We start from the raw sequence: 60,948 nt of genomic DNA on the forward strand, positions 1-60,948 counted from the left end.
CCTAGGCATTGCCAGCCAGCAATGACTGGGGCCCCCAAGCTGCGCCACATTCTGAATGAGCCGCTGCAGCCTTCCATGCTTCAGTTTGCAGTAGAATGTTACCTGTTCCACAGACAGCTGTAAAGTAAGAACATACAGTAGGGCCTCAATAAAACTGAACTGGTAGCCAAGCCAATGCTCAGTGCCAAATCTCCACAAATCTCAAATCCGGCCTCTGGAAAGAACTTTGGTAGGAGTGGGGGTGGCAGTGAGGGGTAGGGTGGCAGTGAGGAGTGGGGTGGCAGTGAGGGGTAGAGTGGCAGTGAGGAGTGGGGTGGCAGTGAGGGGTAGGGTGGCAGTGAGGGGTAGGGTGGCAGTGAGGGGTAGGGTGGCAGTGAGGGGTAGGGTGGCAGTGAGGGGTAGGGGTGGCAGTGAGGGGTAGGGTAGGGGTAGGGGGGGCTTGCAAGTGCTTTTCTGGGTTCCTCCTCTGAACTGGGGGGGGGGGGGGAATTTCACTGTCTTCTTTTTCCGGCAGTCCCAGGTAGTCAGTCAAGCAGGGCTGGGTTTTTCCAGCCGCAGCCATGGGTTCCCAGTGCCGGGGAAGAAGGGGTCCAGAGACTTACAGAGAGCCGGTCTTGGCTTTTCACAGTGGGCAAGTACAGTTGATCCACAGATTCCCTGGAGTCTTCTATCGCCAATGTTAACAAAAACCAAAACCTCTACTCATTACTGCCTCCTAAGTCCTCCCTACATCCCTTAATATTTTGTTTTTCCTAGGGAGACAGGGTCTCACACTATGGCTCATATGAGCCTAGAACTCACAGCAATCCTCCTGCCTCAGCTCCCTAGGAGATTACAGGCATAAGCCACCATGCCTAGTTCCAAAGTCCCTTTTTGTGGGGAGTTTCTTAGAAGATCCCCCAGATTTCAATTTGAATAGGAGAGTGGGGAACGGTATAGCTCAGTGTAGCAGGCATAAGACCTTGGACTTCATCCCCCTAGCACTGTAATAAGAAAACAGAGCCAGGCACAATGCCACACGCATGTAATCCCAGCACTCAGGAGGCAGAGGCAGACACATCTCTGTGAGTTCGAGGCTAGCCTAGTCTACAAAGTGAGTCCAGGACAGCCAGGGTTATACAGAGAGACCCTGTCTCAAAAAAACAAAAACAAAAACAAAACAAAACAAAAACCAAAGTGAGCCCAGGACTCACAGAGAAACACTGTCTCGGGGGGAAAAAGAAGAAAAAAGAAAAAGAGAGAGAAGAGGAATGGGGAGAGAGGGAGCCTCTCAGAGGTTAGGCCAAGGCAACACAGATGATATTTAAAGTGTAGCCTTTGGGCTGGAGAGATGGCTCAGAGGTTAAGGGTACTGACTGTTCTTCCAAAGGTCATGAGTTCAATTCCCAGCAACCACATATTGGCTCACAACCATCTATAATGAGATCTGTATATACAATAAATAAATGAATTTTAAAAAATTAATAAAGTGTAGCCTACAGCTTTCCCAGCTTCAGTTTTTTTCACCTGTCACGTGAGTTAGTGCCAGCACCAAGGCCTAGCAAGGCTAAGGCCCCCATCAATTCCCCAGTACGGTGATGGTGCCAAGCCCTTTAGGTCATGAGAATTAAAGCAGAAAGACCAAATAAAGGGCTGCCTTTGACTGGCAAAGTGGCTAAGTGGGTAGGGCACTTGCTGCCAAGCCTGGAAACCTGAGTTCAACTTCCAGACACACACGGTGGAGGGAGAGCCTAGACTCACACAACTTGTTCTTTGACACACACAACCCCCACACATGTATGCCAAGGCCCAGGTGGCGCACAGGGTCTCTCTAGGTAGACCTGGGTTTCTGGAACTCACTAATATAGACCAGGCTGGCCTTGAACTCACAGATCCACTTTCCTCTGCCTCCCAAGTACTAGGGTTAAAGTTGTGTGCCACCACACCTGGCCCTAAGTCAATGCAACTATAAAAATTTAAAAAGTACAAGCTATCCTGGACTGATGTCTGGCACACAGTAGGTCTTGACAAATGGAAAAGACCTACTCTGAGATCCTATTCACAACGCGCAGAGGACACAGTGGCCATGGTCTCACTGGTTATGTCTGGGGTCCTCTCCACCTCCTGTCCCAGGAAACTCGTCCATCCTAGGCAAACAGGGACAGCTGTCTAGCAAAACTGATGACTTTGGAAGTGATTTTCTGGTTCAGTATCCCAGACCAGGGCCCCAGGAGGGTGAGACTGTGCCGAGCTGGTGGCTGGGGCAAGGCCATGAGCCCCCTCACCACATGGGCCCTGGGGAGACAGTGTGCTCCTTGAGTGTCCAGGGAGGTTTACAAGCATCCTTCTGAAGGTTTAATGGTCCAGGGTGATTTATCTCATGCAAAGAGTCGCCGCTATAGAGAGAAGCCTGCCCCTCCAAGGCCCTGCTTTCCTTTAGAGCCAAACCTTTCATCCGCCCAGAGTTGTCTCTGTCCTCCATAAATAACTTTGGTAAGGCCACACAAAGGCAGGGCCTGTCCATCTGCAAAGACTGGATGCCTCAAAGAGCTGAGAGCGCACACTCCTAAACTGACTTACCCAGAACGTGGGGCTGAGAATAGGTAACACAACCCAGGGAGGATGGCAATGTGTGCACGATGGGCTCTGCTCTGGGAGTGTGTGTGTGTGTGTGTGTGTGTGTGTGTGTGTGTGTGTGTGTGTGTGTGTGTGTGTGTGTGTTCACTGCTGGTCTACAAACTGCCTCCCAGTGGGTAGGAATATTCTAGTTCACTGGACCCTGTTTAATTTCTATTCCTGTGAGGGTCAACAGAAAAGTTGGATGTTTAGAATAAACTACACCTTAGAATTCAAAAACAAAACAGAAGGGAAAACAGTAACTAACACAGGGCAGGTGAGGTGGCTCAGCAGGTAAAGGCATTTGCCGTCCAACCTGAGGACCTGGGTTCAATCCCCAAGTCCCACATAATGGAAGGAGACAACCAACTGCCCAAAGTGGTCCTCTGTTTGCTACCACTGTCCTCAGCATGTACATGCATATATGTATGTATGCATGGACACACACAAACACATAAATATAATAATTGTTTTAAAAACATAAAAAAGTTCAGTTGTAGGTGGTGATTCATGCCTGCAGTGCCATCATGCAAAGGTTGAGGCAGGAGGCTCAGGGGTCCGAAAGTTCGAGGCCAGCCTAGCTACATAGCAAGACTGTATCTCAACAACTCACCTGCAAAAATGTTAAACTGGCCGGGAGTGGTGGCGCACGCCTTTAATCCCAGCACTCGGGAGACAGAGGCAGGTGGGTCTCTGTGAGATTGAGGCCAGCCTGGTCTACAGAGTGATCCAGGACAGCCAAGGCTACACAGAGAAGCCCTGTCTCGAAAACCAAAACCAACAACAACAACAAAACACACACACATAAAAAAAAAAACCCACAAACCAAACCAAATGTGTTAAGCTGTAGAATCAATGTTAAATATGAAAGTTGTGCCACACAACATACATAAGATTTATTGTAGAAATGTGTGAGAGGAGGAAATGGGAAAGGGGCATTCTCAGGGGACAGAGAAAGAGACAGAGACAGAATGAGAGAAAGAGAGAGATGCAGGTGGCTGTGAGCTACTGGACATGGATGCTATGAAGTGACCTAAGCCAACAGCATCAAGTACTCTTTACCACGGAGCCATCTCCAGCCCCACTCTCATTTGTTTGTTTTATTTTTTGAGACATGGTCCTCATGGGTTTGGAGCTTGCCTATCAGGTAAGGCTGATGCTCGGTGAACCATGGCTTTGTTTGTTTGCGAGACAGGGTGTTCTCTAAACCAAACTGTCCTGGAACTCACTATATAGACCAGGCTGGCCTAGAACTCACAGGGATCTGTCTGCCTCTGCCTGGCTGGTGCTGGGATTAAAGGCGTGAGCCGCCACCGCCACCGCCAGCTTCCCCCTTTTCACCTGAGTTCTGAGGTTCTAACTCGGGGCCTCAAGATTGCAGGGAAGCGCCTTGCTAACTGAGTATCCCCCTGCTTCTGACTTCTTAAGGGCCCAGCAGTCGAACAGTACCCCTGGGTACAGCACAACAGGGTTCGATGCTTGTAATCAGCAACAAAGACAGGCTATAGGTCATTTCCTCAGTTAACTCCTGCCAATCTGTTTCAATCAGTTCTGGAACTGTCTGTCCGACTGACAACCTCTCTCTGACTGACAGCACCAGCCATTTGCTTTGCAATTTCTGGGAGCTACCTTGGTGAATCTCACAGAGTGCCTTGCTCTTTCTATCCAGATGGAAGCCGCCACCCTCAGGGTTTGTGGCCTTAACTGATTTTCGTTTTTCAAGACAGGGTTTCTCTGTGTAGCCTTGGCTGTCCTGGATTCGCTTTGTAGACCAGGCTCGCCTCGAACTCACAGCAATCCACCTGCCTCTGACTCTGAGTGCTGGGATTAAAGGCATGAGCCACTACACCCGGTGGATTTTCTCTTTTCTTTTGTGCAGATTTCTTTGTTTTGTTAGTTTGCTCAGACAGGGTCTCATTATGTAGCCCAGGCTGGCTTCAGGCCTCATCTTCCTGCTGCAGAGTTCCAAATGCTGGGGTTATATGCATGGCTATCTCCTTACATTTTAACTAATTAATTCGTTTTGCACTTGTGTGTGCAGACGTATGTGTGAGCATGTGGAGGCTGGAAGACACCCTCAGGTGTCATCCTCAGAAATACCACATCCTTTAAGACACAGGCAGTCTCTGGTTGACTTAGTATGGCCTGCCAGTAAGGCCCGGGGACTCTCCTGTCTCCATGTCCCCAGCAGTAGGCTCACAAATGGGCTCTGTGGCACAGACAAGTCCCAGGGAACCAACTGGGCTCCTCAGGCTTGCAGGGCAGGTGCCTTATAAGTTGAGCTGGATCGCCTCAGCCCTGTTTTATTTATTTATTTATTTTTATTTTTTGGTTTTTTGAGACAGGGTCTCTCTGTGTTAGTCTTGGCTGTCCTGGACTCAGTTTGTAGACCAGGCTGGCCTTGGATGAGCTCACAGCAATCCACCTGCCTCTGCCTCCCAAGTGCTGGGATTAAAGGCGTGAGCCATCACGACCGGCCCAAATATTTGCTTTTCTTTTTTGAGATGGGGTTTCACAAAGTAGCGCTCACAGAGATCCACCTGCTTCTGCCAGGATGAAAAGTGTGGCCATTACAGCAAGTCCATGGCGAAAATTTTAATGTCACTAATAACACACAAATACATAATCCTGCACAAAACAAAAACAGGACAGGCTGGCTGTGGTGCCACACATCTTTAATCCTACCACTCGGGAGGCAGAGACAGGAGGATCTCTGTGAGTTGAGGCCAGCCTGATCTACACAGAGTTCCAGGACAACCAGGGCAACTCAGAGGGAAGAAAAAAAAAAAAAGGAGAAATGAGGTCCCGTCTTATAGCTGCCTTCTCCCTCCCCTCAGAGGAGCCCTCAGCTGTCAATCTGGGACACAAGGTTTGGGTTTCAAACCTTCCTGAATCGAGTCTAGCTGGCAGTAGCCTGAAGAGAGCACAGTGGCTGCTGTTTGCATTTGCAGTCCCTTAGCAGTTGACATGTGCAGCTTCTAGCTCAGGGCAGGCAGGCAGCGTTCTCAGTGGGGCTGTAATCTCACTGTGGGTTGGGGACACCCTGAAGCTACATCTATCACGGACACGTAAGTGGTTTCCTTTTTCGTGTCCTCCTATGAGTGTCCCTGTGTGCCCATCTAAAACACGGGGGTGGGGAGGCACGGGCGCTTAGTCCATGTTCAGATATCTGAAAGCTGACTGCATGCTAGAACAATCTAAACTCCACTCTTCAGGGCTAGAAGCTGAGGTGATGGGGGAGAGAAAACAATAGAATTTACTATAGACCCAGCCTCTTTTTTTAAAAAAAGATTTATTTATTTATTATATAGTGTTCTGCTTATATGTACACCTGCAGGCCAGAAGAGGGCACTGGATCTCATTATAGATGGTTGTGAGCGACCATGTAATTGCTGGGATTTGAACTCAAGACTTTCTGGAAGAGCAGCCAGTGCTCTTAACCTCTGAGCCATCTCTCCAGCCCTAGACCCAGCCTCTTACCCAAGCTCAGAACCTTGGGCAGAACCATTCTCCATTCAGAGAGTGATGCACAGTTTGACTCAGAGGGTTTCAGGCCCCTGTCTGGATGAGCATCACATACAGACTGCCCCGCTAACGTTCTGCCTCTTGGGCTGGAAAGAGGGCCCAGTGAGCACATCTTAGGGATCGCATGGTTGAAGGAAAGAAGTGAATTACATAAATTGGTCTCTGACCTCCAAATTTTGGCCATGACACCAGTGCATCTACAACATACATGCACACAGGCACACATACACTAAATGTCAAAAAAAAAAAAAAAAAAAAGGACTGGGCATGGTGGTACATGCCTTTCATCCTAGCACTTGGGAGGCAGAGACAGGCATATTTCTGTGAGTTCGAGGCCAGCCTGGTCTACAAAGACAGTTCCAGGACAGCCAGGGCTATCACACAGAAGAAACCCTGTCTCAAAAAACAAACAAACAAACAAAGTTCAGAAAGGGTCTTTCTGAACACAGAGGTCCACCTGCCTCTGCTTTCTAAGTGTCAAAATTAAAAACAAAAACAAATAAATAAAACAGTTTCTTTCATAAGGATAGTATGATTGAAATGTAACGTACACCCATTAAAATGTCACAGCGAATCCCATCATTTCATATAATTAAAACATGCTAGGGGCTGGGAAGATGGCTCAATGGGTAAGAATATACACTACCAGTTGGGCAATGATGGTGCAGGCCTTTAATACCGGCAGTCAGGAGGCAGAGGCAAGTAGGTCTCTGAGTTCGAGGCCAGCCTTGCCTAAAAGAGCAAGTTCCAGGACAGCCAAGGCTGCACAGAGAAACCCTATCTCAAAAAAACCCCACCATCCAAACCAACCAACCAACCAACCAACAAAAAAACAATATATACTGCCTTATAGAAGCCCTGAGTTCAGGTCCCAATACCCTTGTCAGGCCTTCACAACTGCCTGTAACTCTGGCTCTAGGAGTCCAATGTCCTCTACTGGCTTCCTCAGGTACCTCCACTCACCTGTGTCCATACACACAACACACACGCACACATAAATACATATACATATGTATACACACACACATATATTTGGGGTTTGGGGTTTTTTGTTGTTGTTGTTGTTCTTGAGACAGGATCTTTTCACATAGTCCTAGCTGCCTGAAACTTACCCTGTAGACCAGACTGACCTCAAACTCACAGAGATCCTCCTCCCTCTGCCTCCCAAGGGCTGGGATTAAAGGCTTGTGCCATCACTCCAGGCACACATGCACATATTTTTAAAAATTAATCTTAAAACCAGGCATGGTAGTATACACCTTTAATCCCAGGATCCAAGAGGCAGAGGCAGGTGATCTATAGATCCCTGAGTTCCAGGTCTGGTCTACAGAGCGAGTTCCAGGACAGCCAGAGAGAAACAGAGAGACCTTGTCTCAAGAAAGCAAAACAAAACAAAGAAACAAAACCTGCTTTCTCTACAGGAGGTGAGGGGTCTAGCTTAGACAGCTCATGCTGTCAATTTAAAATCAAATAACTCAAGGCATGGTGGCACACATTTTTAATCCCAGCACTTGTGAGGCAGAGGCAGGCAGATCGCTGTGAGTTTGAGGCCAGCCTGGTCTACAAAGGGAGTCCAGAACAGCCAAGGCTAATACAGAGAAACCCTGTCTCAAAAAAACCAAAACCAAAACCAAACCAAACCAAAACTCTGGGGGCAGAGGATGTAGTTCTGTTGGTAAATGCCTACCTGGCATGCCAGGAGACCTGGGTTTGACCAGCAGCACCAAAGAACCAGGCATGGCACACGACTGTAATCCCAGCACTTGGGAGGTAGAAGACGAGGGTTTTTAGATCATCCTTGGTGATGGAGTGAATTTGGGGCCAGCCTAAGCCAAATGAGACCCTGAAAAAAAAAATGAATTAATTCAGCAGAAGGGGATGGAGTTTGGTGGTAGAATACTTGTCTGCCATGTGGGAGGCGCTAACAATGAGTGAGTGATAGATGTCTAGGCTGAGGTGGTTTAGCATGTAAAGGCACCTACCACCAAGGCTGATGACTGCGTTCAATCCCTGGGCCCCACATGGTGGAAGGAGACTCTCAGATTTTTCTCTGATGTTCACACACACACACACACACACACACACACACACACACACACAAAATAATAAGCCAAGGTTTAAGAAGCATATATGAGGGCTGGAGAGATGGCTCAGCCGTTAAAGGCTAGGCACACAACCAAACATATAAGAAGCATCTATGATCCTCTGGGGGGCTTGGGGTGTTCCTTAGAGAAGAGTCCTCTAAGAGGCTCCTTCTGGCTAGATTCCAGTCCTGCCCACTTCTCCCTACCCAGTCATTACAGGGGCCAGGAAGAAGCCCCTGTATTTGTAAGTGCTGAAGCTGTTTCTCCCGCCCTCCAAACATCTGAAGGAAAAAGCAGTTTGTTAATTGCTGTCTAGACAGTTTATTGCGGCAATAAGATCAAAACACAGAATCCTGAGGTCTGTGGTATGAGCCATGCAGACTAAACAATTGTTTTATTGCATTTACAGAGGGCTTGATTTACGCTGTGCTGGGCAATAAAATTTTTTCAGGGTTTATCCAAAATCATTTTGCTCTCTTTACACCACCCTGTGAGGATGCCACCTCCCCAGACTATTAAAATGTGGTCTCCGCCTCATCTGTGGCCCAATCTTATTGGATGTCTCATAGTCAATGAGGGACAAGGCAGAGCCATACATTGCCCTTGGAGGGTGCAGGGGGTATGGATAGGGGTCTCTTTGTGGCCCAGCTGTCATAACTGGTCTATCAGGTGGAAAACATGTGGACAGGTCCTCAGTCTGGCTTGGTGCTAAAGGTCTAGTTTCATAATGATGGTCTCATCTTCAACTTCGTTCTTCTGTATGAGATGGAGAGCTGGAGCCAGGCGCTTGCTTTTTGTTTTGTCTTCCCACCAAGCTTGCTGTGTATCCAAGGCTGGCCTGGAACCGCCAATGTCCCTGCCTCTGCTTCTTGGTGCTGGGGATGCGTCTCTTTGATGCCTCTGAGACTCAGGATCCCTGAACCCCTGCTCGTGTGTGCAGCAAGAAAGAAGGAAGGACACAGCCACACACTGTCACTCCATTCCCGTGCCCAGGGGAGCAGGCCTGCCCTCTGCTAAGCAGAGGATTGCAGAGCTCAGAGCATCTGTGAGTGCCAGGGGAGGCTAAGGCAGGAAGACCAAGAGTTGGAGGCCAGTGTAGTGGCACAATGGGTCAAGGTGCTTGGAGCTGAACTTGATGGCCTGAGTTCAGTTCCCAGAGCCCACATGGTAAAAGCAAAGAACTGATTCCTGCAGGTTGTCCTCTGACTACAAAGGGGACACAGATGGCATACACACACACACACACACACACACACACACACACACACACACACTACACACACTACACACATATACATCATCACTACCATCATCAGAGTTGGGTTGGAGGCCAGCTTTGCCCACATAGTGAGATGCTGTCTCAAAAACCCAAGGGCTGGAGATGTCAGTGCTAGAACATTTGTCTCCTATGCAGTTTCTTTCTTTCTCTTTTGTAATCCTTCTCTCTCTCTCTCTCTCTCTCTCTCTCTCTCTCTCTCTCTCTCTCTCTGTGTGTGTGTGTGTGTGTGTGTGTGTCTGAGTATGGCACGTGTATGCTGTTGTCTGCAGAGACAGGAAGAATCCGTCAGACCCTCTGGTATTGGAGTGTCAGGAGGCTCAGCCTGCTGCCACAGGTGCTGAGAACTGAATTTGGTCCTCTTAACCACTAAGCCATCTGTCTAGCCCCTGGGATACAGTTCTTATAACCCTGTTTCTTTCATATCATTGGGGCGGGGGGAACAGGACCCTAAAAGTCAAACATTGAGAAATAGGGAATCTTCACACTGAGGTCCAGGGCTCCTTGGAGAAATTTGTCTCTTGGGATGATCCTCTTCCCCTCAGCATCCTCTCCTCTTCTTCTTCCTCCTCTTCCTCTTTGCAAAACCAGGTGTGGGTAGCACACGCCTATAATCCCAGCACTAGGAAGGCAGAGGCCAGGCAGACCGATGTGAGTTCCAGGCCAGCCAGGTACACAAAGCCAGTCCAGTACAGCCAAGGCTACACATAGAAACCCTGTCTTGGGAAAAAAAAAAAAAGACCCAGGGCAAAGCAAGGCATGGTGGTGCACCCCTTTAATTCCAGCAGAAGCGAGTGGATCTCTGCGTTGAGGCTAGCCTAGTCTACAGAGCGAGTTCCAGGAGAGCCAAGCCTCCACAGAGAAACCCTGTCTCGAAAAACAAACAACAACAAAAGAAAAAATGTAAGAGAAAGAAACTTGGGGTGAGTCCTGGGCCAGTTCCTCTCTCTTGTACCCTATAATAGTAGACTCCAAAATGACTAGATGGTTGCAGCAGATTTCCAAGCCCCTAGAATTAAAAGCTAATCGTTAGATACTGATATGAAAGGCTACAGGACAGCTCCATGGGTAATGTGCTTGATGTCCAAGCACAAGGACTAGGGCTCAGCTCCAGCACCCACAGAGGAGCTCAGTGCCAGGGCACAGGCAGGCACATCCCAGGGCCCACTAGGCTGGAAAGGTGAGCTCCAGGTTCTGTAAGAGGCCCTGTCTCAAAAGGAAAGGTGGAGGTCCTGGCTCCACAGTTAAGAACTGCAGCCAGGTGGTGATGGCACACGCCTTTAATCCCAGCACTCGGGAGGCAGAGGCAGGTGGATCACTGTGAGTTCGAGGCTAGCCTGGTCTACAAAGTTAGTCCAGGATAGCCTGGAGAAACCCTGTCTCCGGACATTCTCCACAGTTAAGTGGAGAGTGGGGACTGACTTTCACACAAACTCTGGTGCCCCATATTTGACCACATCCCCTGGATGGGGAGGCCTGGTGGCACTCAGAGGAAGGATGGCAGGCTACCAAGAAGAGACTTGATACCCTATGAGCATATACAGGGTGAGGAGGTCCCCTTCAGTTACAGTCATAGGGGAGGGGAATAGGGTGAAAGAGGGAGGGAGAAATGGGAGGATACATGGGATGGGATAACAATTCAGATGTAATATGAACGAATTTATTAAAAAAAAAAAAAAAAAGAACACACGCTGCTCTGGCAGAAGACCTGAGCTAGGTTCCCAGCACCCATATCAGGCAGATCACAACTCCCTGTAAGTCCAGACTCCAGGGTACCTACAGTCATGTGCACACACACCACCACCCAGTGATTAAAAATAAGTAAATGAAATAAAAGGTGAGAAGTGACAGAAGTCTCTTGACATTGGCCCCTGACCTCCATGTGCACACACCACAGGTGCCATTGGTACATACGTGCATACTCCATACAATAGAGAATAAAAATACTGCAGGGCATGGTGGCACACACCTTTAATCCCAGCACTCGAGAGGCAGAGGCAGGTGAATTGCTGTGAGTTCCAGGCCAGCCTGGTCTACAAAGTGAGTCCAGAACAGCCAAGGATACACAGAGAAACCCTGTCTCAAAAAAAAAAAATTAGCTGGGCACAGTGGCACACGCTTGTAATCCAGGGAGGCAGAGGCAGGCAGATCTCTATAAATTCAAGGCCAGCCTGGTCTACAAAGCAAGTCCAGGACAGCCATGGCTACAGAGAGAAACCTTGTTTTGAAAAAAAACCAAACAAATAAACAAAGAACAACAACAACAAAAAACTGAACATGAATTAAAAAAAAAAGATTTATGTATTTATTATTGTGTATACAATGCTCTGCCTGCGTGTATACTTGCAGGCCAGAAGAGAGTATCAGATCACATCATAGATGGTTGTGAGCCACCATGTGGTTGTCGGGACTTGAACTCATGACCTCTGGAAGAGCAGTCAGTGCTCTTAACCGCTGAGCCATCTCTCCAGCCCCCTGAACATGAGTTTAACATGTCCATTCATATAACATGAAAATGATAGCCTTATTTTATTTTATTTGGTTTTTCTAGACAGCGATCCACCTGCCTCTACGTCCCGAGGGCTGGGATTAAAGGTGTGCGCCACCACCGCCCGGCCAGTGATAGCCATTTTGAAGTGAGCATTCCAGAAGTCTTTTGTGCTTTCACAGCAACATGCAGCCTCCTCTTCTGTCTAAACCCAAACATTTTCCTAAATTGAAAGGACACACAGGGCTCCCTGGGCAGTTGACAGGCACCCCCTCCCCCTCCCCACACCAGCCCTGGGCAACTAGGCATTCCAGGTTTATTTCTATAGATTAACTTCTTCAGGCCACTTCATATAAACAAAGCCACACATCCTGTAAGCACAGAGACACATAACTGTAATCTGGTCCTCAGGGAGGCAGATGCAGAGGAGTCACACATCATCCAAGATCCAATGTGAGACCTTTTCTCAAAAAGTAAAATAAAAGCCGGTGTGGTTGGCGAATGCCCAGGTGGATCGCTGTTAGTTCGAGGCCAGCCTGGTCTACACAGTTATTCCAGGGCAGTCAAGACTATATAGAGAAACCCTGTCTGGAAAAAACAAAACAAAACAAAAAGAGAAAAAAGTAAAATAAAAATGCATGAACTATGTAACTTTTTATGTCTGGCTTTCTTTACTTTCCAGAATGTTCTTAAAGTTTAGTCATATTGTAGTACATATCAAGGCTCCATTCCTTCTGATGGTCAAATAATATTCTATTGAATAAGTTGGCTTCATGTGATCCGTACTTTTGGCTACTCTGTATGAATGACCCGACTCTCAACAATGTGTGTATGTGTATTTGACTGTGTGTTTAGGGTTGTTTGTTTTGGATTGCTTTTTGTTCGTGAGAAGGTCTTGCCACATACCTGAAGCTGGCTTAGAACTCACAGCAAGTCCTGGCAACTCTTTTGTCCCATGCTCCTGAGTACTTGGCATTGCAGGTATAAGCAGGACATACCAAGATTTGGAGAGTATATTTTCATATTCCAGGGCATATAACTGGGAATGCAATTGTCAGGTCATACAGTCAGTCTGTTCTAGGTTGTTTGGGTTTTTTGTTTGTTTATCTGTTTTTGTTTTGGGAAGCCCCGTAATTTTCATTTTACATTCTCACCAGCTGTAAATGTTCCTCCTTCCTCCGTGCTCCCACCCTTGTTTTAGTCTGTGTGTGTGTGTGTGTGTGTGTGTGTGTGTGTGTGTATGTGCATGCATGTTGCAGCATTGTGAATACAACCACTGTCTTTGTGATCACTGACCTGCATTCTCATTAGTTTTTGCTAACAGCTGTCCCAGAGGGTGTAGGGTGTAACCTTAGTGTGGTTTGACTTTTATCTGATTCTGACCATTTGTGAATTGTCTTTCAAAGCAGACATTATTCAGATCCATTCCTTACATTTGGATGGAGTTGTTTGTCTTTTTGCTGTTAAGTTGTAAGATTTCCTTCTTGGGGCTGGCGAGATGGTGCCATGGGTAAAGGTGCCTGCTGCCAAGACTGAGTACCTGAGTTCAATCCCCAGGCTCTACCTGATGGAAGGAAAGTACTGACTTTGTTCTCTAACTGCTACAATGTGTATGTTTGTCCTCTGACATGCTACATTACATTGACATGATGCACATACACGCACGCATGTGCACACACACACACAAACATTATACATTGTATTCCCAGCACCCAGGAAGCAGAAGCAGGCAGATCTGTGAGTTTGAGGCTGGCTGATCTACAGAGTGAGATCCAGGAGGATCAGGAATACACACAGAAACTTTGTCTCAAAAAGCCAAAAATAAAAAGTTTTATTCAGTTTTGTTGAGCTGGAAATTGAACTCAGAGCCTTGTGCTTGCTAAGCAAGTGATCTACCCTAAGCTACATCCACGGTCTTTTTTTTTTTTTTTTCGAGACAGGGTTTCTCTGTGTAGCCTTGGCTGTGCTGGACTTGCTTTGTAGGCCAGGCTGGCCTCAAACTCACAGCGATCCACCTGCCTCTGCCTCCTGAGTGCTGGGGTTACAGGCGTGAGCCACCACACCCAGCCATAGTCCATTAAAACAAACAAACAAACAGGATCCTGCTAAGTTGTAGCGGCAGGCTTTGAACTTGTGATCCTCCTGTCTCAGCCTCCCAAGTAGCTAGAATGACAGGCTTGTGCCACCAGGCCTGCCTCTTTATATATCTATGTACGAAGCTCCTGTCAAATATTGGACTTGAAAATATATTTTCTCCTAGCTAGCATGCAAAATGGCGCTGTGACAGCTCTCTTGTTGGGTTTTTTGTTCTTTTATTTACAGTGCGGGTGGAGTAGGATCCAGGACCTTACACACTCAGGTGAGTCTTTTACCACAGAGCTATATACCACGCCCTCTTTCCTTTGTATTTTGAGATTAAAGTCTTATAACATTGTGCAAACCACCCTTGTATGCACTCTGTAGCCCAGGCTTACCTTCTTTTATTGGCCTTGGGGTTTTTATTTATATTGTGGCATGAAATGGAATAACTGGGGCTGGAGAGATGGCTCAGAGGTTAGGAGCACCGCCTGCTCTTCCAAAGGTCCTGAGTTCAATTCCCAGCAACCACATGGTGGCTCACAACCATCTATAATGAGATCTAATATTCTCTTCTGGTGTGCAGGCACGCATACAGGCAGAATACTGTATACATAATAAATAAATCTTTTAGAAAATGGAATTACTTCTCTCTCCTTCCCTTTTTCCTTCTTTCTTAAAAAAAAAGATTTATTTTCTTGTTACTTATGCATATGTGCACATGTATACTTGTGTGAGTGTGTGAACGTATGACTGGGTACAGGATTTTCTGAGCTGGAGTTACAGACAATTGTGAGCAGCCAGATGTAGGTGCCGGGAACCTAACTAAAGTCCTGTGCAAAAGCAACAAGTGTTTCTAACTGCTGAGTCATCTCTCCAGTCTCCCGCCCTCTCATTTTTTGTCTTGTTTTGTTTTTCAAGACAGGGTTTCGCCGTGTATCCTTGGCTGTCCTGGACTCACTTCATAGACCAGGCTGGCCTCGAACTCACAGCCATCTGCCTGCCTCTGGCTCCCTGAGGGCTGGGATTAAAGGCGTGTGCCACCACGCCTGAGTTCAAGTGTACCCTAAGTTTTAAGACCACTGAGTGTGTCCAAGTTTGCTAGGCCCTCAGGCAGCTCCCAGGACACCAGTGCCCTTGAGAACTAATGTTCCTAGGGACAGTCATGCTCCTGGGAGCAGTCACTAGCTTTAGATCTAAGCTTTCTGTCTAGAAACCTCTCTGAAGATGATAAGTCCTTGGGCCGGTTGGCAGTGGCGCATGCCTTTAATGCCAGCACTTGGGAGGCAGAGGCAGGCGGATCTCCATGAGTTCGAGGCCAGCCTGGACTACAGAGCAAGTTTCGGGACAGCCAGAGCTGCAATACAGCCAGGCCCTGTCTCGAAAAACTAAATCCCAAAACAAAAGCAAAAAAAAAAAAAAAAAAAAGAAGAAGAAGAAGATATCAAGTCCTCAGCTGTGTTTTTAAACATACGAGCATACAACCATCCACCTTCATTGAATGTCAGGTGCACATATGTCTATGCACCACTGTAACACACAAGTCACATTTGATGGAATGTGACAGCACTGAAACCAACCAACCAACCAACCAACAAAAACTTCCTCCTTGAGACAGCACCTCACTGTATCTTCCTGCTGACCTCAAACTCACAGAGAAAGGCTTTCTCCCTGTCTCCTGGGTGCTAGGATTAGAGGGCAGCTGATCCAAAAATGTATAAAGGCCCATTTTTTGGACTAAGGTATTTAGCAGAAACACAGAGATATGGACAGAAGCGGTCTTTGGAGAAGTGTTTGCGTGTTTCCAGATCATCTGGATCCCAGGTGAAGACCCCAGATGGAGACCCCAGGTGGAGTCTAAAGTGGCGCTCCCAGATTGAGAGAGATCCAGACTGGATATCCCTGGTTCAACCACAGACCCAGGTGCAAAGGGAGGCAGCTTCCTATGGAAATGGGTGGAGCGTAAGGACAGAGCCTTTTCTGTCTGCCTGGGTGCTAACTCCCAAGATAGCTGGCTCCATCTCCCACATGTTTATTCCTACTGTTCTTCCTGGGGGGTCCTTGATGACATCTGGCCTTTGGAGCCTCCTGCACTAAGAGGCCACTGTATGCTAAGTTAGGGGCAGCTGATCCCTGCACAATAGCCCTTTGTTTGAGCCTCTCTGTATAAACTGAGGCTCTGAATTGTGGTCGCTTGGAGCCGTCCTTAGCACAGGCTGTTTACCTAAGTAACCTTGGGTTTTCTTTCTCATTGTTTTAGGCAAGAATCTCAACCTCAGGAAAGCAGGAGAAAGACAAAGAGACAATCCGGGAGCTTTGGCCTTTCTTGATTTTGGTTTGTTTTTTAATGATGGGGGATGTTTGCTTGTTTGTTTGTTTGAACTGGCTAGACCATTTTCAGATCTTTTGGGGAAACAGGTTTTCCTTGGCACTGGGTTTACATGCTACAAAGCCCATGCGCCCTCCCTGTCTTGAATTTGCCAGGAGCTGTTCTGAACTTGCCCTGTGTCCTTCCATCTGCCGCTCTGCTCCCTTTCCTTGTTTAGTTGTATCTCAAAAAGCAGAAGTGAGAGGAGCCTGGCTGCCTGGCTGCTGGCAGTTCACCGCTGAGGCGGGGGTGGGGGTGTCTTCTTCAGCGGCATCCCCACTGGCAAGTCGCCCATGCTCCTGTAAATAACCCCATATCCAGGCTCCTGAAAGGAACCCTAATCACACAAACAGAAGATTTGACATCAGGAAGGGAAAGGGGCTGGTGGTAATGAGTGAAGAAAACAGGGGCTGTGGGGTGGGGGTAGAAAAGCCTGGGTAAAAGGTAGAGGCAGGAGGATTATAACTTCCAGGACAGTTTGGGCCACATTTAGGCTTGGGGGAAGAGAAATCAAATGAACTGACTATGCAGGCATGGTGGCGCACACCTTTATCCCTGCACTTAGGAGGCAGAGGTAAGTGGATCTCTATGAATTTGAGGCAAGCCTGGTCTACAGAGCAAGTTCCAGCCCAACACAGGGAAGCCCTGTCTCAAAGGGGAAAAGAAAAGATATACATGAAAAATTAGATTTAATACACATCTTTAAGCCTAGCACTTGGGAGACAGAGGCAGGCGGATCACTGTGAGTTTGAGGCTAGCCTGGTCTACAAAGTGAGTCTAGGACAGCCAAGGCAATACAAAGAAACCCTGTCTCAGAAAAAAAAAAAAAAAAGAAAGAAAAATTAGATTTAAAAAAAAATGCTGCTCTTCGGGGGAAGTGGGTGTCTATCACTGGGTTACTAAAGAAAGCTCTAGGGTTAGAATCAAGACTAAATAAATAAATACAGCTAACTTTGGGCAGTCCCCTTGTTTAGAACTGAAAGGAAAGAGAATGGGTCCCTCCTGTCCACCACTCTGACACCTATGTCCTCTGAAGACCAAACTGTGCCTGTCTGTGTAGGGTGCGGCAGTAAAGGGATGGAAGCAGGCTGAGCCCGCAGAGGACATGCGTGTGGCATGGGATACGGTCCTCGGTTCCAGAGTGGCTTTGTTCTGTTTTCTTTCTGGGACAGGGTTTCTCTGTGTAGCCCTGGCTGTCTTGGAACTCACTCTGTACATCAGGCTGGCCTCAAACTCAGATCTGCCTGCTTTTGCCCCCAACCTCCACCTCAGTGGAGATTAAAGGGATGTGCTTGGTTATAATTTTTAGGAGAGATACTGTCCGGGCATGGTGGCGCACGCCTTTTAACCCCAGCACTTGGGAGGCAGAGGCAGGCAGATCGCTGTGAGTTCAAGGCCAGCCTAGTCTACAAAGCGAGTGCAGGACAGCCAGGGCTAAATAGAGAATCCCTGTCTCAAAAAAGCAGAGAAAGAGAGAGAGAGAGAGAGAGAGAGAGAGAGAGAGAGAGACAGACAGACAGACAGACAGACAGACAGACAGACAGACAGACAGACTGGTTTCTAGGTTTGTTTTAGTGCCCAGAATACAAACAGGTTGTAAACACAGGAAGCCGCAGCTTGACCAGGGAGCCATTTCTAACGCCGGCATGCCTTTGTTTTTATATTACCTTAAGATTGGAATTCAAGCTACCCATGCGATCCATGAACAGCTTTCCCTTGTAGGCGTCCCTCTTTGAATCCCTGACCCAAGGTCCCCACCCTGCTGTCCTGTGCATCCACAGACCTTCTCCAGGTAGCTAGCCGAAACAGTTTGCCAGTGAGTGTCAGTACACGCTTCACTTTTTTATATTAATGAAGCAGTTTGCTTACTGTATGTGTCTAGGTGTTCTGCCTGCGTGTATGTGTGCAGTGTGTGAATAGGCCAGAAAAGGGCCCTGGATCTCCTTAGAACTGGAGTTACGGATGGTGGTTAGCCACCAGGTGAGATTTGAACCCTGGTCCTCTGGAAGAGCAGCCAGTGTTCTTAACAGCTGGGCCATCTCTCCAGCCCCAAGATTTATTATATTTTTAGGTGGTGGTGGTATGTGTATGTGTGTGTATGTGTGTGTGTGGGGGGGGTGGATTGTGCACATGAGTTCTAGTGCCTTCAAAGGCCAGTGGATGGATGGATGGATGGATGGGTGGATGGATGGGTGGATGGATGGATGGATGGGTGGATGGATGGATGGGTGGATGGATGGGTGGATGGATGGATGGATGGATGGATGGGTGGATGGATGGGTGGGTGGGTGGATGGATGGGTGGGTGGGTGGATGGTGGGTGGATGGATGGATGGGTGGATGGATGGATGGGTGGATGGATGGGTGGATGGATGGGTGGATGGATGGATGGATGGATGGATGGGTGGGTGGATGGATGGATGGATGGATGGGTGGATGGATGGATGGGTGGGTGGATGGATGGATGGATGGGTGGGTGGATGGATGGATGGATGGATGGATGGGTGGGTGGATGGATGGATGGATGGATGGATGGGTGGATGGATGGGTGGATGGATGGGTGGATGGATAGAAGAATGACCAGTGATTGACAGATAATTGGTAGATAAACGGCTAGATAGGTGGAAAGATAGCAATCTGTTTGTTTATATGTGTCACACGCAGAATTTGGTATGTGGGAATATAAACTCACCACAGCTCACGTCAACTCACATGTGCTGTCCTGGGCCTCTTCTATAGTCTGCTGGTCACTCAGCAGGTCTTGAGGTGGTCTGAGTCTACAGTTCCTTTACTTATTATTTATTTGTTTATTTGTTTGTTTGTTAGTGTCACCAGATCTGGCTAGGAGAAAATATTTTCAAGACCAATATTTGACAAGAGCCTTGTATATAGATATATAAAGAGGCAGGCCTGGTGGCACAAGCCTGTCATTCTGGCTACTTGGGGGGCTGAGACAGGAGGGTCACAAGTTCAAAGCCTGCCTGTACAACTTAGCAGGATCCTGCTTCTTTTCTCTTCTTTTTCGAGACAGGGTTTCTCTATGTAGCCTTGCCTGTCCTGGACCCGCTTTGTAGACCAGGCTGCCCTCGAACTCATAGTTATCGCCTGCCTCCGCCTCCAGAGTGCTGAGATTATAGGTGTGTGCCATGGTGCCCAGCTTGTGGCAGATTACAGCAAGTGCAAGGCCCTGAGTTGAATTCCTAGCTCAGCAAAAATAAACAGAACTTTATTTTATTTTATTTTCGTTTTTCGAGACAAGGTTTCTTTGTGTAGCCCTGGTTGTCCTGGGAACTTGCTCTGTAGACTGGACTGGCCTCGAAATTATAGGTCTGCCTGCCTCTGCCTCCCCTAAGATTAAAGGTGTGTGCCACCACCATTAGGCAGCCCGCTTTTTTAATTTTTAAATTATAACCATTTATTTTCAATTAGAACTATTTGTTCATTCATTTACTTGTGCTTCTACGTGTGTACACACACGTGCGTGCCATAGGACTTGTATATATAGATGTCTAGGGCTTGTAGGGGTGGGTTCTGAGGCTCAAGCTCAGGACTTTGGGCTAATACCTTTACTGTTACCTACTGAATCATCTTGCCAGCCCATAGAGGTGGTTCTGAACAGAACCCACCCTGCACAGGAATATCCAGCCTCGAATGGAGATCCCCATGGTTTGTGCTGTTTCCATGTGTTGTCCAGGACTATAGACTTGGCACCTGGCACAGGAAAACACCAGGAGGTGCAGCCTGGGGAGGAGTCTTCAGACTCAGGTAGGAAATTACCTAAGCGTTAGTGTCCACTTACACATTGTATCATGAACCTCCCTGGCCTGGTGCTAGTGCCTGTGGACATGATGTTTCCTGAACATTCCACAGGTAGCTGTGAGTGGATGGCTCTGGATCTGAGCTGCCATGGCCTGGCGACATGTCTCCAAAAATGTTTGTGGTGATATCTGTCGCCTGGTATCTGTTCTCTCCAGTTTTTTCCCAGAACATTCCACAGGTCAGGACTATGAGAAAGGACAAGAAGTTGGGGAGGGGAAGGAAGGAGAGAGATTGGCTCTGTGAAAAGTTGAAGCATTCATACAATCCAAAACGTAAAGAAAATGGTTAGAAAGTCTCTTCAACTTTCCAGCGTTTTCTCCTGCATCTCCTTCCCTGTCCTCAGTGAGAGCTGTGGCTCATTCCCTCCCCCTCCCTCCCCCAAGACAGGGTTTCTCTGTGTAACCTTGACTGTCCTGGACTCCCCTTGTAGACCAGACTGACCTAGAACTCACAGTGGTCTGCCTGCCTCTGCCTCCTGAGTGCTGGGATTACAGACGTTGTGCCACCACACCCAGCGCTGAGCTGTGGTTTCTTATGGATATAAGTACAAACTAAACTGGGCAGGGTGGCCCTTGGCCGGTAATCCCAGCACTAGGAGGCAGAGACAGGTCTCTGTGAGTTGGAGGATAACCTAGTCTACATAGTTCTAGGCTGTCCAGGGCTACATAGACGAAACTTGTTTCAAACAAAAAGCAAAAACAAACCAGGGTCAGGAGAGATGGTTCCATGGTTTAGAGCACTTATTGTTCTCAAAGAAGCCCCAGGTTTGTTTCCCAACAGCTATGTGGCTACCCAGAACCTTCGGCCCCTTCATCTCCAGGGACCCTGTACCTTCCAGTCTCTGGGTCACCAGGCAAACATGTGGTACACAGGCATAACATGTGGTATACAGGCATAAATGCAAGCAAAACACTCATATGCAGAAAATAAATAAATATGAATTATTTTAAAACAGCAATAACATTGATTAATGCAAGCCAAGATAAATAGGGATTAAAATCCCCCTGCCGGCTTTGTGTTTTGAGGCAGGGTCTCCTGTAGCTCAGGTTGCCCTCAGCTTGCTGTGTAGCCAAAGGGGACCTTGAACTGTTGATTCTCCTGTCCTCACAGTATTGAACTTCTAGGCCTGCACTGCCAACATGGATGCTGCGAAGGAACCCAAGGCTTTGTGCAAATGAGGTAAGCACTTCACAAATTGGGCTACCTCCCCCAGGCTCCTCTTTTCTTTTCTTTTGTTGTTGTTGTTTTTAGTCAGGGTTTCTCTGTGTAGCCTTGGCTGTACTGGACTCACTTTGTACCAGGCTGGCCTCGAACTCATGGAGATCAGCCTGCCTCTGCCCAGTATAGTTTGAATTCTTTGTTTTTCTTTTTTTTGGGGGGGGGGAGAGGTAGGGGTTCGAGACAGGGTTTCTCTGTGTAACCTTGGCTGTCCTGGACTCCCTTTGTAGACCAGGCTGGCTTCGAACTCACAGCGATACACCTGCCTCTGCCTCCTGAGGGCTGGGATTAAAGGCGTGTGCCACCACACCCTGCTCAGTTTGAATTCTTTAAAAAAATTTTTTTTTAGTTTACAAAATAATACGCTTCTCCCTCCCCCCCCCCCCACCTCTCCAGGGTCTCCTGTATCCTAGGCTGTCCTTGAACTCCCAGTAGATAACCTTGAATTTCTGGTCCCCTGCTTCAGACTCCAGGGTGCTGGAATTATAGGCATAAATGGCCCCACCTGCCTTAACTATTCATCTCAACATCCTCATTCTTCACATGATCCACTTGTATTCCAGTAAAGAAACAGACCAGCCCAGTGTCTACTGAGGCTTGTGGCGCATTAAATGTGATAGTGAATACTAAATTCTCTTCTGTAGATGTTTACATAGATATGCTTCTTTCCTGACTATCTACTCATCTGACCCTAGCAAGAAGGTTTGAAGTTTTGTTTCGTTTTGATTTTTGAGACAGGTGTCATCAATACCCCTGGCTGCCCTGGAACTCATATAGATCCGCTCTCTGCCTCTGCCTCCAAGGTGCTGGGTACTGGGATGAAAAGTGTGCACCACCAACCAGGCGTGGTGGTGCACGTCTTTAATCGCAGCATTTAGGGAGGCAGAGGCAGGTGAGTCCAGGACAGCCAAGGCAACATAAAAAAAAAAAACCCTTGTCTCAAAAAAAAAAAAAAAAAAAAAGAAACAGAAAAAAAAAGTATGCATCAACACTCCTAGTGAAAAAGGTGTGTGTGTGTGTGTGTGTGTGTGTGTAGTTAATGTATGCATTTGTTACGGAGGTCAGAGGACAACTTGTGGGAGTCAGCTCTCTCCTTCCACCATGTGGGTCCTAGTGATGATTAAACTCAGGTCTGTAGGCTTGCTTGATGGCAAGGGCTTTTAACCATGAGCCATCTTGCCAGCCCCAAGCTGTTTTGTCATCGTTATTGTTTTTAAGACAGACAATGCCAATGTACAAAAGTGAGGATCTGTATACACACGGCCCCTTCCTTCCTTCCTGAAGTCCCTGGGCTGCCACCCTAGCAGGTAGGCGCTTGTTTTTCTAGGCTTTTCTGTGTTCCTATGACTGTAGTCAAGTGATTTGTAATATCTCTGAAAAACAGGTTGCTGAAAAGCTTAACTCTTCTGGGATTTACAGCTTTAGGGTTTTTGTATGTTTGAGTTAGTGAGGGAGGGCCTTGCAACAGACCCCCAGCTTGTCCTCAGGGTCACCATGGCCTTCTGCCTCTGCCTCCCCAGGAGTGGTGGGGATTACAGGTGTGAGCCACTGCCCTGCAATTGGGATTATTTTTCAAACATACTATGCTTTGGGCATTTTTCTTCTTTGGCTACTTGTATTTGTATCTTTTGCTGTTATTGTTTGTTTTGTGTTTTGAGACAAGGTCTGACTAGATAGTTGAGGCTGGTCTTGAATTGAGAATTTTTCCTAAGTCTCTCAGCATCCTACTTCTGGTTTAATTCTGGTTTTGGGTTTTTTTGTTTGTTTGTTGGGTTTTGAAACAAGGTCTCCCTGTAGCCCTGGCTGACCTGGAACCTGATGTGTAGACCAGGCTGGCCTGCAACTCAGAAAGATCCACCAGGGCTGGAGAGATGGCCCGGTGGCTAAGAACACTAGCTTCCAAAAGACCCGGGTTTAATTTCCAGCCAGCACCCACATGGCTGTCTGTAACTCTATTTCCAGGGTATCTGACACCCTCACATAGACATACACGCAGGCAAAACACCAATACACATAAAATAAATCTCTTTGTAAAAAAGTAAGAAAGTTCCACCTGCCTCTGCCTCTCAAGAGTTAGGATCAAAAGGATTGTGCTAAAATTCCTGGTTTAGGGGGCTGGAGAGATGGCTCAGCAGTTAAGAGCACTCTCTGCTCTTCCAGAGGTCCTGAGTTCAAGTCTCAGCAACCACATGGTGACTCACAACCATCTATACTGGGGTCTGATGCCCTCTTGTAGCATGCAGGTGTACATGAAGAACTCTCCCAAGTGTAAATCATTTTTTAAAACATTGAAACCTTGGGTGTTTTTTTGGCTCATACCTAGCACTTGGGAGGCTGAGGCAGGCAGGTTGCTATGAGTTCAAGGCCACTCCGGGCTATATAGAGAATCTCAGGTCCGCCTGGGTTTATAGAATGAGATCTTGTTTCTGAAAAACAAAATCAAATAGTAAAAACACACCAAAGTACATGACGGGGCAGGAGGCCGGAAATGAAGGAGAAAAGGAGAGCAGTTGTAGTAAGGCCCTGTGCTGTGCTCCGCAGATGCTGCCATTGGAGACAGACCTGCAGGGATGTGAAATGGCAAGCAAACTGTGCTCACCTTCCAAGGAAGCCATGGGCTTCCTAATGCTTCATGTCCTTGTCTGTAAGATGGTGACAAGATCACGTTCCCAGCAGCAGTGGGAGGAGTGATGCTATGAGACCATACAGTGTGACAGTTAGTGCTGGCTGCCCTTGGCACTTGGCAGGGTGTTTTTGGTTGGTTGTTTTTGTTGTTGTTGTTGTTGTTATTTATTTGTTTTGTTTTTTCAAGACAGGGTTTCTCTGTATAGCCTGGGCTGTCCTAGACTTGCTTTGTAGACCAGGCTGGCCTTGAACTCACAGCAATCCGCCTGCCTCTGCCTCCCCAGTGCTGGGATTAAAGGTGCAAGCCTGGTTTTGGCAGGATGTTTTATCACAGCAACAGAAGAAAAGAAAAAAGAGAGACATTGGCAGCTTTTACAACAACGCCTGCCTCATGGAAAAGTGTCCCCTGGGACTATCAGTGGCCATAGTTTTCACATCTCTCTGTAACCCAGGCAGGCCTTGAACTTGCAATCATCCTGCCTCAGGCTCCTGGGCAGCTGAAATGACAGGTCTATTTTAGCATCACTCAAGCATTTCAGTATAAATGGTTTCAGGCATCCACAGCACCACACTTTAGGACCAAATTTAGTTCCTGCGTGGTCAGGAGTCGGCCCCTAGCAATGGCTCAGTTAGAAAGTACCTGTCTTGAAGACAGGGGGACCTGAGTTCCGGTCCTAGCTCCTCCATACCAGCAGGGAAAAAGCTGGAGCAGGCTAGCCAGAGGTCTGTCTCAGAGAATAAACTGGGGGCTGGAGGAACGGCTCAGCAGTCAAGAGCACTTAGAACGCTTGCCTCTTACGAACGTCCTGAGTCCAGGTCCCAAAATAAAACAAGATGGAGGAGGATAGAGGAAAACCCCTGAGGTCTTCTTCCGGCCTCTCTTCATGTGCACACACACAGAGATATACACACAGGAACACAAACGCATAGGCAATAGTAATACCACCCCCAAGAAGAAAAAAAGAGAGAGAGAGAAAAAAATTGCCTCTGGAGGCTACCTTCAGTAACCCCCTGGCCCCTTTGTTTTTGCCTCTTTCTAAAATGAACCCAAGCTGCTGGGTCTCTGCTGGCTTGTGTAAGGCAAACCTGGGCCATCCATTCCCCTCTCTCAGCCCGCTCATGTGTTTATACTACGCTGTTTAGTTTAATGCGCATCCCAAGATTACCCCTAATACACATGGTCAGAAATGTTTATGGAAATTCTTTATAAGCAAACGGCTTTATTTCGCTTGAGGAGCTGCAGATACAAAGCAGGGGCTACTTTTAAACACCTCGAGGTGCCCCCAACCCCCACCGTGTACAAATCCATTGCCCCAGCCCACCCACGCATTCGCAAGGAGACCCCAGGGGCCAGGGATGTATCTCGGTTGGTACTGTGCTGCCTGGCAGGTACAAAGCTCTGAGCTCCATCCACATCACTGCATGAGAAAATAAATTAAGGCTGGTGAAGATGGCTGGAGGGTAAAGACATGGGTGACCGAGCCTGAGCTTGACCCCCGAGATCCTACATGATGGAAGAAGTGAAGCAATTCCTCCAACCGTCCTCTGATCTTTAGATGCTCACCTGTGTGTGTACACCCAAACACTATAAATCGATAATATAATAGGAGCCAGACTCAGCGGTTAAGAGCACTGGCTGCTCTTCCAAAGGATCTAAGTTTGACTCCCGGCACCCACATGGTGGCTCACAACTGTCTGTAACACCAATCTAGGGGATCTGATGCCCTCTTTTTTGGCTTCTTGAGGGTACTAGGCATCTTGTGGTACACAGATATACATGTATAACATGCAAAACACCTACATACATTAAAAATGTTTTCAAACTAATGAAATAAAAGACTATAAATAAGTAAATAAACCTGGACATGGTAGTGCAAACCTTTGATCCCAGCACTCGGTGGGCAGAGGTAGGAGGATCGCTGTGAGTTCGAGGACAGCTTGGTCTACATAGTGAATTCCAAGACAGCCAGGGCTACAGAGAGACCTTGTCTCAAATAGACAGAAACAAAACAACAAAAAGTGTTTTCACTGAGGCTGCTGGAATAATTAGAAGGCTTATTTAAATAGGACATGGAGAGTTCAACAAACGCATGTTGATGTGGTGCAGACAGAGCTTTAAGAAACCCATGGGTGGGCTGGAGAGATGGCTCAGAGGTTAAGACTGCTCTTCAAAAGGTCATGAGTTCAATTCCCAGCAACCACATGTTGGCTCACAACCACCTATAATGAGATTTGTATACATAATAAATAAATAAATCTTTAAAAATGTAATTAAAAAAAAAAAAAAAAGAAAGAAAGAAACCCATGGGTGCTGGGTGTGGTGGGCCAAACCTGTACTCCCAGCACTCAGGGAGGCAGAGGCAGGTGGATCTTTGAGTTTGACTGGTCTACAAAGCAAGTACAAGACAGCCAGGGCTACATAGAGAAACCGTGTTCCAAAAATAAAAAAAACAACACACACACACAGAAAGAGAGAAAGAAAGAAAGAAAAAAAGAAAGAAAGAAAGAGAAAAGATATTCATGGGGTTGGGCATAGTAGCCCACAACTTTAATCCCAGCATTCAGGAGGTAGAGGCAGGTGGATTTCTGTGAGCCAGGTGTGGTGTTGCACACCTGTAATCCCATAGAAGAAGGATAGAAGAATCCTATGGCTCCTTGGCCAGCCGGCCTAGCCAAATCTAGGAGGTCTTGTTTCACCCGGAGACTGTCTCAAAAAGTAAGCCCTAAAGAGGGCTGGCTGAAGAGATGACTCAGCAGCTAAGAGCACTTGCTGGCTTGGTTCCCAGCATCCAAATTGCGGGGTGGGGGTTGGGGCTCACAACTGTCTGTAGCTCTAGCTCCACGGCATTTGATGCCTCTGGCCTCAGCAGGTACCAGCACTAATATGTACAAACCCTTGCAGGCATACATGCCTATGTATACTTAAAAATAATAAAAGTAATTTTTTGGGGGGGGGGTTCGAGACAGGGTTTCTCTGTGTAGCCTTGGCTGTCTTAGACTCACTCTGTAGACCAGGTTGGCCTCAAACTCACAGCGATCTGCCTGCCTCTGCCTCTGGAATACTGGGATGAAAGGTGTGTGCCACCATCACGTCCAACCAAAGTAAATATTCTTTAAGAGAATAATAAGATGTTGTGTGATTGGGGAAGACAGCCAACATAGACTTTGGGCCTCCACATATACATACAGTGTGTATATCTGCAGAGTAAAAGGGGACATATATTCAGGATGTCTGCAGGCGAGTCATGGCTAATGGGCAGACCCCATTTCTTCAAAGTAATCTCTCTCTACTGGTTATTTATGTCACTACCTACATAAAACATTTCACACACTTTTAAAAATCACATGTGTAACGCTGCCAAGATGTTCCACAAATGTGCTGATGAGCAGGTCCTGCCTGACAAAAGGCCCGGGTGCGCCCCTCCCCTCCCCCCCACTGGCCACAGCTCCCAGCTGCCCAAGCTGTCGGTGAATCTTCCGTGGATTTATGCTTTCACTCCCTTTCTGCCATTTGTTCATCTTTTGCAAATATTCACTGCCCCTGAAGAACTGAACGTCGGGCTGGGAGCAGTGGTGTACGCCTTTAATCCCAGGCAGGTGGATCTCTGTGAGTTGGAGGCCAGCCTGGTCTACAAAGTGAGTCCAGGACAGCCAAGGTTACACAGAGAAACCCTGTCTCCAAAAACCAAAAACCAAAAACCAAAAAAAAAAAAAAAAAAGTATAAGGGGGAATAAAAAAGAAGAAAGAAAGAAAAACAAAACAAAACTAGAACAGAGCATGGCCAATTGGAAATGCCTGACTGGAGAGAGGCACTGGCACTTTGGTCCAGGCAGGAGTTGAGCGTACAGCCTTCAGCAGGACTCCCCCAAGATGGGCAGAAGAACAAGTGCATCCTAAAATTTGGGTTGAATAATCTCTTGGGTGCTGGGCCTGCCATCCCAACTTGGAAGGCTGAGACAGGAGAATCAAAGAGTTTAAGGTTAACCAAACTGAGCTGCACAGTAGACCAGCCCAACCAGGGTTAGTTGCATGGTTTTAAAACTCCAAACAAGAGCTGGGTCTGTAGCTCTGTCGATGTGGTGCTCACCCTACATGCATGAAGCCCTGAGTTCAATCCCCATAGCACCACATAAACTAAGCATGGTGGTGCATACTTGCAACTCTAGTGCTCAGATGGTAGATGTAAGAGGATCAAAGTTCAAGGCTATCCTCAGCCACATTTTGAATTTGAGGCCATGTCTTCCCCCACCCGAGAAATTCATAGAACAGAATTGTTGTGTTCATAATTATTTACTTGTTTACTGTGTGTCTTCTCCATGGCACATTGGTTCCATGAAGTGCTCATGTGTAAGGGTGGAGGTCAGGGGTCATCAAACTTGGCTTCTTGAGACAGGAGCTCTCACTGGAACCTGGGGCTCACCAATGATCATGTGTTGCCTGGCCAGTGAGCCCCAGGGACCCTCCTGTCTCCTTAACACTGAGCTCACAAATAGGTACTACATGCCCTATGGATACTGAATATCTGACATGCCAACTGAACTGTACCACCCTGGCCCTCAAGTACTATCATCTCCTGTGGACATCTTCCTGCAAATTGTCTCAGATGGTTTTGGCTTCAAGACAGCTAAGGCTTTTACTGTGTCTTACCTTTCAGTGTCTATGGTAAAATGCCTTAACAAAAGCAACTTAAGGGAGAAAGGGCTTGTTTATTTTTGCTTTGGTCCAGTGGGGTCAGAGGTTAAGAGCACTGTCTGTTCTTTCAGAGCAGGCAAGTCCCAGTACCCACATGGTTGTTGATGACCACCTCTAACTCCAGTTCCAGGGGACTGGACACTCCCTCTGGCGTTCAAGGGCACCTGTATGCATATGGTGCACACATATGCATGCAGGCACTCACACATACACATAACATAAAAATAAAATAAATCAGCCAAAATCAACCAATCAACCAATCAATCAATCAATCAGTCAATCACAGCCAGGTGTGTTGGCATACAGCTTTAATCCTAGCACTTTGAAAGCAGAGCAGATGGGTCTCCATGAGTTTGAAGCCAATCTGGTCTATGGATCCATTTCCAAGATAGCCAAGACTACACATGGAAACCCTGTATTGAAAGCCCCAAAACAAATAAGTAGATAATCCCTAAGACAAAAAAAAAAAAAAAAAAAAAAAAAAAAAAAAAAAAAAGAAAAGAAAAGAAAAAGAAAAAAAAAAAGAAAGAAAGAAAGAAAAAGAAAGGCTGGGCGTGGTGGCGCATGCCTTTAATCCCAGCATTTGGAGGCAAGGCAGGCAGATTGCTGTCAGTTCGAGGCCAACCTGGTTACAAAGTGAGTCTAGGACAGCCAAGGCTACATAGAAAAACTCTGTCTAGAAAAAACAACAAAACAAAACAAAACAAAAAAAACAAAAAACAAACAAACAAAAAACCCAAAAAAAAAAAACAAAAAAAGAAAGAAAGAAAGAAAAAGAAAAACCAAAAACAGCTGGGCATGGTGGCACACGCCTTTAATCCTAGCACTTGGGAGGCAGAGGCTGGTGGATCCCTGTGATTTGGAAGCCAGCCTGGTCTACAAAGTGAGTCTAGGACAGCCAAGTCTACACAGAGAAACCCTGTCTCAAAAAACAACAACAAAAAAAGAATGTTCTTCAAATAAGTACATAAATATTGAATTTAAAAACCATGCTTAACATTCTTCAAATGAAAGGAAAGAAAATTAAGAAAAAGGCCATGAGCCGAGTCATACTCGGGAGACAGAGGTAGGTGGAGCTCTGTGAGTTCGAGGCCAGCCTGGTCTACAAACCAAGTCCAAGACAGCCAGGGCTACACAGAGAGACCAGGTCTGAAAAACAAAAACTAAACAAAGGTAAAGAAGAAAAAAAGAAGAAGAGGAGAAATGTGGATATAGCTCAGTGAGAGAGCACTTGCTTAGAATAATCAAGATTTCAAGTTCAATCCCTAGAGCTAAAGCATACGTGTGCACACGTATGTACACACGTATGTACAATCTCTTTCTCTCTCTCTCTCTCTCTCTCTCTCTCTCTCTCTCTCTCTCTCTCTCTCTCTCAAAGAAAGAAATCTATTTTCTGATTCTCTGGGGGTTAAAGCAGTAAGAATTTTCTTTTTATTCTGTCTCCTGTTTTCTTCACCTGTTCCTTTTTGTCACCCCTACATTGTGTCCCCCTACACCTCCATTTCGGCAGCCTCTTCTCTCTTCCCCTCCTGCTGGGCTTTGGGGCTCCTGTGCACATGGGTGCTATTTTCCTTTGTCAATCTTACCAGACTAGGGCCTCGTTGTCTGTTTACTTGAGAGTCTGGGGCGGGTGTGGAGGGGGTTAAAATTCTTTCCACACATCAAAACAAAGGAAGGGCATTTTATATTCTCTTTCATGGCCTGCGATAGTCCTCTTCCCTAGCACAAGCCCCTCTTGAGTGTTTATGGACGGCCATGTGAACAACGGGTGCTCTTTTCTTCTTATACCAATTAACACTGTTAATTGTGGGGTTTGAGCTGTCCCATGTTTTGTGTGTCCAGCAGGGTCTTTGACAAGTTTATATTCAATCATAATTTATATTGTAAAGACAGGCAGACATTGAAGACAGTAAACTTGGGAGCATTCTGGGTTTCTGGCACTTTCATCTATGCTATAATGACAAAAATGTGGGCAATGACCCAAATATCCCCCCCTTGATATTTTTAAAAGGCAAAGTTTGCAGTGGAGTGAAGGTGCCTCTTTGGGGTTTGGATGACATTTGTGCCTTGTAGATAATCCAAAATGAGAGAAAAGAGGGGGAAAAAACCTTTTGACAGTTGTGGATGTCACTTACAAAATATATAAGAAGAGTTGTTTAAGTAGAGAGTAAACGGAAAACATTTTACACACACACACACACACACACACACACACACACACACGCACGCACAACTGTTTGATCAATGGAACCTTCAACTTATTTTTGGAAATCTATATATTTCCCTCTTGGCTAGGTTCACAATCCACTTGTTGCCTGGTAGGCATGTTTTGGGGATGATCCCAGCGGCTGGATCACTCAGCCAGAAGCTCTAGTCTTGCACAAGATCCCACAAAGAGAATACAGCAGGATTTCGGGGGCTGGGATGCTCTAAAGGGCTGTGAATCTATAAAATACCAATGGAGGCCAAGCCATAGGAACTTGGCTGCTTACTGTTCAAAGAAATGGCCAGGTGGTGGTGGTGCACCCTTTAATCCCAGCACTCAGGAGGCAGAGGGAGATCTCAAAGTTCCAGGACAACCAAGGCTACACAGAGAAACCCGGCCTCAAACATCGTACGTACGTACATACATACATACATACATACAAAATAGAAACAAAGGAAAAGATAAGACCCCTTGATTGCAGTGGAATTCTTCTGCCACCAGACATGTCCTCAGAAGAGGGTAAAACTGCAGGAACCACCAAGGCAAACTTAACAGGAGCCTGAGACACACCTAGAGAGCATGTGCACGGCATGCTCATCAATGATATGTGACAAATTACCTGAAGAACAGGTTCCCCTCTCTCTCTCTCTCTCTCTCTCTCTCTCTCTCTCTCTCTCTCTCTCGTTTTTTCAAGACAGGGTTTCTCTGTGTAGCCTTGGCTGTCCTCGACTCACTCTGTAGACCAGGCTGGCCTCGAACTCACAGCGATTCACCTGCCTCTGCCTCCTGAGCACTGGGATTAAAGGTGTGTACCACCACCCCAAGCCATTCGTCTCTTTTTAACTGAAGGGAAGAAAGAATTCCTGCTTTTTTGTGTGTGTTTGCCTTTAAGAGTCCCTTGCTCTTCCTACTTAGCTAGCAGGGCCCTTAAATATTAGTTCTTTGAGGCAAGGTCTGACCTTATAACTGAAGCTAGCTGGAACTTACTAAGTACTAGTCTCAAACTCATAGGAATCCTCCTCCCTCGAGCTCTTGAGGGCTGGGATTACAGACAGGAGTCACCCTGACCAGTTTTCTGGAATATGTGTGAGATATGTGTATGCCTCTACCTCTATTTCTTTCCACTTTACAGTTTTTAAATTTTTATGTGCATAGGTGTGAGGGTGTCAGATCCCTTGGAACTGGAGTTACAGACAATTGTGAGGTGCCTTGTGGGTCCTGGAAATTGAACCCAGGTCCTCTGGAAGAGCAGCCATTTCCTTTAGCCACTGAGCCATCTCATCAGCACCTCCACTTACGTTTTAAAGATAGAATCTCTTATTGAACCTTGAGCACGTTAGGCCAGGCTGTCTGAGCCCCAGGAATCCTGTCTCTACCTTTCCAGCACTGGGGTGTCAGATGTGTGCCAGTGGATGCTGGGTACCTGGGGGTCCTCTGCTCTGCTTGCATGGGAAATACTTTGCTAGCAGAGCCACCTCTCAGCTTAATTTTTTTTTTTTTAAAGAACACAGTTGGAGGAGGGAAGGGGCTACAATTAGGATACAAAGTAAAGCGAATAAATAAAAATTTAAAATGCCCAGAAATCAAATACTAATAATGGTATAGTATTCACAATACATTTGACTCAGAAGCACCTATGTAAAGCATAAAGACTTGTGCCGTTATAAAAGTACTGCCCACCACCCAAAATCAAAACTGTTGCATAATTTTTTTTATATATTTCAGTGGAACAGGATATTATTTGTGTGATATAGCTTTGATGTGTAGATTATTATATTGATATTTGAGCTTTAAGTTACATTACAGATCATTTCTAATATCAAATTAACTCCTTTGTCTTAATTGCTAATAAATTAAAGCTTGTGCTCAGAGAGAGAGGGGGGGGGAGAACACAGTTGGAGGCATCAATGCATCAGCCACAAAGACTCGGTGGAGCTCAAACTATCCAATACAGATTTGGAATTGATGACGCGGCAACAAGCAGAGAGACGCCCGGGGAAGGGGGACACCAGAGAAGGCGTGCCCTTTACAATTAGCAAACTCTGCAGCCCTAAATCATTCCAGCAGGAAGTCTCTGTGCCAAGACTCTTGGAAAAGTGGGCATTTGGCAGCCTGGTAATGCATTCCCATTATGTTACAAGCCAGAGTTCTGAGCTGCTAACTCTGCTGCTACATCTTGCAGAGCAGAGGCATGCCTTCCAGATTCTCAGCCAGCCATCTGGGGGATGATACCAAGTCCTTGGGACTCCATGGCTGCTCCTGCCAAGTCAGACCTGGAATCTCCCAAATTAAAGCAGCAATGGTCACCTGCCCAGTCCTTTGTGGCACGAGACTTACGCAGAGAGAGAGGGGGAGAGAGAGGGAGAGAGGGAGAGTGTTGTGGTCCTCCTTAGTTGCCTTGGGGATTGTCAAGCACTTAGTGCTTCTTTTTTTTTTTTTTTTTTTTTTTTTGTTGTTGTTGTTGTTGTTGTTGGTCATTTGAGACAGCAGCCCAGGCTTGCCTTGACTCACAAAATCCTTCTTTCTGCTCAGCCTCCCATGTGAGTAGCCTACTGTTTTGAGATAGGGTCTTTCTATTTATGTACTTCTATCTGTCTTACAATTTATTATGTAGACCACGCTGGCCTTGAACTCACAGAAATACACCTGCCTCTGCCCTCTGAGTTCTGGACGTTTGGGATAGGGTCTCACTATGCAAACCTCGGAACATGAAACCTGGTATATAGACCAGGCTGGCCTCAAACTTGCAAGAGTTGCCCCGCAAAAAAAAAAAAAAAAAAAAGCCAAGAGTTTGAGACCAGTGTTGGAGTTCGCGGTGCAACTCTGCGATAGATATACAGATCATTCCACAAGGCTGACCGACGTAGGAGGGTTTATTGGGGGAAAGGTATACAGAGACGGTCTCTGGGTACACATTAGGTAGAGAGAGAGAGAGGAGAATGGAGTGAGCCCTATTTAAAAAGTGACCCAGGACATGGCGCAGAAAGTGCACGCATGGTTTAGGGGACCTGAATCCTGGCGATCTGCAGTGACAAGCTTCCGATGATGGGGACGAGCTCCCGAAGATGGCGACGCGCTCCCGATGATGGCGACGCGCTCCTGATGACGTATTTTCGAGGTAGCTCTGAAGCTGCCTGTTTTCTCACGGTGCTCAGGGCCTTTGGGATGTCTGTTCCACTGCCTAATTACTAACATCCTGTGATCAGCCTGTCACGTATCTTTAATTTTAGTACCTGGGAGGCAGAGGCAGGTAGATCTCTGTGAATTCAAGGCTAGTCTGGTCTACATAGTGAGTACCAGACCAGCCAGGGCCACATGGTAAGACTCTGTCTAAAACAACACGAAGACAGCCTTAGATAAAAGCTTTACATGCCATAACGCCATCATCAAATGCCTTTTGGTATAAGCACACAGTTTGGTGATTTCTAGCTCATCTCTACATTTGTCTAGCCACACAACAATTCAGTTTATAATTGTTCTTTTACTACCAATTATAACAAAACACACTTTCCGGGAAACTTCCCACCTGAGCTCCCCACCCCCAACCCCACGCCCGCAAGTGTGGTTTCAAAGTGTTGAGTGCATTCAACCTCTAGACACACTTTTTAAAAATTTTTATCTATAGCCAGGTGTGGTGGTAGCGCACGCCTTTAATCCCAGCACTCACGAGGCAGAGGCAGGTGGATCCCTGTGAGTTCGAGACCAGCCTGGTCTACAAAGGGAGTCCAGGATAGCCAAGGCTACACAGAAAAAAACTGTCTCGAAAAACCAAAAAAAGAAAAAAAAAAAAAGAAAGAAAGAAAGAAAGAAAAAGAAAAAAAGAAATACACTCGATTCAGGCACAGGGAGCATTAGAAATTCAAGGCCAGTCAGGGCTATAGGAGACTTTTTTCCACGCACAAAAAGGGGGAGATGGGGGCTATGGGTGACCCTGGCTGCAGCTCTCACCTAGAATGTGAGAGGCCCTAGGTTCTCTACCTGTAGTACAGGAGGAGGAGGAAGAAGGGGGAGGGGGAAGAGAAGGAGGAGGGGGAGAAGGAGGAGGGGGAGGAGGGGGTAGGAGGGGAGGGAGGAGGAGGGGGGAGGAGGAGGAGGGGGGAGGAGGAGGGGAGGGAGGAGGAGGAGGGGAGGGAGGAGGAGGGGGGAGGAGGAGGAGGGGGTACTGTAAGACTCTAACTGGGTCGTGTGCATACAGAGAATAAAAAGGTTGCCAAAGTGAAGTGGGTTAACCATTCCCAAATTTGTTTCTGTGTTAAAGATAGTTAAGAACTATTCATTTGAGCTGGGCATGGTGGCTCACGCCTTTAATCCCAGCACTCGGGAGACAGAGGCAGGTGGATTGTTGTGATTTCGAGGCCAGCTTGGTCTATAAAGTGAGTCCAGGTCAGCCAGGGCTATTACACAAAGAAACCCTATAAACCCTATTCCCTCCCCCCCCCCCCAAAAAAAAAGAACTACTCATTTATCCAGATCCCTGTTCTTGCAAACCTGGACCTCTTTGCCTGGTTTAAATGACTCCCCATCTGCTGCCCTCCACAAGGTCACTGCAGTCTCCTCTCTACAGACTGCAGTACTGGTCCACTTAGTAGCCTCCAACTCACAGAGATCCATCCGTCTGCATCTGTTCCCCACATGCTGGGATTACAGATGAGAGGCACTATGCCCGGCTTGAAGAATGCCCTTCCTTTTCAAGGCTGAGTAGTATTTCATTGTGTTGTATTCTACATTGTGTTTATCCATTCATCCCTTGATGGACACTTGGGTTACTGCCACATGTAAGAATTGTGAGTAATTCAGCTATGAACATAGACATCCAAATCTCTCCCGGTCTCTCTCTCTCTCTCTCTCTCTCTCTGTCTCTCTCTCCTTCTCTCCCCTCTCTCCTGCTCATTGCTACTTCATACGATAATTCCACTTTTTATTTTTTGGGAATTGCCAAGAGCTGCCTGTGATGCCTGCCTCATTTCACACACCCCTTCCTCTCCGATCACTGCCTTCAGCACTTTATCCTCAGGGTCCCTGGAGCCATCGCCATTGACTCATTATCATTATTGTGACTTGTGCGTCCCCTTACTACAGCTAAGTGGAAAGGTGACGGTGGTGAGGCTGTCCACCCTGGTGGCGGCTGCAGTGCGAGAGGCAAACAGACAGACAGACACACTCGTTCTGCTTACAGTGAAGTGACAGACATGAAGAACTACAGGATGCTGAAAGAGATCAGAAATCAAGACCATAGGGCCTGGGCATGTGGCTTAGCTGCTGGAGTGCTTGCTCCAGGGTTAGTCCCCAGGACTGCTCAAATGGGGCATCGTGGCTCATGCCTGGTACCCTAGCACTTGGGAAATGGGAGCAGGAGAATCAGAATTTCACCGTCATCCTTGGCTATAAATTGAGTTGTGTGTGTGTGTGTGTGTGGGGGTCAGTCGGCCTCAAATAAAACAAAAATACAAACAAGGGTTGGCAAGATGATTTAGCTGCTAAAGATGCTTGCTGCCAAGCCTGACGCCGTGAGTTTGAGGCCAGGGACCCACAAGGTAGAAGGAGAGAGCATTTGAGAATCCGGGGCAGGGAGACTGCCACAAATTTGAGGCCAGCCCGGGCTACATGAGACCCTGTCTCCCTCTTCACCTCCACTCCCCCACCCCCCAAAAAAAAGAAATCTGTCCTAAATCTTGAACTATATAGTCTATGCCATAAAAGAAAAGAATCAGTCTTAGGTGGTGAGCACTAAAGGAGGCAGGGCATGCATAAGTGACCTAATGTGAAGGAAGGAAGGCTACATTTAGGGAGGGATATGATGAAACTGGGGGGGAGGGGTGGGTGTTGCTCGAGACCTACACATCTGGGCTGGAAAGTCCCCGAGTGCACAATTCTGCAATCATTGGTTAGTATTCAAAGTCACCCTCTTCTCCAGAGGGAGGCCAGCACCTGTGATCCTAGCACTTGAGGTCAGAAGGATGGCCGGCTCCACGGTGCATTGAATGTTAGCTTGGACTGCAGAGGACTCTGATCAACAAATAAACAAATAATTAACTAAATGTTTCCAAGGGAGATAAGAGCCTCGATGGCCCCAGGAATGAAATGAGATTAGGCGCCCCAAATCTCTCTCTGAACAGTAGAGGTTTGGCACTCACCGACTGCTGAAAAACCCACCAGTTGTTAACTTTGCTGACAAGTACAGCTGAGAGCCAGCCCAGGAAACAATAGGGCTTTACAAGCCCAGTCACAGAAGACATCCCCTTAAAATCCTGTCTCTTTCCCATATCTGGCCCCACCCAGGTCTTCTGGCTGCTTAAGGCATTCTAAGTCATTAAATAACACTTACCTTCTGCTCTTCGCCCTCTGTCGGCTTCAGCCCCTCTCCAGAGGCTTCTTCCATTTCTGTCTGCTGGTTCCTGCCTGTGGTCCACGAGATGGAGTCAGCTGATGAACACGGAGTGTGCGTTGTAGTCATGGTGTCTCATGCCTGTAATCCAAGAGTGTGTGTGTGTGTGTGTGTGTGTGTGTGTGTGTGTGTGTGTGTGTGGTGTATGAGTGTGTGTGTGAAGCTATGAGGACCAGGAGCTCAAGTCTATGTGAGGCATTGTCTGTCTGTCTGTCTGTCTGCCTGCCTGTTTTTTGTTTTTTTTTTCAAAACAGGGTTTCTCTTTGTAGCCTTGCCTGTCCTGAACTCTCTTTGTAGACCAGGCTGGCCTCAAACTCACAGCAATCCACCTGCCTCTGCCTCCGGAGTGCTGGGATTAAAGGCATGTGCCATCACGCCTGGCTGAGGCATTGTCTTGAAACAACCAAACCAAACCAAACCAAACCAAAAAAGAAAGAAAGAATACCCTATTGTCCTCTGCTTCCTCTTCCTAATTTGTCTTTTTCTTTTCTTTCTTTCTTTGAGCCGGGGACTTCCCTCAAACTTGAGCCTTCCTACCTCAGCCTTCTGAAAATTATTATTATCATCATTATTCCATCATAATTGAAGTGGCCCAATGGTCCCACCTCATTCCAAGGCAGATGAGGTGACCGTGCTTCACCTATCACTAGTTAGATAAAGGAAAGAGCTCCATTTACGTATGCAGTGTTTTCCTTAAAGGGGCTCATCTCTCTTGAGCTGTAAACTGTACATTCCTTTAGATTCGTGCGTGAGTTATTGCGCCTGCTCTGCTCTTCCCAGAAAGGTGTTGAGAATATCCGTAGATTAGCCAGAGAGAGCCAGAGAGCGAGAGAGCAGGTGTTGATCTGCCTTCTGACTCAGTATCAGAATCTTAAAGTGCTTATATATAGCATGAAAACGAATTCTCCCCTGCCAACCCCCCCACCCTGGCCGGAAGGAGGGCTGTCTTACTTGTTTTAGATGCTGTGGTCTAAGTAATTCAGAGTATGTTCCGGAAGAACGCCCAGAACGGGAAGTCAGGCATTTCTTCTATAACGTCCTATCTGTAGCTAGCCATATCAAAATCGTGTCCCAGCTGCTCTAGTCAGCTTTAGGTTGTCCACAGGCGCAGGTGAACGTGCTCAAGAGGCCAGGCTCCCATTTCCCCTTCCTCCCTCACCAGCTTCTCAGAAACAGGAAACTTGACAAATACCTAATCAAAGAAAACTCAAAGCACAGAGATGGAAGAAAGACTAGTATCTGCCCGGTCCCTTATAATGAAAGAAATCCACATATCCAGAGACCTCACAGGAAAGCCACAGAAAGCTGAGCAGCCAAGTTGCACACTCCTTCAAGCACTGAGCTCATACACAATGCAAGGGACTTAGGCAATTACATTTATGTAGATTTGTGAAGTAAATTTTTATATCCATACACACCCTTTTAGAAAATTCCAGGCATCCCTGAATCGGGATCATACAACCCTCTGACGGAAGTGGCCTTTTCTGTAACCGGGCTTGTATTGCATAACGTCCTAGAAAACAGTGAGGATGAACACCTTTTGGGCGCCCACCGTTTCCCCCTGCAGCGGACTGAGCAGCTTCACCGACAGATCCGCAGCTGCTTGCTAGTCTGGTATCGCCTCTACCAAGTTTTCTTTAACTCTCCGCTTTCTACAGTTAGAAGACCGTGGTTTATAAGTACTTTTTAAAATTCAGAAAGTTTACATTTTAACAACAAACTCTGGCTCGTGAACACGAATCCCGAGGTTATTACTCAGCATTTGAAGGAGACAAATCCTGGTGGGGACCAATAGTGTGAAATTTGGGTGTGCGTTGCGGAGGGGGGGGGCGGCGAGGCGGCGGGCAGTTTGAAGAGTTGGGCTGGACAGAAGGCCGCCCGCACCACGGGCCGGCAGCCTTCAAAACGCAATTTAAACATTTCAATCAAAAACCTGGAAAGGGACTCGAGTCTGCTGTCAGGTTTGGTTTTAGAGGTAAAAACTGAACCGAAGTATTTTCCTGTTAGCGGAGAGACCTTTTTCAGCTGGTAGTTATCAACCACGCCAATTACTATAATATTTCTTTTCTTGCCTTTTTTAAAAAAAATTTTTTTGAGCGCGTACCCGAGATACATCGGTTCCAGAACTTTCATGTCCGGACCTGATTTTCAATAAACAGTTTCCCCCGCTTTTTCTTCTCTCGCCCCCTTCGGATAGTGGCCGCGAGGATGGTCCCCTCCAAGTCCGTCCACGCCCCGGCCAATCTGAGCCCGGATGCTAATTAGCTACGCTTCCCTGATGAACACGCCTTTGTCACATGTAGGACCGGACTACAAGGCCCAGCATGCCTCGCCCCTCCCTGATCAATGAGGACTTATTTAAATGATCTCTGAGGTCTTGGACCCAGGCCAATCAGCTGTCAGGACTCATGATAAATCGCAATGCATTATTGATAATAATAATTACTGGGACATGCGCGTTCCGGCCGAAGGGGGGTAAAATTTCCCAACTCCAGGAATTGGTGGCGAAGAGGGGGCAAGGCACCACGGCTCTTCCCGGCGCCCCGATGCGCGCACCATGTCGAGGCGCAAGCAGGCGAAGCCCCAGCACATCAACTCGGAGGAGGGCCAGGGCGAGCAGCCGCTGCAGCAGCCGAGCCTCGACCTCGGAGAGGCGCCGGCGGCGGAGGAGCTGGGTGAGTGCAGCTGCGGCCCCGTCTTGCGCCCGACAGTCCGTGCGTCCCGGGAGGGCGCTCCCTGTACCGCCGCGCGCCGAGCAGATTCTGGAATGGGGATTCCCGATGCCGTTCCGGGAATGGAGAGACTGAGAGGGAGGGAGGAAGGGAGGTAGCCTTACAGCCTCCCCCCCTCTATGCAAGTCTCCCTCAGTTCTCTCTCTTATTGTAAAGTTGATTCTCCACTTTCCCTCTCTGCCTCTCTCCAGCTTCCCTCTCCTTGTCCTTAGTCCCATAAGTGGTTTCCCTGGCCTCGATATACAAGCACCCCCCACCCCCACCCCCGGTGACTTGGGTTTCCTTCTCCCCCCCCCCCACCCCGCTGGTGGCGCCGCTTTTAAAAGAAAGAGACCCCAAGTCTCCACACCCTCTCTACTACCCCCTTGGGGGCCTCTGGGGGAGGGGCGCACCTCTGGGGTACCCCCCGGAGGAGGGCGATCTGTTGCTCGAGCCCCTCCCAGGACGAGTGGGGGGAGGGGGCGCGACCTCTCCCCACCCCCAGGTCGGGGTGCGGGCCACCCGCGCAGAGCACAGGGTGGGGGAGGCTACTCGGTTTGGGAGGTTTTAATTTAATTTTATTTGTGTAATTTTAGATATTTTGTTTACTTTTTTGTTTTCTTCTTTCCGTCTTTCCCCCGGGGCTACGTCGCCTGCTGCCGATCCTCGCTCTAACCTTTCGGGGCCTGACCTCCAGCCATCTTTGATTTCCGACTGTCTAAAAATAACCGCGACCAGCGGGAGGGTGCCGGCCGGGGTCCCGGTGTATGGTCACCCCCTCCGGAGCGCACCCTCGTTTCTTATTTATTTATTTATTCCTCGGATCCCCCGGGCACCACTGTTCAGCACACGCCCGGGAGGTGAAAGGGGAGAGGTCGGGCTGCGGCTGACCCGGCCTGCGCCTCCGCGGAGTTCAGGACCTCAGCACGGCCGGGAGCTGCGGGCAAACCCCTTACCAGCGGGTCTCTACCGGCCCCTGGTCCCTGCCCGCCGGACTGTCGCCGCAAAAATTGGGAACGTGGGGGGAGGGGGTCCACTGGGCTCCCGCCCGATTTTTAGCTTTCCGCGCTTAGTGGGCGGTGCGCGGTAGCCACGGACTCTGTGCGCTCTACTTGGGCGCTCCTGCTTTCCTGGAAGTGCGATCCTTCTTCTCCACAACTTCCCGAGTTTATCAAAGTTCAGTGACCCTCCACCCCATTGTATTTTTTTTCCTCAGGGCAACTGGAAGGGCATTGCTTGGTTCAAGGGGCGATGTGCGTTTTGGGGTGTCGGAGCATCTCACATCATAGGACTCGGCAGCTAGGATGGACTCTTTGTGCCTTGGCCAGGGGAGCTGGGGGTGGGGGGGACGGACGGGACAGATCGTGGAGAGGCTGGGTCTTCTGGTCCACCTGGAACAAAAGGGTTAACCCTCAGCCCGCCTGCTTCCTCTGGAGAGGAGGGGCGAGCTCCCGGCCCTGACCCCTCCCCTGGTCCTGCGCTGACCTCCCATCCCCCTCCATTTGGGGTGGGCGCATACTAATGTGTATGTTTTTTTAATTTTTTCTTCTTATTTTTTAAACTGATGGTTGGCATTATGGGGGGTGGGGGCTGTGGAGGGTGGCTGGTTACCGAAAGGTTTCCGAAATCTCCGCTGCCTAGAGCCGCGGTTAACCTGGCTGCACTCTGAGGCCTCTGGGCGCGCGCTGCCACAGCAGTTTGGGAAGCAAGTTTTCTGCGGATCACCCGCGGTCCTAGCCCGGCCGCCAGCGCGCTGGCGCCCTCTGGAGACGGGTCCTGTGCGGATGGCGGCACACACCTGGTGAGTGAGGCGAGCTGAGCCAGAGACCTGCACCCCAGGACCTCTGTGGGGTCCTTAGCTTCCGCACCGTCATCCGTGCATGGGAGTCTTCGCCAAGAATTCTTAGGATGCGTTTGCGGAACCCTTCCATGTGGTCTTTAGGAAGAGCATTTTTTTTTCCTTAAAAATTTTTTTTAATGGCTGAATTTTGTGAACAGCCTCAGTGTAAATAGATCTCAATCGAGAAGCTTTTGGATCCTTCTTGGTCAGTCTACAAATTTTGAGCAAAGAAAATAAAATCCCGGCAATAATTAGCAGATCAAAAAATCCGCAGGTGGTCGGGGAGAGGGGGCTTACAGTACTTAAAGGAAAATTAGCATTTTCTCAAAAGGGCTCCGAATGCCCTTTGTGCTAAACTGGATTACAACCTTCAGCTATTACGATTCCCAGGTTTTTAGTAATTTAGCTCCCGAATCCAGCCTCTATTGAGCTGCCTGTGCTGGCTCAGTTAGCGTCTCCAGCGAATTCGGAGTTCACCAAAGAGGAAGGGGACTCTAGTTTGCACACGACCCGTTTTCCTAATTAAGTCGCATGTAAAGTGCGTTCCCTCACCCTCTAAGGTGCTCGGCCACCAGTAAACGCTACTTTGTCCTTTGGTGGTGGAGGTTTGCAGGCTCCCGTCTAAGTAGGGGGCTGGGGAACCATTTTGGGGAGCAGAGGCATGCTTAGTTTTGTATTCCCTTCCTCCTTTTGGATGTAAAGTGTCAAATGAGAGTTTTGGGGAAAGGATTTTGGGGAGATTTGGTAAGAGCAGGATCAGTACTCCATTCTGGGCGGACCCTTGGCTAGGTGGATTATTTTACCCCCCTCCCCACCCACCTTTTGGGTCCCCAGTGGAAAAAAAAATGCTGTAGAAGCATATTGTGTGTTGGGAGTGTGATGGGTAATTTTGTTCAGGATGACAAGATGTTTTGTCCTAGAAACAGGAACACGCTGTGCCCTAGCAGGCTAGGACCTTGCAGTACCTTAAGTCAATTCTTAACAACTGAAAGCTTTGGAAGTTAGTGGAAGCTCTGGCCTGGGTGGCCTGGGTGGCCTGGCCCATGGTTTTCCTTCCACATGACTTCTGCTTTTGATAGAATCCATGGGGGTGTCAGTCGATGGGCCGAGAGCAGATGGGGCGTTGTCCTTTGTCAGAGGGAGACATGGTGCTTGAAGCTGATTTGGGTTGGTGGTCGTTCCTCGCCGCCCCGCCCCCCATACACAGGGACTGTCTCTGTTGCTCTGTCAGCTTTGTAAGCCATCCCAGCCTTGTCTCTGCTTCCAACTGCTGGGATTGGAAGAATTGTCACTATATCCGGTCCCCTTTGATTTTTCAAATTGCCTTTAGAACCTGTGGGTTATGGGACTCCAGGAAGCAACTCAGAACCAAAGTGGTTGGGTTTATTTCTTGGGGGCATGTAATTTGGGGGAAAAAATGAACAGGAAATGAATTCAGGAGGTTACCATTATCACTCTATTTTTTTTTTAACAAACACCTAAATGTGTTAAAGCCTGGCTGCAGGCTGGAGACAGCCCCCACCCCCTTTGCTCTCAGGAAGAGAAAACTCTGTTCTGTCTTGGAGTTTGTAAGCTTGTTCCAGTTGAGGCAAGGGGTGGGGGGGAGAGGAAATCCCTTACTTATAAGGTTTATTCTGAGCCTTTTACCCTTAAAACATTGAATTATTTATTGTATGTGCTGTCGGAGGTCAGAAGTTAGGTGATCCGGCAGGGCAAGGTGGCATACGCCCTTAGTCCCAGTATTCAGTGAGGCAGAGGCAGGCGGATCTCTGAGTTCGAGGCCAGCCTGGTCTACAAATCGAGTCCAGGACAGCCAGGGCTACAGAGAGAAACTTTGGTGGGTGGTGGCAGCAGGGGGTGGGTGGGTGGACAAACGAGGGGAAGAAAAAAAAAAAAGGGCCATCCATCTCAGGCCATTAGATGTGTTGGCAAGTGTCTTCACTCAGTGAGGCATCCTTCTGGTTTCTAAGTCTTCCCCACAGGGCCCCTGAACTTTGGTGATGCAGGTCTGCTTTTAATTTTTGTACCTCTTGATTTAGTAGAGACTTAATTTCAGGTCGAATTTGCCATCTATGTACGTGTGGATTTCAAGGCTTGCTATATGAAACTGGTTTTAAACAAACAAACAAACAAACAAACAAAAAACCCTTACAGCTGGGTCAATACTGCCAGGGACAGAATTCCTTTTGTTTTTTAGTTAAGTGCTTATCCTGCAGGTAGGGCAGGGTCTAAGATACTGTGTGTTCTAGGTAAACTGCCCATTGTCATCCTTTTAATACAGGACCGGGGACAGATAAGCCCGAGGCTCCAGGCTGCTATCAAGATAATACAGATTTAGTTTTCTATTTTTTTTTTTTTTTTTAGCTGTTTTGAGTGTCTCCTGCCAGGGATTTGGCCTCCTGGTTGATTAGCTTTCTTCCTATACAATAGTAAGCGTATTTTCCATCCATCTGGCCGGGATTGAATCGAAGACCCCTGCTGGGTTTACTGCATTCTTCCAACTTACTGGATAACTAGATGGTGAGGAGATAACATTCCTAAAATTCGGGGTGGGGGATGGAAGCCCCGCTAGTTGGCGGTATCCTTGTGGACTTTGCTTTTCTTCCCTTCAGGTTAATTTAAGCATAGCCAGCAATTGTCCCTAACTGGGTCTTCTTAACCCCTTGGCAAATACGCCTTCTACTCTTTGCCAGTGGCGGTGAGGGTGAGGTGTTTTTTTTTTTTTTTTTTTTTTTTTACTGCCTAAGCAAACAGCGGCAGCAGTTTTAAGTGGGATGTTGCTGGTGCAGAGGCTAGGCTGGAGGGGGAGTGAGAGGCTTCGGGCTTGTGTATATGGTGAAGGCAGTTGGCATCCCGGCAGTAAATCATTCCTTTAGAGGAGAAGTGATTAGCCTTTTTGTGTGTGTGTGTGCGCCACACATCCCTTCCCAGCCGAATGTTGAGTGTACACAGAAGACCTGCGAACCAGTACAGTGATCAGTGACCAGTTTTCAGAAATGAAACCATTTAGTGCTCCTTACCCTTCCCTTTCTTCAAGGCCCTTGAAAATGACAAAGATGACCCCTCAACTGGCTATTGTTTCTGGCCATTTCTCCCCTGAACAATGCACTCTGAGTACTATTTACATAGTATTTGCATTGCATGTGGGTATGCTAAACTCCCGGAGATTAAAGTTGGGGGGTTGGAAATGCAGCGCAGTGGGAGGGCCCTCCCCTCCCCTAGCTGGTTTGAGGGCCTGGGCTCAATAACCCAGTATGGGGGTGGGGGTCAAACCAGAGGGTGTGCTGGACAGGATCTCCTTTACCAATATTGGGAATATTGCGGTAGTGTGTGTACCATTTTAATAATAAAATGACAGCTCTGGTATCCTGTCCACCAGTCAGTCAACTCCTACACTTATCTGGAAAATGCAAGCGCCTTGGCACCCCATGAGCACATTTGTAGTTTCTGGTTTTGACAGTCCTTAGGCCCTGCTTTGTTTGTTTGTTTTTTGAGACAGGGTTTCTCTGCGTAGCCTCGCCTGTCCTGGACTCACTTTGTAGACCAGATTGCCCTCGAACTCATGGTGATCCAATCTGCCTCTGCCTCCCTGAGTGTTGGAATGTGAAAGGTGTGCACTGCCACCACCAGCTGGTACTGTTAAAATTAGATAGCATGTGCCTTACATGTCTGACTGAAAGAAAGAAATCTGGGATGAATCTGATGGATTCCATGTTAGGACTACAACTTTAGAGTCTGGAGCTGTAGTTAGTACACAGTATGATCTTGTAATAATTGCCAGGAGTTGGGGGTCAGGCTGAGCTACAGAGTAAGTTCAAATACAGTCTAGGATACATAGCTAGACCTTGTCTCAACAAAATTTTATTTTCTGTTTTGTTTTGTTTTTTCAAGACAGGGTTTCTCTGTGTGTAGCCTTGATTGTCCTGTACTCGTTTTGTAGACCAGGCTGGCTTCGAACTCAACAGCGATCAAAAATTTATTTTTTTTTAAATAAGATTTGTTTACTATGTATACAGTATTCTGCCTGCACACCAGAAGAGGGCATCAGAGCCCATAGATGGTTGTGAGCTATCATGCCGTTGCTGGGAATTGAACTCAGTCAGTGCTCTTAATCTGAGCCATCTCTCCAGCCCCAAACAATATATATATATAATTTTATTTTATTTATTTATTTTTGGTTTTTTGAGATAGAGTCTCTCTGTTGTAGCCCTTGCCTGTCCTGGACTTGCTTTGTAGACCAGGCTGGCCTCGAACTCACAGCGATCCGCCTGCCTCTGCCTCCCGAGTGCTGGGATTAAAGGTGTGCGCCACCACGCCCGGTTCAAAACAAAAATTTTAAATGGCTTGCTTCAGGATTGGAGAGGTCAGCTGCTTATGTAACCAGGTCAACATATTTGATGCTAAAATTTCATGAAAGAAGAAACAGCTAAGTGAGAACTGGGGAAACCCTCCAGAAATGGCCACAAGGTTTTAAGAAATAGCTCTGATTACTTAATTACTGCTGAGCCTCAGTGCCTACACCTGCAGAATGGGCTCAAATCGTCTTCAATTGCCCGACTACAAAGGTGGGAGTACTCATTGTGTGTATGGCCGTAAGGTACTGCGTGGAGTGGTTATGCTTTGAGAGCGCTCTTGCCCCTCCCCTTTCCCCCCAAGGCAGGGTTTGGCTGTCCTGGAAATTACTCTGTAGACCATGCTGGTCTCCACCTCACAGAGATCCATCTGCATCTGCCTCCCCAGTGCTGGGCCTAAAGGTGTGCACCACCACGTGTACTTTTGCCTTTTAAAGGCAGATGGGGGATGTGGTCCTGTTGGGAGAGTGCTGGCCCCATAGGTATGAAGCTGAGGTGGGGGTCCAGAAAGCATAAACTAGATGTGGTGTTGCATGCATTGTTTGGACCACAAAGGAGCTGGAAGCTGGTGATCAGACAGACGTTCGAGGTCATCCGGACTATTGGCTGTGGGAGGACAGACTTCCTGAGCCCCCGAGAAAAAGTGAAATGGAACGAATTGTTTGTGTTTGTGCAGGGTATTGGTAGTTTTTCAGAGTAGAGCGGGTGAGATGGGAAGGCAGAGTGGACAGACTTTAGAAATGCTTATTATGCCTGAGTTGGGGCGGTGCCAAATTGAAGGGGGGGATGTGGGTGGGGCTGGTTCCTGAGGGTCATTGCCTTTAATCCCAGCATTCACGGGCTAATCTCTGGATTGAGGCCAGCCTTCCTGCACAGAGTTTCAGGATGACACAGAGAAACCCTGTCACAACAAACACATACAAACAAAAAAGGACCTTCCCTGAATTGCCCATAAAAGGTTTTTCTTCCAGGCGCCCAGACCCTCTGGAGGAGTCATTTTCTTCACTTCCCTGTAGACATTTATGCCTTTACACACCCACACCCTGCCCAGCCTCTTTCTTGCCTTTCAAAAATTCCTTTCTCTCCTAAAAATTCTTGAACAAAGCCTGAAGTGCTGGAATTTTTTTTAAAAAAAGATTTATTTATTTACCATTTGTACAGTATTCTGCCTGCATGTGTGCCTGCACACCAGAAGAGGGCACCAGATCTCATCATATAGATGGTTGTGAGGCACCATGTGCTTGCTGGGAATTGAACTCTCAGGACCTTTGAGAGAACAGACAGTGCTCTTTAACCTCTGAGCCATCTCTCCAGACCCCTGGAATATTCTTATAATCCACATTGAGGCAGCCGCTTAACAAGTTTGAGGCTGCTTTAGCTATAGTGAATTGGGGCCAGTGTGGCCTGTGTGACCCCAGTTCAAACAACAATAAAACTCTCCTAGAGAAGACAAAGGTATTTTGGGGTATATATATTTTTTTTTCTGAGGGAGGGCTCAATAAGCACCACTCATGGAGCTGAAGAGCAAGTCGTCTATAATTTTCCTGCTGTAATTTTCATTTATTTTCTTCACTGGTGTGGCTGTTAGTCGGCGTGGGAAGTGTGTGCCAACAATGGAGTTGCTGAGGCAGAGAATAAAATTAATCTGCAGGGAGAAGCTATGCTTTCATATGGCTACCTGTTCCCAGAGGAATTATTTAAATTTATTTGTTTTGTTTTTCGAGACAGGGTTTCTCTGTGTAGCCTTGACTGTCCTGGACTCGCTTTGTAGACCAGGCTGGCCTCAAAGTCACAGCAATCCGCCTGCCTCTGCCTCCCGAGTGCTGGGATTAAAGGTGTGTGCCGCCATGCCTGGCTAAATTTATTTTTATTGGTGTTTTATCTGTATGTCTATGAGGGTATTGGATCCTGGAGTTACAGACAGTTGTGAGCTGCCATGTAGGTGCTGGGAATTGAACCTCGGTCCTGGAAGAGCAGCCAGTGCTCTAACCTCTGAGCCATCTCTCCACTCTTGAGGAAATTTTTATTTAAGGCTTTTTATTTTTATCTTTATTTATTTATTTATTTATTTTGGTTTTTCGAGACAAGGTGTCTCTGTGTAGCCTTGAGTATCCTGGATTCGCTTTGTAGACCAGGCTGGCCTGCCTCTGCCTCTCCAGTGCTGGGATTAAAGGCATGTTCCACCATGCCTTTTATTTTTATTTTTTTGAGACAGGGTTTCTCTGTGTAGCCCCTGATGTTCTAGAACTCTCTGTAGACAAGGCTGGCCTAGAACTCAGAGATCCACCTACCTCTGCCATCTGAGTGCTGGGATTAAAGACGTGCACGACCTGGAACAGCTGATTATCTTATTTGCCTTTTTTTTTTTTTTTTTGCTTCCAGCATGTTCACCTAGCTCATGCCTGCTGGTGTTTGTGGAGGAGGGCATCGGATTTCCTCCTTGAACTAGAGTTACGAACTCCTGAGTATACTTGAGGCATGACTTGAAGTCACTGCTCTGATGGCCTAGTTGCATCACATTTTATATTTTTATCTTTGGCATATGAGTGCTTTACCTGAGTGTGTGTGTGGATGTATGAATGTACATATGTATGTATAATGTCCGTGCAGCGCCAACAGGTGAGAAGGCATTAGATGCCCCTGCAACTGGAGTTACAAACAGTTATGTACCACCATGTGAGTGCTAATAATCAAATCTGGGTCCAGTGCTTCTAGTCAGTGAACCATCTCTCTAGCTCTTCTCTCCCCCCCCCCCCCCCCCATATAAACATTCTTTTCGTTTTGGGTATTTCAAGACAGAGTCTCTCTGTGTTAGCCTTGGTTGTCCTTGAACTCGCTTTGTAGACCAGGCTGGCCTCGAACTCACAGCGATTCGCCTGCCTCTGCCTCCCGAGTGCTGGGATTAAAGGTATGTATTACCATTCTTAAGGTGTAAGTCCAGTCCTTGGAACTTATTACCTTGGCAGTCTGATATTTAGGGCTACTGTTGCTCCCACAATCACACATGCCTCATAACAGCCCATCCTGTTATCATCACGCAGTCCAAAATCAGTCCAAAACCAGCTAAGGCTGTGTGTGTTATAATGAACTCGGCAGCCACATCAGTCAAAATCCCCAAATTTGCTGGGATGGAGGGCGATGCTAGGGTACTGCCTAGCATGTGTGTTTCTGTCCCTCTCACGTGTGGGTCCTGCGCTTGAGAGGATGTGGAGTTTGAAGTCAGTCTGGCCTCTGTGAGACTCTCAGAAAGCAGTACTGAAGGCTCCATCTAGGCCTGGGAGATAGCTTAGTTGTTTGGCCGTGGAGGAAAGAACCAACTCCTATAAGTTCTCCTTTGACTTCCACACATGGAATAACATGAGCAAACCCATCTCTGTGGCCACTGACAGACAAATAGGAAAAGGAGGAAGGACTCAGGATCCCGAATGCCAGGCTGTTGCCCGTCTTAGCCCTGAGAAGACCATAGAGAACAGTCCTAACTTGAATTTTGTGTATGTACAAGTCTTAGGAGTCTAAAGATAAAACGGAGGAACTGTGAGGTATTGGGCTTGCTCCCCGCCCCCCCCCCCCCCCAGACAGAGTTTCTCTGTGTAGCTAGCCCTGGCTATCCTAGATTCACTTTGTAGATGAGGCTGGTCCCGAACTCACAAAGACCCAAGTGCTAGGATTAAAGGTGTGCACCACCATGTCTTGCTTTGGGTCCCATTTCTTTTCTTTTTTCTTTCTTTCTTTTTTTTTTTTAAGTTTACTTCTTTATTAAGTATACAGTGTCTGCATGTACACCTGCAGGCCAGAAGAAGGCACCATATCTCACTATAGATGGTTGTGAGCCACCATGTGGTTGCTGTTTTTCTTTTTTCATTTTTTTCAAGACAGGGTCTTTCTGTAGCCTTGGCTGTCCTGGACTCGCTTTGTAGATCAGGCTAGCCTTGAACTCACAGCGATTCCACTGCCTCTGCCTCCTGTGTGCTGGGATTAAAGGCGTGTGCCACCACGCTAGGCCCCATTTCTTGTCTCTTATTTTTCTATTTCTATTTTCATGTAAAGGCTTGTTTTTCCTCTGGGTATCCTAAATGTTAGACACCACACTTTCCACCTGAGAGGAAATGAAATCTGTCTGCCCCTTTCTCACAGTCTTTGTCAATAAACGCACCTTTGTCAAGAAACGGAAAGATTCTTGTCCTTCTCAGATTCCCCCAGTGTACCGTGTTCCATGCTCCAAGTGAGCATGTATGTGGTCCTGGGGATGGAACTCGGAATCTCTTGTATGTTGGACAAGCTCTCTACCACTGACCTATATCCCTGAATCGAGCCGGTCTCACTAAAGAGACAGAGTCTGTCTCTGAATGGCCTAGAACTTGGTTTGTATACCAGGCTAGTCTTGAACTCCCAGAAATCTGGCTACTTCTGCCTTTCAAGTACTATGGCTAAAGGCCCCCAAGGTCCAGCTACCAGGCTGGCTGTGAACTCTTGATTTTTCTGCCTTAGCCTCCTGATACCACAGTCCTGCCTAATCCGGAATGGATTGATGTTGTCAGTGTTCTCACTTTAAACTTCTGTCATCCTGGATGATGGATGCTAGTCACCTGGGTTGGGTGTGACTCACTGCGTTCCATTTTGCTTGAGTCGTGGTCAAGATCAGGTGGGATGTGATGACCTGGTTCTGATGCCTTTGGTCCTGGCCTCTGCAAGGGAGCCCTGAGGGAGGCACGGGAGTTGATGAGGATTATTTTAACAGACTATCTAGTTGTGTGCAGTGGCACGTGGCTATATTCCTAGCACCTGGGAGGCTGAGGTAGGATTGCTTGTGAATTCAATGCTAACCTTGACTATAAAGTAAGATCTTTTAGTAAATTAGGTTCGTATCTCATAATGCTGTAACAAACTCCCACAGCTTGGATGGATTGAAAACAACGATTGCTTGATTCTCAGTGTGGAAGGTCTGAATTTAGGCAACAGGGATCCTGCTCAAGTCTTTGGGAAACCCATGAGGCTGTGGCACAGGGAAACCTGTGGCTCCAGCAGTTCTCCCTGAAGCCCCTGACTCCTCCACCCAGCCTTTGTGAGGTCCTGTTTGTTCTCTGAGACTGGCCCCTATTCTCAAGGGTCCCTAAATGCTAGAGGTTAACATTTGTCCAAGATCCCGGGCCAGGCCGGGCATGGTAAACAGACTCCTGCAATCTGGAAAGTAGAGGCAAAGAGGATTAGGAGTTCAAAGCCAGCCACAGCTAGAAAGTAGGCTTGGTACTGCCTGGCCTAAAAAAGATCCCATCCAGATAAAGTCATGTGCATAGACGGGCATTGGGGCGAGGCTCACCTGTGTCTTCTAGGGACCGTCCCTGTAAAGGTCATTCAGGCTATAGGGGACTTTGTGTTCCGTATATGGTGTTGAATCAGGACAGGTGGTGATGGAGACCTGTCTGTCATTCTGCATCACTGTTGGTCATTCCACCTCTCCCTTGTTCTTTCTTTCCCCCCCACAGCAAGTACTTTATTCAGGTAGTCCAAATAAGAACTCAGTATCAGATGTTAATAATTGCTCTTCAAATGTCAAAGCCAACAATGCCACATTTGCCTATGATCTCTCCACTTACAAAACCACATGCATACCTCAGTGGCCACCGAACTGTTCAGCACAGCTTCCTTAACTGTAAGCTGTGTGAAGCTTCCAGTTTTAGGACTTTGAAATTTTTTTTTTCATGCTCTGAATAGCTGTAGGGTAGGGATTTCAGTAGGGGCTGGGGGAACCAGCTCGATCTTGGCATAGTGCCAAAGCGTGGCCAAGCGAGGCTTTGAGTAAGTTAAGCCATTACCAGCGCAGGAGCCTTCTCTATGAAGTGCCGTGGTCTTAGGTGGGAGGCCCCGCCCCCTGGACCTCCACGGCTCCTTTCAGGGCAGAACGCTCATCCTTTTCTCTCCCTTCACAGGCGCTCCAGTGAACTCCCCAGGGAATGGCGGTGAGGCGGCAGAGGACGCAGCCCTGGTGAAGCGGCCCCGGCGGGAGGAGACTCACGTCTGTGAGAAGTGCTGTGCGGAATTCTTCAGTCTCTCTGAGTTCGTGGAACACAGGAGAAGTTGCACCAAGCACCCTCCTGTCCTCATCATGAATGACAGCGAAGGGCCAGTGCCTTCCGAGGACTTCCCCAGAGCCATCCTGAGCCACCAGCTGGACAGCCCAAGCAATAAGGACAGTCACCAGGAGAACTGCGGCAGCTCAGGAGACTTGAAGGAAAAGCTGGGCATGGACTCCATCCTTTACTTAAAGACAGAGGCTGCCCTGCCACCCACACCCCAGGACATAAGCTATTTACCCAAAGGCAAAGTGGCCAACACCAATGTGACTCTGCAGGCACTCCGTGGCACCAAGGTGGCAGTGAACCAACGGAGCGTGGATGCCCCTGCAGTGCCCGTGTCGGCTGCCCACAGCATCCCGTGGGTCCTGGAGCAGATCCTGTGTCTGCAGCAGCAGCAGCTGCAGCAGATCCAGCTCACGGAACAAATCCGAGTCCAGGTGAACATGTGGGCCGCTCACGCCCTCCACTCTGGAGTGGCGGGTGCAGACACTCTGAAGGCCTTAAGCAACCACGTGTCTCAGCAGGTGTCGGTATCCCAGCAGGTGTCCGCCGCGGTGGCCCTGCTCAGCCAGAAAACCTCAAACCCGGCTCTGTCTCTAGATTCCTTGAAACAAGCCAAGCTACCTCATCATGCCAGTGTCCCTTCGACAGCAAGCTCGTTGTCTCCGGGGTTTACACCTTTCACCCTGAAGCCTGATGGGCCCCGGGTTCTCCCAAACATTGTGTCTCGCCTCCCGAGTGCCCTACTACCTCAGACCCCGGGCTCTGTGCTTCTGCAGAGTCCCTTCTCCACCGTGACACTAGACCCATCCAAGAAAGGAAAAGGGAAGTCCCCAAACGTCTCTGCCTCTGCTGCGTCGGATGTCAAGGCCAAGGACGAGGGCGTCCTCAGCAAGCACAAGTGTAAGTACTGTAGCAAGGTTTTCGGGACTGATAGCTCCCTGCAGATCCACCTCCGCTCCCACACCGGAGAGAGACCTTACGTGTGCTCTGTCTGTGGTCACCGCTTCACCACCAAGGGCAACCTCAAGGTCCACTTCCATCGACATCCTCAGGTGAAGGCAAACCCGCAGCTGTTTGCCGAATTCCAGGACAAAGTGGCAGCAGGCACCGCCTCCCCCTATGCACACTCTGTCCCCATCCCTGTAGACGAATCAAGTCTCTCTGCAGACACTGAGCCTGTTCCTGCCACAGGAACCCCTTCCATAGGGCTACCTCAAAAGCTCGCTTCAGGGCCTAATTCCAAGGACCTCATGGGTGGCTCCCTACCCAACGAAATGCAGCTAGGGCCTTCTCCAGAAAGTGAGGTGGGACTTCCACTACTTGGGGTAGGGATGACGCATAATCCCCCGAGGGTTGGGGCCTTCCAGGGCAGTGGGACCCCTGAGTCAGGGTCAGAGACTCTGAAATTGCAGCAGCTCGTGGAGAACATCGACAAGGCTACTACTGATCCCAACGAGTGTCTCATCTGTCATCGAGTCCTCAGCTGCCAGAGTTCCCTCAAGATGCATTACCGAACCCACACAGGAGAGAGGCCGTTCCAGTGTAGTGTCTGTGGCCGGGCCTTCTCCACCAAAGGCAACCTGAAGACGCACCTCGGAGTTCACCGAACCAGCACGGCCGTAAAGACACAGCATTCGTGCCCCATCTGCCAGAAGAAGTTCACCAACGCCGTCATGTTACAGCAGCATATCCGAATGCACATGGGAGGCCAGATCCCCAACACGCCCATGCCGGAGAGTCCCTGTGACTTTACCACAGGTCCCGAGCCCATGGTCATCAGCGAGAACGGCGGCCCCGTCCCCGCCCCTCAGGAAGATGCCATGGAAGGCATTGGAGCAGAGGAGGTCTGTTCCCAGGATGCTCCTGGTGGCGCCTCAAAAGTCTCCACACCAGTTCCTAGTACCCACCTGGCATCGCCCACTCTGGGCTTTTCTGTGATGGTGCCTGCCGATGCTCCGGGGAAGGGGGCTCTTCCCACTTTGGTCCTGCAGCGGCAGAGCAGCCGAGAAAACGGCTCAGCGGAGAGTGACAACTGCTTGACCAATGACTCTTCCTCGCTCATGGGTGACCAGGAGTGTCGGAGCCGAAGCCCAGATACCACGGAAACCATGTGCTTCCAGGCAGTGTCCCCTGCCAATAGCCAAACAGGAAGTGTCAAGTCCCGGTCTCCCGAGGGTCACAAGGCTGAGGGCGTCGAGAGCTGCCGAGTGGACCCAGAAGGTGATGAAGCTTTGGATTTCCCTTTGGATGTCCCTTTTGGGCTCAAGGTCACCAGGGTTGAACTTGACAGTGTGACCTAAAGCAGCAGTTTCTTTAGGGCAATTAGCTATTCTGTGCTTTAGGTAGAGAAGTGCCCCCCCCCACCCCCCACTGGGCTTTGTTTATCATGTGTGTGGGGGGGGTTGAGTGTGCACAGCATGAGTGTTGGTTTTGACTTTCTTGATCCCCATGGGGACATGGGGGATTTTAGCCATAGCATAGTAAGTGTCTTTGGGGAAGTAGGCAATAGTTGGACCATGGAAATCAAGCAGTCGTTGCATGGCTCTGTGGTTCTGCCGTGAAATAGTTCATGTATGAAACACAATACCTTATTATATAGTAGTTGGCATCAGTTGAGGTGTCCATTGGTCCAAAACACCACAGAATCAGAGCGAATGCCTAGGTGTGGTGTAAAGGTGACTTTTACCTATTGTGGGATTAAGAGATCCAACCTAGGGTGTCTTTACTCTGACAGCCCCCTAGCTTTCATCCCCTGGGGTTTTTGTTGTTGTTGTTTTGTGTCATTGTTTGTTTTGTTGTTGTTGTTTTCTCTCTTTGAGATAGGGTCTCATTCTCTATGTGTAGACCAGGCCAGCTTGCCTTGTGCTGGGGTTGAAGGCGTGCACCACTGTACCTTGACTTTTTTTTCCCCCAGTGGTTGGCGGAGGATGTTGGCTTGAATTCATTGTGCAGTCCAGGCAAGCTTTGAACCCCAGGTCCTCCTGCCTCAACCTCCTAAGTAGCTGGGGTGATGAGCCTGAATCCTGACAGTGAGGCTTAGCTCTAATCTGCACTCATATGTCCTGTGTTGCCTGTACTTCAGACCATAAAAGAGGGACATTTTCCTAAGTGTTTGAGTCTGTTTTCTATGTAAATACGAACTCAGAGGCCGGGCTGGTGGTGGATTTAGCAGTTGCCTTGGTTACATAATGATCTGAATTAAGAGTTCCCCAGAAACCATTTATGGAGGCCAACCATACTGGGGTGTGCTGGTTAGTGTTGGCTAGTGGCAGGCAAGCTGATCCTTAAGTGCACTGACCTATATAGCCTAGCCCACTTGGTGATCTCCTAGGCCCAGGAGAGACCCTGTGTCAAAGAGGTGAGTGGTTCCAGAGGAGCAATACCCAAAGCTGCCTTAGATCCTCCATGCACATGTGCACAGGTTTGAAAAAAAGTTCAAAGCAAGCTGCTATTGAAGTATAATTTCTGTAAATCACTCTACTCATTTAGCAGGCATTGTTGTAGGGAGATTTTCGTGTGTGTGTGTGTGTGTGTGTGTGTGTGTGTGTGTGTGTGTGTGTGTTTTGTTTTTGTTTTTTGTTTTTTTGGCTTTTTGAGACAGTGTTTCTCTGTGTAATAGCCCTGGCTGCCCTGGATCTCTCTTTGTAGACCAGGCTTGCCTCGACGAACTCACAGAGATCCGTCTGCATCTGCCTCCCGAGTGCTGTGGTTAAAGGTGTGTGCCACCACCACCCGGCTCGAGTTTGTTTTCTTTATAAACAGTTGGGTGTTAGGTGATAAAACTTGAATTTCTCCCCATCTCTACTTTAGGTCGTCCCGGCCTCCCATCAGCATTTATCCGAGCCCAGCCCACCTATGTCAAAGTCGAAGTTCCTGGCACCTTTGTGGGACCTTCCAGCATGTCCCCAGGCATGACACCTTTGCTGGCGTCACAGCCACGCCGACAGGCCAAGCAACACTGCTGCACTCGGTGTGGAAAGAACTTCTCGTCTGCCAGTGCCCTTCAGATCCATGAGCGGACACACACGGGAGAAAAACCTTTCGTGTGCAACATATGCGGCCGGGCCTTCACCACTAAGGGCAACCTGAAGGTGGGTTCCTGACAGGTGTCCATGGTGATTGGCGTGTGACAGACAATATCCATCAGTTCATGCTTGGCAATCTCAAAGGCAGAGGCGGGGCGGGGGGGGGGGGGTTCTCTTGAGTTGGAGACCAGCTTGGTCCAGAGTGAGACCCTGTCTTTAAAAAAAAAAGGGAGGGGGGGGTTGGGGGCTAAGGTGCAGCTCAGTGTTGGTTTGACATGCACAGGCTTTAGAGTCTTGTACGGCCAAGAGAGGAAGAACCTAGTGTGGTCATCATGCCTTTAATCCTGGCACTGGGGAGAGAGAGACAAGTTGATTTCTAAGGCCAGCTTAATACACACGGTGAAATCCAAGACAGCCAGGGCTGTCATGCATAGATCCTGTCTCAGAAAAAGAAGAAAGAAAAGGAAAAGCAGAATACAGCGACATCTCAGCTAGCACTGGAAGCTTTTGTTTGGGGAGAAAAGGTGTTCGAGGCTGGCTTCAAACTCATTGGTGACCTTGAATTTACAACCTTCTTGCTGGTACCTCTTGACTGCTAGTGTAACAGACATGAACCCCCCCACACACCTAGTTTTTTGTGTCTTGCTGAGGAGCAAACCCAGAGCCTTGTGCATCCTGGGTAATATAACTGGTCTTTGCTGCTTTGTGGGTTCTTTTACCCAGCCTTTATCCCCCTCTCCTTCCAATTTCACCCCACCCCCATCATTAGAGAGAAGAGAAAGGGGAGAGGGGGCAGGGAGAGAGAACAAGCCTTGAATCTTTTTTTAAGTATACAGTGTCTTGCCTGCATGTACACCTACAGGCCAGAAGAGGGCACCAGATCTCATGATAGATGGTTGTGAGCCACCATGTGGTTGCTGGGAATTGAACTCAGGGCCTTTGGGAGAGCAGCCAGTGCTCTTAACCTCTGAGCCATCTCTCCAGCCCTAGAGCCTTGAATGTTAAGTTTCTTCTAACAAACACCTTTGCCTCCCCCGCATGACCAACCACCAACCCTGGCATCTTGGGGCCCTAGCATTTATATACCCCCTGAAAAGTTCCAGAATTCCAAATGTTAAGCAATCACAAAAAGTATCTGCAGCTGGCAAAACCATAGCTCTGCTGCAGCCTGCATCCTCACATCTGGGATTCAAATGAAAACATATTCATATAATATTTTCTTGTTTGTCTTTTTGAAAGATTAATTAACTGTTTCCCCTACGTGTATACCTGTAGGCCAGAAGAGGGCACCAGATCTCATTATAGATGGTTGTGAGCCACCATGTGGTTGCTGGGAATTGAACTCAGGACCTTTGGAAGAGCAGTCAGTGCTCTTAGCCTCTGAGCCATCTGCCCAGCCCCAAAAAAAGGAGTCATTAAGAAAAACAAAAAGGCAGTGGTTGTGTTTCTTCTTTCCCCCCGCCCCCCATACATACACAGGCATGTTCTTAACATTACAGATACCTAAATTTATTATTTTCTGGCTTGTTGACACAAGCTCTCAACTGTCGCTGCTTGTCCACCACCCCTGGCATGAAGCCCAACTTCTGAGTCTAAAACGGAATGACTTATAAACAAACACTGGATGGTGGACGCTGTTAGGAGGTTGACTTGGGCTTGCCAACAGGCGGGGAACTATCTGAAGTCCTCTCTGTGCTGTCGTCCCCTCCGCAGGTACACTACATGACCCATGGGGCCAACAATAACTCCGCCCGCCGGGGCCGGAAGCTGGCCATAGAGAACGCCGTGGCCGTGCTGGGTGCCGAGGGAAAGAGGGTGCCTGAGATGTATCCCTCGGTGCCTGTGGACCCCGCCGCGTGGAACCAGTACACCAGCGTCCTCAACGGGGGGCTGGCCGTGAAGACCAACGAGATCTCCGTGATTCAGAGTGGAGGCATCCCCACCCTGCCCGTGTCCCTGGGGGCCAGCTCCGTGGTGAGCAATGCCACGCTTTCCAAGCTGGAGGTCTCTCAGAGCGGCTTGAGCGGGAACGTGGAAAAGCCTGCTGTTGCCGACGGGGTGGCCAAGCACCAGTTTCCTCACTTTATGGAAGAAAACAAGATTGCCGTCAGCTAAGGTGGAAGAGGAAATCAGCCGGAGTGAGATTCTAGAATCTGCTTTATCGATTAGTTTTCTTAAACCTGTCTCCTCCCTTTTTTTTCCCCCCTCCTCTTCCTGATATGCAAGTGATGTTTACACTTGTGACCACAGCCTTGGGCAGTCCTACAATCATGATTGTTGCTATGCTGCTTTCCAAAATAATGAAAAAAAAAAAGAGGAAAATTGAAAAGCCGAAAAACAAAACAAAACCAAGAAAAAACAAAAAAAAAACAAAAAAAAAGACTTTTTTTTTAAAACAGTTTGGAAAGAAGCGGGTTTTGAAAAATAGCTTTGTTACTTGGGACAGAACTGTGTACTAGAAGCTTTGTGTGACCTCGTGGCTGTTCCCAAAGACTTCAAACCTGTTTCAAAGTGAAACAGTTGGGACTCATTGGACCACAGTGGAAGTGACAACGCCTTACCGTAGTCCAGGGTGAGGGGTGCTGTGACTTCCGTGGTGACTAATGCGGGTAAAATGGACATCTGTGTAGGGACCTGGTTCATACGTCTCCCCACTGTGTATTCATCTTCTGCTCTTTTTGAATGTACTTTAAGAGAAAAGAAAACCAAGGTGGTCGATTAACCCACTTCCGTCAACCTTGTGCCCTTTGGGTAGGGACACCTTCTACAAACTGACCCCGGTCCCTAGGGACCCCAACTTACCTGCTGCTTATTTAAACAGTTCGGGGCCCTGACTGAGAGTGCCACCCCCTCTCCACATCTCCCACAACCATAACCCACCTTCTTCTCAGACCCTGGAGTGGGTGAGCACCTCAGGTGGGTTTTTTTTGTTTTGTTTTGTTTTGTTTTTTTAGTGCTTTTTTCAGTGCCTGCCACATTGAAGAACTGCACGTGCTGTGTTAGGGAGAAACTCCTCCTAGCAGGCCAGGAGGGTCTCCTCACTGCCCCACATGTTATCTTTCTGTTATGTCAATTTCCTTATCCCAAGTCCTGAAGATTTTCACACCTACCCACCCACCCTCTCTCTCCTTTATGAAGGTTATTGAGTTGAGACAGGCCAGTCTTAGGTGTGAGGGCTTTAATTTATCTACCTCAATTATTTTTATTTTTGTAGCCAAAAAAAAAAAAAGTCTATTTTGCTATTTTGTGACCACCAAGTATTCCGGGTCTTAAACCTAAGAGCTAATAATGTACTGGTGAGAGGGGCTGGGTATTCAAGCCGTCTTTGCGGTGGTTTCTGCGCTCTTTGGTCTTAATTACCTTTTTTGTACCTGTATAATAGTTTGGAAAGCTGTTGTAACAGTGTCTTGATGGCTTAATGAGGAAGGAGAGGCTCGCTTCTCCGGGTCCTGGGTGGAAGGTTCTTCCTGCCTTGTGGAAAGCCGGTGCCAAAATGAAGATGGACGCTGACTGTCCACCCGAAGTTTCCCCTCTCTGTTCTTGCACCAGATTTTAGGATCCAGAACTTTTGTTGTTGCTGTTGTTGTTTTTTGCCAAGTTGTGCCTTTCCTTCTAGGATTGTAAAAGTGAGCGCTGTGATGAGGCGGTCACTGGTTCACCTGTTCACCTGTTTACACTGTGAAGTGGGTAATTGTTACCGAGAACACACCAGCCGTGGCTTTCTCACACCCTGTGAGTGAATGTGTGAACAATGCTGTGGTTTTACCTGCTGATGCTGTCTGTCCGAAAATAAACTGAATGTTCCCCCCCCACCGCCACCGTTTGTGTTAAGTTTTTCTGGCATGTTCTGCTCGCATAGCGCTCCGTTGATGAATCTTAGAGGCACAAACACATGTGGTTAGGTCCATCCTGGACTTGTGGGGGTATAAGGTAAAGTCGCCCTGGCTGCTTAGCCTCCCTTTCATGGGTGTTTGTGAACCTCACGTCTCCTTCCGCTAGGTTCTGGGGATTGAACACAGACCCCGTTTTTGTTTGTTTTTTAAAATCTCAATCTCATATATCTGGTCTGTCTTGGAACTAAGGAAGTAAGTAGGCCATTTAGGGTGGTGGGTGAGTGTTTTGTTGGTTTGGCTTGTTTGTTTTTGAGACAGGGTCTCTTGCAGCACAGATGGGAAGGAGGGGTCCATTCATAGTTAACTCTTCATGCTGGACACAGCCCGGGATGGTCACATGATAGGGACTGGGAACTGCTAGTTCCAGGCCTTGCTAGGCAGTAGGGGTGGGGTTGCTGGTGTCCAGTGAGCTGTCTTGTGATCGTGCAGTCTGCTCATGTGTGGCTTGCTTTGACGTCATCCGTTTAAGGGGCGGTGGGGGGGGTCTTTACTAGTTTTCAGAACTGTGAAGTCACCTAGTCTTGCCTAAAAAGAAATTGCTGTAGGTTGTGCTTTTGACTATCTGTAGACAATTCTCGTAGGCCTAAGTCTTCATAGGAACCAGAAACTTCCGCTTCATACGCTAAGCAGCAGAATAAAGTTTTGGCAGAAGAGTAAAGCAGGTGACTTGACCCTGTGTGGAAGGCTCGAGGG

The 60,948-nt window shown here is 48.0% G+C and overlaps 1 protein-coding gene and 1 long non-coding RNA gene across 2 annotated transcripts; one reads left to right on the forward strand and one right to left on the reverse strand.

The window, feature by feature from the left end:
• Positions 1–33,839: 33,839 nt before the first annotated feature.
• LOC311593523 lies at positions 33,840–38,434 on the reverse strand. The gene is made up of 3 exons (XR_014777738.1): positions 38,309–38,434; positions 37,298–37,371; positions 33,840–34,205 (listed from the first exon to the last, which is right to left on the reverse strand). It is a non-coding gene; the product is annotated as an uncharacterized lncRNA (long non-coding RNA).
• Positions 38,435–39,816: 1,382 nt separating this feature from the next.
• SALL4 (spalt like transcription factor 4) lies at positions 39,817–60,172 on the forward strand. The gene is made up of 4 exons (XM_084774880.1): positions 39,817–40,032; positions 52,188–54,557; positions 56,148–56,428; positions 58,076–60,172. Exons 1-4 carry the CDS (start codon positions 39,915–39,917, stop codon positions 58,475–58,477), a joined length of 3,171 nt encoding a protein of 1,056 aa, XP_084631006.1. The 5' UTR covers positions 39,817–39,914; the 3' UTR covers positions 58,478–60,172.
• The last annotated feature ends 776 nt before the right edge of the window (positions 60,173–60,948 follow it).

Source organism: Acomys minous (genome assembly GCF_964271855.1).
Source record: "Acomys minous genome assembly, chromosome: 3".
Lineage (NCBI taxonomy): Eukaryota > Metazoa > Chordata > Mammalia > Rodentia > Muridae > Acomys > Acomys minous.

What these genes read in the sequence shown, in the direction of transcription:
- SALL4 (XM_084774880.1), top strand. Translation starts at nt 39,915, where the DNA reads ATGTCGAGGCGCAAGCAGGCGAAGCCCCAGCACATCAACTCGGAGGAG. An exon ending in GCCGGCGGCGGAGGAGCTGG is followed by an intron (nt 40,033 to 52,187) that starts GTGAGTGCAGCT and finishes CTCCCTTCACAG; the next exon opens with GCGCTCCAGTGAACTCCCCA. An exon ending in CTGCCGAGTGGACCCAGAAG is followed by an intron (nt 54,558 to 56,147) that starts GTGATGAAGCTT and finishes TCTCTACTTTAG; the next exon opens with GTCGTCCCGGCCTCCCATCA.